Raw genomic sequence first — 72,089 nt, forward strand, 5'->3', positions numbered from 1 at the left:
CTTTTTCTTCTTTCTTCTGTGCTTAATACCTTTTTAAGTGTCTCCTGTAGAGATGGTCTGGAAGCTTCATAATCTCATATGGATTGCATATCTGGGAAGGATTTTAATTCTCCATCAATAATGAAGCTGAGCTTGGCTGGATAGGAAATTCTGGTTGAAGTTGTTTATCTTTGAGGACTTTAAGTATAGGGCTCCAGTCCCTTCTTGCTTGTAGTGTTCCTGCTGATAGGTCTGCTGCTATTCTGACTGGTTTTTCCCAGTAGGTAGTCTGACCTTTCTCTCTTGCTGCCTTTAGGATTTTATCTTTTGTGCCTACTTTGTGTAGGTGAATTACTAAGTGTCTAGGGGTTGGTCTTCTCATTTGATGTCTTGTGGGGGTTTTAGGTATCTCTTGTGCTTGGTTGGTCACATCTCTGGTGCGATGGGGAAAGTTTCTTGGATTACTTCCTGGAATACTTGCTCCAAGTTGTTCTCCATTTCCCTTTCTTCTTCCGGAATACCAATCAGGCATAGGTTCGGCCTCTTGATATAATTGCACATCTCTTGTAGGCTTTGTTCTTTCTTTCTGAGTCTTCTATGTTTTTTTATAGATTGGGTTAATTCCATGTTCTGGTCTTCAAGTTCTGACATTCCTTCTTCAAGTAGCTTAATTCTGCTTTCTTCCATGCTTGTCATCTTGTTGTTTATTTACTGGATAAAATTTTTTATTGCCAAAATCTCTGTTAGAAGTTCTTTCAGTGTTGCATCTTGTCTTTCTTGAGTTCTATTCACTCTTTTCATCCATTCCCTAATCCCTGTCATTTTCTGGGGATAGTCTTTGTTGACTTCTATTGTTTGGGCACCCAGGTCTGAGTTTTCAGGAGTTTTGTTTTTGGTACACTTGAAATTGCTTGAGGTCTTCCTTTGGCTTTTCCTCATTTGTGAAAGATCTCTTGTTTTTCTCTTTAGTTCTCTTATTCAGTCAGTGGGAGAGGCTTTCCCTTTTGGCATCTGCTCAGATCTCTATTGTTCCCTGATCCGAGCTCTGGATTTGTTCTATTTTGAAATAGGATGGTGGATGGGAAGCTTTGCCGTCTCTTGTAGCTTTCAAAATTCGTATAATGTGGGGGATGGGGCGCTAAGAATCAGGTACTACTTGCAAATTAAAATGTTCACTTATTGTAGTATGTGTTTCCTAAGACCCACTCCCCATTACCACTCTATACGATGATGCAAAGCAGAAACCAATGCAAAAGCAATTTAACACATACACACACACTACAAAACAAACTGGAATAACAACAAAGCAAAACAAAGCAATCAGCAAGAAAAAGACTCCCAAGAAAACTAAACACATACACACATGCCTAGCACAAAGTGAATAGAGAAGAAAAACAGAAAGACTGAAGGAACAAAAAGGATTCAGGTGGAACCCTCACATATCTATTGACATACCCCTTAAACTATAAAAAAATGAATATAAAAAAGACCCAGAAGAACAAAGGAACAAAAATCAACAACCACAACAAAATCGAAAGATGCACCCTCAATCATTCACATACATACATAAAAAGAAAACAAGAAATAAAGAAGAAAGAAACAGAAAAAGAAAAGAAAAAAAATGTGTGGGGGGGATGCAGATCAAGCCCTCACATGCACATTCACACACAAAGGAAAAATATTGTAAAAGTAGATGAACTAACAAGCAAACAGTCAAAAAAAATTTAAATTAAACAATAATTGAAAATTTAAAAAAACAAAAACAAGCAAAAAACCTGCCCTCTTTTAGCAGGCTCTGGAATTGTTTCTCTAATTAGGTCTCTCCTGCAGAGCCACCTCTTTCACTCTCTCCTTAGGGAAAGAAGAAAGGAAGGAGGAGGGACAGTGGAGGTGGGTGGGGCTGCCATCCTCCCCTCCTACTCTTATATGGTCAGGGAGATCTCTGGTGGGGACTGTCTCTTTCCCAGGTGTTTACTGTCACTGGGGTGCTCCAGTCAGGCCTATCCTGGGATGATGCTTTCCTAATGCAACTGATGTCCAGGTTCCTCCTGGGTTTGTGCCTCTCAGTCATGATCCAGCTGTGTGGGTCTGACATTTAGAGGATTGCTAGGAAGGAGGGGCTTTTGGTTAACCCCGCATTCACCACTGATCTCTTTGGAGTGCTTCCTCCTTTTCTGGCCACACACTGTGTCCCACAGCCCCACAGGGTAGGGGGTGGAGCGCCTGGAACTCAGCACTTATTGGGTCCCTCTGAAGTTGGTGCTCTTATGATATTCCCTTTGGGCTGTGATCAAGTCCTGAGTAGTTGATCCGCCAGTATTGGATCTGTTGGTCTGCGGTGACCAAGTGAGAGCACTTGCCTACCCCGTCTTCAATATGGTGGTTGGGTGCCTCTCTTGTCCTCTTTCACAGGAACTTGCCTCTGGACTCTATACGCAGCCCCTTCCAGCATCCTGCAAGGTGCTGAAGTGATGAGGCAAAGCCCAACGCAGTCTCTCGCCTGCTTCAATGATGAGGGACCACCTGGGGCAATAGTGTCTCCCTACCGCTTTTCCAAAGGAAAACTTCTGTCCATTTAAAAAAAGAACAATGGTGCTCCGCTTCCCTTACCCGGGAAGAGCAAGGGACGAAATAGAGAAGCTGCACACCTGCTGTTGCACCAGGGTCCTGGTCACCCACTCACGCGCCCCACTTAGTCTCTCCCAGCATTTTCATGCCAGGGAGGGTTTGTTAATTAAAAAAAGAAAAGAAAAAAAGAAAAGAAAGAGAAAATAGCATTCGGCTTCTGTGTCCCGGGAATTGCTAGGGTCTAAGCCCAGACACTGTGGCGCCAGCTGCTGCACCAGGAAAGACTTGGCCGCTAGCTAGCTCCCTAGCCCTCACTCAGTCAGTCACTCACATGCTCACTCGTTCACCAGTATATTCACAAAATTTTCCATACACTCACTCAGTCACACAGGGACTCATATAGTCCGACTGGTTCAGCCATCATCTTTCCCGCCAGTCCCATCATTTTTTTAAACAGTACCCTTTCTAAGTATGAGAAAGTTCCCTTTAATTTTGAGTGTTGGAAACTTTTATTACAAATTGATGTTGAATTTTGTGAAATGCATCTTTTGTATTGGTTGAGAATACACTTGTGTGTGTTTTGATATAATAAATTGCAATAATTGATTTTTGAGCAACTTTGGATTCTTGAGTAATTCCTCAAGGATTATATATTAACCTTTATATATAATTTAAATAATTCCATTTGATAATATTTTGTTAAAGATGTCAGCATCTACATTAATGAGAGCTATTGGTCTACAGTTTGCATTTAAAAAATTTTTTGTTTATGTTTTCTTTTCTTTTTTTTTTTTTGAGTTGGAGTCTCACTCTGTTGCCCAGACTGGAGTGCAGTGGCTGCTCCCGGCCACCGCAGCCTCGACCTGCTGGGCTCTGGCAATCCTTCCGCCTCAGCCTTCCAAGTAGCTGGAACCACAGGTGCGCGCTATCACTCCCAGCTAATTTTTTTGGACTTATTGTAGAGATGAGGTCTCACCAAGTTGCGCGCTACCATGCCCGGTTAATTTTTTTTGATTTATCATAGAGATGAGGTCTCACCAAGTTGCCCAGGTGGGTCTCGAACCCGCGGGCTCAGGCAATCCACTCACCTCAGCTTCCCAAAGGCAAGGGATTACAGGCTGAGCCATCGATCCCGGCTCTGTTTATATTTTCAAAAAAATTTTGTTCTCATAAAATGAGATGTGAAATAATCCCTTATTTCTTTTTTATGAAGAATTCGTATGAAATTGGTAATATATATACCATAAATAATTTATAGAATTTCCTAGTGAAGACATCAGAATCTGGAGTTTTAATTTTTGGAAGGAGTTTTACTATGAATATAACTTCTTTAATAAATATAGACATATAAAGGCCACATACTTCTTTTTTAGCAACTTTTGGTAGTTTCCGTCTTTTAAGGAATCAGTTCGTATCATTAACATTGTTAAATTTGTTAATATAAACTTGTTTATAATATCCCCTTATTATATTTTTAATGTCTGTAGTATCTGTAGTGATGTTCCACCTTTAATTTCAATAATTAATAATTTTTTCTTCTTTTTTTCTTGATCATTCAGGCTAGAATGTTGATCTTTCTAAAAAATTAGCTTGTGATTTCATTAATTTTCTTTATTGATTTTTCTGCTTTTCATTTTTTGACTTCGGCTTTTATTTTTTATTATTTCATACCTCTTGTCTACTGTGGATATAATTTACCTGACTTTTTTTCTAGTTCCTTAATGTGGAAGCTTACATCATTGACTTGAATTCTTTCTTTTTTTATTCTCAAAATTTAATGCTGTATATTTCCCTCTAAGTATTGAATTAAAAGCATTTTAAAAATCTGGAATTGTTTTTCATTTTTAACCCATTTAAAACATTTCCTTATTTCCATAATGGCTTCCTTTTTTATATTTTGAGTTATTTGTGATTATCATTTAATTTTAAAACAAATAACTCAAAATATCAAAAGGGAAGCCATTATGGAAATAAGGAAATGTTTTAAATGGGTTAAAAATGAAAATTTGTGATTATCATTTAATTTTAAAACAAGGTTGCCTGAGTCCGCGGGTTCAAGACCCATCTGGGCAGGCGAGACCTCATCTCTACAACAAAATCAAAAAATTAGCCGGGTGTGGTAGCACACGCCTGTAATTCCAACTACTCGGAAGGCTGAGGCAGAAGGATCACCGGAGCCCAGCAGGTTGAGGCTGTGGTGGCCGGGAGTGGCCACTGCACTCCAGTCTGGGCGACAGAGTGAGACTCCATCTCAAAACAAAAAAACGAAAAACAAAACAACAACAAAAAAAACAATGATATATTTTTATAATTTTTATATTTTTATAATTTATTTCTAGTATGTTTCCACTTTGGTCACTTTGTATAATTTGAATTATTTTAATTTTATTGAGGCTTGTTTAGTAGCCTATCATGGTAAATGACCCATATGGACTTGAAAAAAATATTTATTATGCAAGGTGTTGGGTGGAGTGCTCAATAAATATCAATTAGGTCAGTTAGTTGACAGTCTTGTCTGGATCTTCTTCAAGCTTACTTATTTGGTTAATTTTTAAGAGAGTAGTATTAAATATCTCCAACTATAACTGTATATTTTCTATTTCTCTTTTAATTTCTATTTTCTTTATGCTTAATGTATTTTGAAGCTCAGTTGTTAGGCACATACTTACTTACAATTTTTATTTTTTCTTAATCATTTGACCACTTTACCATTGTTTAAAACTTTACCATTGTTATGTCTCTCTTTATCCCTGTTAATGTTCCTTGTTTTTAAATCGAATTCTTATGATATTAATGTATCCACTCTAGCACTCTTTTGGTTAGTGTTTGAATGGTATGTATTTTTCTATCATTTTACTTTATTAAATAGCTTTATGTGTGTCTAATTGACACACAATAAACTGCATGTATTTAAATTATATAATGTAGTTTTTGACACATATATAAACCAATGAAATCATCAGCACACTCAAAATAGCAAACATTTCCATCACTAACAGAAGTTTCCTCGTTTCCTTTTGTAGTCTCTCACTGTTTCTATTTCCTGCAACCCTTGTCTTTCTCCCCAGGCACCCATAGACTTTGTATTTACCATGATGCCATATTAAAGTAGTCATACAGTATGTACTTTTACTTGGCTTCTTTCACTCACAATAATTATTATGAGATTCATCAATATTGTAGCACATGCCAATAATTCATTTAATTGTTGAGATATATTGAAAGATGATAGATATAGCAATATCACTGCTTATATTATATTCATTTACTTCTTTTTTTTTTTGAGTTGGAGTCTCACCCCATCACCCAGGCTGGAGTGCAGTGGCATGCTCATGGTCACCCCAGCGTCGATCATTTGGGCTTCAGAGATCCTTTCACCACAGCCTTCCAAGTAGCTGGAACTACAGGCATGTGCTACCATGTCCAGTTAATTTTTTTATTTACTTATTGTAGATACCATGTCTCACCATGTTGCCTAGGCTGGTCTCAAACCCACAGGCTCAGGAAATCTTCTGGCCTCAAGCCTCCCAAAATGCTGGGATTACAGGCTTGAGCCACCGTGTTTGGTCTTTTTTACTTAATGGACATTTGAGCTGTTCCTATTTACAGTATTTGCATAACTCAATGCATGTTTCTGCACAAATTTTTCTATGGACATATAATTTCATTTCTCTTGGGTAGTATCTTGGAGAAAAAGGACTAAATCATATAGTAGGTGTGTGCTTTACTTTTTCAGAAACTGCCAAGATGTTTTGCAATATCTCTGTACCACTTTACACTTCCACAAGCAGTGTATAAAAGCTCCAGTTTCTCTATATCCTCACCAGTACTTGACATGGCCAATCTTTTTAATTTTAGCCATTCTGATAGGTGTGTGGCGGTGATACATCATGGCTTTAATTTGGATTTCCTTAATAACTAATGGTGTAAGGCATCTTTTGATGGCTAATTTACCATCTGTATATCTTTTTAAATAACACTTATGTTGAAAATTGTCATTCCATGTTATGTTATGCTGTTTTATATCTTAAATTCTTGAGTTTTAAATTTTATTTTATGTTAAGTTGTTTATTTTCTTATTGAGTTCTGAGATTAAAAAAAATATGCTCTGGACATATCCTTTATCTGGTGTATATTTGAAAATATTTTCTCTTTTTAGCTTGTCTTTCATTCTCTTACCATCGTTGGTGGGAGTGCAAACTAGTACAACCTCTATGGAAAATAGTGAGGTGGTAACTAAAGGAACTAGAAATTGACCTTCCACAAGATCTACAACCCTCCTCCTAGGGATATACCCAGAGAAACACAAATCATTCTATAAGAGACACCTGCACCTGCATGTTCATAGCTGCACTATTCACAATAGCAAAAACATGGAACCCTACTGCCCATCAAAAGTAGACTGGATAAAAAATTGTAGTACATGTACACGATGGAATATTACACAGCCATAAAGAAGAACAAAATCGTGGACTTTTTAGCAAATTGGATGGAATTGGAGATGATAATTCTTAGCAATATGTCACAGACACAAAGAACCGAATACCACATGTCCTAACTCATAAGTGGAATATGAAAATTAATCACAATACCATAAGGGAGGGATTGGCAGTCATGGGAAACTGCCAGGGGAGAGAGGAAGGGGGACAAGTAACAACACCGAGGATACCAGATCCTAAACCAGGAGAAGTGAGGACAAGTTGGAGGCCCAAACTTCACCTGCACATACCTTACTTATATAAATAATTCTGACTTGTATCCCACATTTTTATAATAAAGCAAAAAAAAATTCTTTTGAGGATAGCCTTAATTTTTATAATGTACAGTTTATTTGTTCTTTTATGAATCATGCTTTTGATATCACATCTAAGAAAACTTTGTCTAAACTAAGGTCAAAAAGATGTTCTCTTATGAAGTTTTCTTCTAGATGTTCTATAGTGTTACATTTTACATTTAATCTGATGACACATTTTGACAAAATTTTTGTATATGGTGTGAGGTGTGTATCAAAGATGAAAGTAAAAGGGAGATATCTATGCTTCCTCAGAATGTTCGATAGGAAAACAAGCAGTCAGGAAAATTGAGACTTTCTAGTCCACCTCCATTCCAATGTTGCTCCAGTGTTTTGTTCCTCTAATACACATGGTTTAACCATTACTTAGAGTTATATTAATAGTAAACTAAATGTATAGCTGCACCATTCTGTCACCAGATCTTAATAGAGGTACCTTTTCTCTCCAGGCAGCTTATTTAAACTTTCTTATTTGTCTTTTAAACCCTGTGTTTCTGGCACTACTGCCCTGAATTGACTATAAATTTTGTCTAGCCACCAGACCGCCATGCTCTCATAAGCATGATTTTTTACGCATGTGGCTGAAAACTATCCATTTACAAATATAGCCTTACTGACTGATGTAGTCCTAGCCTTCTCCTGTAAGTTTGCTTTGTTCTACTTTCCATCCTGAGTTATGTCCGGCTGTGCTTCTCAATGTAGTATATCAGAGGTTTCAAGATTATAAAATCACATTTAGGTATGCCAATAATAAAATGGTCAAAATATGGAGATGCTCAAAATTTGAAAATAAAACTCCTTTTCCCATCGTGAGTTTCTAATAAATAAATAAATTCTAAATAAATTAATACAATTATCTTGCTCTTGTGTCAAATTAAATTAAAAACAAAAAATCTTAAATTCTTGGGCTATGGTTTCTTTTTTCTATTTAATTTTGACCAGAGGTGTTCCTGATGCCTGTGTAGTGCTTAACTTACTTCATCGGCTATATTCATCAGAATTGGTATAGTGCTTTTAAAGTTTCAGAAATCACAGGAGCTGAATGCCAAGTTTTTCATGGGCTTCTTTTATTTTCCAACAGAGAAAGAGCAAGACTCAATAGATGTGATTTCTAGACTACTACTCCTTCATTCAATTTATTTAACAAGTACTGGGAACATTGTATATGCCAGGCACTCTTCAAAGCACTTGAGATGGAGCATAAACAAAAGAAGCAAAAATCTCTATGGTCCTGAAACTGGTATTTTAGGAAGCTCTCTGTGGGTATGGGTAGAAAAAGAGAAGCAATGTCCAGATTTTAAGACAATTATTCTATGTCAAATTATGTTCCCAGAATATATTTCATGGTGTTCTCAAAGACCATAGCAGCAATTGGATACTATTTGATGAAAGGAGGGTACATAGACAAAATATTGGTTCCATTATTGCCAATTTGTTTTGATGATAAAGCCTAATCATAAACTCAGTAGGAGATTATATTCCAGTGTTCCAAAAAAAATTGATTTGGACAGGTTCTGCCAGCATATTCATTGCTTAAGTAGAGTGATAAATCCTAGGCGTTCACTATTCCACAATTTCAGGGACTCTGATAAATATTTATTTAACTTCTATATCACACTTTAAAATCAACATTGTAAATATGCATAATATATAGCAATTATTTGCAATGATCTTGGCTAAACATTTGTTTCCTTCTTAAAAAATTAATTTACTAAGTGAAAGGAAAGTTGGTAACCACCCATCCAACAAAAAAATGCAATATAATTTTTATTAAGGGAGCATCTATAGAAGGGAAAGAAATCCAGAAGGATATGCCTTCAACTACCATAGTCATTGCTGTGAAAAAATATATGTAAATACCATCACAAATGAAGTGAGAAGTAAACATTCAGTCAGATCCAGGTTAAGTCATTATCATTTATTTTCACATTAAGCTTTTAAAATAAATTGACTTTCTAACATTTATTCTTACAAAATTTTATTTCAAGTTAGGATAAACAAGTTCATAGACTTCAGATTTCAATTTTTGTGTATATTTAAGCATATTCAGATAATTGTCATATTTAGTCAAATGGAGGCTTTTCCTGTAACCCATTTTCAAATTCCCAGATTTGGCTCCACCTATTCCTTATATTTAGAATGACTTCCAGTTTAGAATGACTTACCAGTTGGTATTTATATTACTGGAACCAATGGAAACTATACTGTGAATAAATCAGAAGATAAAGTTTGCTTGATTTGAGACAAATGACTACGTATTTGGACATAAAAGATTCAGAAAAAAGTGTATGCTTTTTCTAAAGTTTATATCAATTGAGGTGGGTTCTTAAGCAATCAACCTGGACTAATAGGTCTAGAGTAGCCAGATCATGAATACAATGACTCTAGTTGCCTTCTACATGGGAGCAGATGGCTATATTAAGACCAACCTGTTACTGTCAGTTAGGAAGACACTGTCTGTTTAAAACAAAACATTCAATAGTTGAAGAGTAGAAATTCTCAAAAATGGAATTTCGGGAAAGTTCAGAGTGACTAATCTTGCTCAGCGTTGCCAAAATGATTTATTGCATGCTGAGATTTTATTCCCACACATATAGGCTGCATACAAAAAATGCATCAACTTTATTTTTTAACTGCAGATTGTCTTCTTGCAAAAGCAACTGAAGTTAGTGACAATATATTTGAAAGTTTCTGTCATTGCCTTGATGTCTCAAAGCTATTTTTTAAAAAAATAAATAAGCATAATAGGGAAAATTAAGGAATCAGCTTTTAAATAATATAACAGTTTATATTAATGAAACAACAAAAAAGAAAAAATGCAATTGGTATTTCTAAAAAAATAGGATTTTAAAATTATTGCGTAATATCTGACACAAGTGCCTTTTCATGCAAAAAATGTGAATTATATATTAAAATATCAAATATAATCAAAAGAATTATTATAAAAGATAATGGCATTTTCCTTAAAAATATTTGAGGACATACTCAATTTTATTTAAGTTATTAAATTTTTGTGCATAGTATTGTTGAGAGTATTTTTTACTATCCTCTTCACATCCATGGTATTAGTAGTGATGTCCCCTCTTATATTTCTAATATTAATATTCACAAGTTATGTCTTCTTTCTTCTTTTCTTGGTTACTCTAATGTCTCAACAAATTTATTGATCTTAAAAAACAAAACAGTTTTAGGTTTCCTTGATTTAATATATTTTTCCATGTTTTCAGCTTTGTTGACTTGAGCTTTATATTTACTTTCATTTTTCTACTCATTTTTGATTAAATTTGCTTTCCTTTCTTTAGTTTCTTAAGGTGAAAAGTCAGGTTATTGATTTTAGCAGGAGGAGTAAGGGGAAATGTGCATACTTCAGCTTAACCAGAACTGGAAAACGTATAAATTTTTGATAGTTTTCATTTATCAATGTTTAAAATGTTTAATACATTACTAATACAATGGTGCATATTTATATTTTATAAAACATATACATAATTATTGCTGGGTTTTGTATCCTTATTGTCCACAATAGAGAGCCTGATATGAGAGTTTCCATGTGAATAGCTTATTTGGAAAGTGGTTTCAGTGAGTCAGAATGAGAAAAATTAGTGGTGAAACAAGGAAAGAGGAAATTTTAATCAAAGATATGTTATTAAATTGGACACTACTACAGGCAAGTGGTGTTTGATCCTATTGGATCAACATTGGTATCCATTTTTGTTCAGATGAATAACTGCCACCTCCAAGAAAGAAGGTTGCAGTGCATTCAGCATGGAACCAAGTAGGTAGATGATGTCCTTGAAGGAGGGTGCAGAATTGAGGACACAACATCAGATGTTGACCTTGAAAAGTTATACCTGCAGCAGTGGCAGTAGATTGATCATCTTGGGCAATAGAGAACTGTGCTGTTGAGCTCTTGCTTAGTTAGGCTCAATTTCTGAAACCATGACAATTCATGAATCCATGTGCCAGAACTAAGATAACTGAAGAGAGAAGCTGTTTGACATTCATGACATGAATCATTAGATCCACTTGGTGGTTGAGTGCCTTCTCTACAGTCAATTCTCTTGGATGGCCATTAATATGAGGTATAGGGATGCATATGATATGTTTCTATTCCTATAGTTCCATCCACATACTTCTTATCCAGACTTTCTTATTTTTCTATTTACAATCCTTCTCCTTTCAAGACTCTGACATGCCAGGCAAGTTAATTTACACAGTCCAGGACACAATCTCAGATCACTACTCCCTCCATGCAAAGTGAAATAGATGTACTGCTCACAGCTCTGCCAACTGGGAGTCTCCCCTTCAACACTATTCTTTAGGGCTACTCCAACTGAGACTGAAGTGTAGTGGCAGTTCATTTACACTTATCATTAATATTTAATGCTGACATCTGTGCACTGAGCTTGATATATTTCTCTTCCATTAGTTGATTGTAGATCGCTTCCTACCCCATGATTATAGGACTGTTTTGAGAGAGGGGCATCATTGCAGCAATGGTTGATGCTATGGGGGTTTTGTGTAATTTGCTGATTTGTATTGGACTTCTCAGGCTGGATCTCAACTATAGCATTTTCTTCCTTTTTTTTTTGAGTTGGAGTCTCACTGTCCCCCAGACTGGAGTGCAGTGGCCGCTCCCGGCCACTGCAGCCTCGACCTGCTGGGCTCCGACGATCCTTCCACCTCAGCCTTCCAAGTAGCTGGAACTACGGGCGCGCACTACCACGACCGGCTAATTTTTTGATTTATTGTAGAGATGAGGTCTCATCAAGTTGTCCAGGCAGGTCTTGAACTGTAGCATTTTCATCATGTGGTGGATTGCTGTTTAAGTCTCTCTGATCATATTACTGGATGAATGTATAGCTTATGGTGGGAGGCTTCTGTTATATAGTCACGTACTGTCTTTTGATTAGGCACTCTGTATCTACTAAACTTTAATAGCTTACAAGGAGTTGTTTTCTTAAATGGCAAGGAGCCAGCAGATATGGTTTTTTTTCAGAATCTCAAAATTTTGTGTTGTAATTCCCATATGAGGGCTTGGAAGTGACTATATACTACATCCTTATCCAACATAAATACTTGAAGCATTGTCAGATACACTGAGTCATATGGCCTGAGTAGCTGGGAAACTTGCACTGAAGATCTGCAAACTTGGTCCCAACCATGATTTTCCACCGCAGCTGCTAACATTATACTTTGGCTTGCAATGTCACATCACTTCATACAAAATGATAAGTCAGCTGTCCATACAGCTGGAGATGGCATACTATTTATAAGGTATTGCCATAGATTTATGTCAGATAGGACTGACTCTACACTGACCCTGTTTTCCATGATGGTAATGATATTTATCCTATCCCTGAGGTTTTGTGCTGCTACCTGGGCCCTAATATTCTGAAATCTTATCATCTCCATTGAAATATAGTTTACGGCTGGGCTCGGTGGCTCAGCCTGTAATCCCGTGCTTTGAGAGGCAGAGGTGAGTGAATTGCCTGAGCCCACGGGTTCGAGACCCGCCTGGGCAACTTGGCGAGACCTCATCTCTACAATAAATAAAAAATGTGGTCGTGCGCACCTGTAGTTCCAGCTACTTGGAAGGCTGAGGCGGAAGGATCGCCAGAGACCAGCAGGTCGAGGCTGCAGTGGCCGGGAACGTGCCACTGCACTCCAGTCTGGGCAACAGAGTGAGACTCCAACTCAAAAAAAAAAAAAAAAGAAAGAAAGAAATATAGTTTACATCCAATCATGGTTTGCAGAGGAGAGTCAACATTGAGCTTTTCAAAAATGTCAGTGATTCTTCTCACCAACACATGCCTTAATATCATAATGTCTTCTCTGTCCTTCCAGGAAAAATAGTTCAGAGATAAGTCATCTTGTCTCACACAATAAATCATTTTGAATACTTCTCATTCCTTTTGACCTTCTCACCAATTCCTCAGTCTTTTGGCAAGGAGGTTATGGTGGGCTGTTGTACAAGCTTAAAGAAGTCATCTCAGCAGCATATTAAGCCAGCTCCTGGTCACTCAACTCTTGAGCCACAGGTATGTGACTCCATGCCAATAAGTTCTACCCTATAATCACTTATATGAAGGGAGACCAAAGAAACTGTAATTCTCCTTTTGGAGAACAGGCACCTTGTAATATAGATTTCCTTAGGTAGGTAAGTGTTTTAGGAACCCATCAACATCAGTGTACCAGCTAGCATTGGTGTGAGAGGCTGCATTCAGTTTCAGTTTGAACTTTTTTTGGAAGATTCTTTCAACATGTTTGCCCACTTCATGAGTGATTTACAAGTGCACCTGCTCTACTGCAGAGTGTTCAGCAGTTTTTGACCAAAAACAACATTCCCCCGATCTCACCCCAAGAGACTTGTTCCCCTGGATGAAAAAAACCATTAAAGAAAAATGTTTTGTCCATGTGGAAGAGGTGAAATAAGAAAACATCAGAAGCACCAAAAGTCATCAAAATTGAGTTCAAAAACAGTTTTGATAAGTGAAAAAAGCATCTCTATGGGTATATTGCATCAAACGGAGAGTACATTGAAGGTGACTGAAGTTTAAACATGTAACAATACACAATTTTTATAACTAAATTTTTGGGGGTCCCCCTCGTATTCTACACCATTTCCTTGCTTGTTTTCCATCCTAAAAATCCACTCCTATATATATTATCCTAGCTCATGCTAGTATTTGGTAGTTCCTGTAGTTCCTTCTGAATATAAGGTATTTCCCACCTGTTTAGAGACTATATCTTGTTCTTTATGTGGTGAAAATATCTTATCCTTGTCATGAGTTGGAAACAATAAAAAATGTCAGTGCTGGATGTTAATACAAGCAATTTCTTTTGAGATAATTGTTTTAGAAGAGGTTATTGCCTTGTCTCCAGAAACAGGGAGGCTGCTCTCCAACAGGATGAATTTAAGAAGCTGCTTCTGCCAGTCTGGGGGTTCAGGAAATTGTAGGTATTCAAGATTCTCACACTCATAGCTATTTCAGGTCTCAGGGTTATACTCTTTTTTTATCAGGAGATTAGACAGATAGATAGATACATAGATACATGCACGCGCGCGCACACACACAGAGAGATACATAGAGGGACCTGCAAATATTGTACATGAAGTTTCCTTGCAGTTCTACAGTCCTGGGACTGTATTCAGCACTCTGCTTTACAACTAGAGGAGACGAGGGCCTTTTTAATCTAATGGGACAGACAGAATGACAGATCAGGCTTTTACATCAGATACAAAAACCTATGTTGGAGATTCAGCTTAGGGCAATCTTAGAGTTGCCTTAACAGCTACCTAAGCTGGAAGGGACCTGAGTTCATACTGAGTTGGAAGCCAAATTTGTCCACTTCACACCCCAAAAGCCATTCAATAACCCATTCAAAGAGGGGAATAGTTGCATGTTTGAGTCATACCTTTCTCACTTCAATAAATACCATGAGAGAAATTACATCATCTCAAGAGGATCAGATGTCACTGAAGTAACATCTCCTTTCTATAGCATCTAAACTATATCCTTGTAGCAGAACTTTAAACCACAGATCACTTGCTCTCCGGACTCACAATACTGAATGAATGAATGCAGTAATAAAGAAGATATAAGAACCAGGAGGTAGAGAGAGTTCCACTGAAAACTGAAGGTGAGTAATAGAATCAGAGGGACACAGTATTATAGAGTAAATAAAGTGTGTTTTGGTCAAGGTATAAATTTCACATAGAGTGTGGTGAAGGTCTACTGTCAATGCCATGAGGAAGGTATGGGGATGGATAGAGGCTGTACATCCAAGAAGGCTTGGTCTTCATTAGGCAGGGTCCAGAGACCATTTTGTGGGATATGCACCTTATAAAATTTGGTAGGTTTTCTTTTAAAATAATACAAGATCAACATGAAAGTAAATACTTAAAAAAAACTATACGACAATTTCTAACAAGTGTTAAAACAATGGCAATTACAAGCAAAAATTACAAATTATATATATATTTATATGTATCTGTTTTTAAATTCACATTTATATGTATATATTTTTTAGTTCATAGAAACATCTTATGTAGCTGCATAATCTGAAGTAGAATGATGTGAACATCCAAGGTGAAGAGTATAATGGTTTTATTGCAAATCGAAACACCAAACTTTTGCAATTTTTACATAAACATGTAGCCATGTAACACATAACAAGAACCCAAGAGTAATCACTGTCTCATTCTAAGAGGCAAAAATGCAGACAGTTTTATGTTGTCTTTAGCATTTTTTTCATACAAGTTTTGAAAATAAACTAATTTTTCTAACATTTTTTCACAAAAATATTATTTCAAGTTAGAATAAATAATAGATTGGCTTCAGACTTTTTATTTAATTATATTCAGATAATTGTCATATTTAGCCAAATGGAGGCTTTTTATGATCCATTTTCAATCTCCCAGATTCTGGTCCATCTACTCCTAGCCATTTGGAATGACTTAGCAGTTGGCAGTTGGCATTTATAATATTGGAACTAGTCGGAACTATACTACAAATAAGCCAGATGATAAAGTTTGCTTGGTTTGAGATTAGTGACTATATATTTAGAGATAAAAATACCCAGAACAATGAGTTTGCTTTTTCTACAGTTTATACCAAACTAGATGGGTTCTTAAGCAGTCATCCTGGACTAGGTCTAGAGTGGCCAGACTGTGAATACAATGACTCTAAGCTGCCTTCCATGTGTGATTACACAGCTATATTAAGAAAACCCACTACTGGTAATGAAGTCAGCCAGAAGCCTGTCTGTTTTAAGAAACTATTGAAGGAAAGACACTCCCCAAAATGAAATTTTATGGAAATATAGAATGAACAATCCTGTTCAAGGCTACCAAAATTATTTTGTACATGCTGAGATGTTATTCATGCATTTGTAGACTATGTGCAAATGCTTCATTTACTTTATTTTTTGAATTTCATTCTGTTACATTGCAAAAGAAGCTATAGTTATAATATATCGCAAAGCATATCTATCTTTGGTTCTATGTTTCAGAAATTTTTTCCCCCAAAAAATAAGCATGGCAGGAAACAATAATTCAACTATCTTAAGAGACAATCTAATATTTAAAAAATTTAAGCAAAAAATATATTGATGTTTCCTGCAGACTTTTTTCTAGTTATCTTGCTTAATATCTAACACCAGTGCAATTTCAATATTAAAATAATTGTGCACACTCTATTTAACTTTTCAGAATGACACAAAAATGTCATTAAACAAAATAGCACTTTCCCCTGTAAGCCATTTGGGAATTATCCATTCTAAAAACATACTGGAAAGTAGAATTGCTTTCTTTTAAAATAATACAAGATCAACATGAAAGTAAATATTTCAGTAGAATTGCAGAAATATGTCAACTTTTAAAACTGTCTTTAAGAAACACAAGGAAAGGAAATAAAGATGTAACAATAGCCACAGATCCTAGAGATCGCCAAAAAAAGTGAACACATTACTCAATCTCTCCCATTTTCAGAAAATGTTTACATGCTATAAAGACTTGTTCAGAGATTTTTTAAAACTAAAATCTAGTAAAGCTTTCTTTTATAGTTTCAACTCAGAATATTTAACGAGCCTCATTTGTTACCGGTTTCCGTCTCTTTTCAAATATGATTTTTGCATCAAATAATTCTCTTTCTCTGTAGCCTAGAGATGGTCCTTTTAGATATTTTGCTTCAGCTGCCTTGTAATCTAACCCATCAACGGCAGAAATTGAACAAATAATTGCCTCTGGCAGAAGAACTTCTAGGATAAATTTAATTTTGTCATCTTTTATCAGAGTCAGCATTCTTTCATCTATTTGTTTGTAGATTTCTTGTAAATATTTTACCACTTCATCCAACTGATCTTCATCCTCTAAGTATGTTTCAATGCAAGGTGTGAACCTATTTGCATTCAAAAATGATTTCAGCCATCTGGATCCTTTTGTGCCTTTTAAAATGCCCAAAAGATGATTCTCAGCTCCCTTTGCATTTACAATGAAGTCCACTATGTTCTTGTTGGCTCGGTCCCGAGCAGACTTCATTCGGTCAGGGAGAGTTTTCTGGAAGGCCACTTTTTTGGCCTGGGAAGTCACAACCATTGGTTCCACAGTATCTTCATCATGTAGCTTTGGAAATAAGTTCCTAAAAGTATCCTGTTTGATTGCTTTTCTAATTGGATAACTAATGTCAGCAGCATAATATTCAAAGATAGAGCCTGCAAAAGAACCACAACCTATTCTAACTCTGTAGTCACAAATCAGTGAGATGCACCAGTCAATACTTTCACTATAATCCTCCCTGGCTTTATCTACTAGTTTTTGTTTCTCTTTACAATCGAAATTCTTTAATTTTCTAAAAGATACTCTAACACCTTTCTTTTCAGGATTCATGTTTGCTTCAATGAAAAGCACACTTGCTTTCCTCTCTTTGCGCCTGATGCTTTTTACCACTGCTGGCCAAAATGGATATTTTTTATATTGAAACCAGACTATCATTCCTGTTTCAAATGAACGTGGTTCATAATGAAAAAGTAATTGTGGAAGTTCTTCATCTTCTTCACTGTCATCCAATATAGAAGTATTAACACGATTTAGACACAATGCCTTGTCAGAAACAAGTCCTTCTTCCTCAAATTCATCAAAATCCAGTCTCTGAACATTTCTTCCACTATTCCTAAGAAGTGAATAATCAAAGACACAGTTAGAGGCATTAAATGAAACCTGGTGCTCCCATGAACAGCTCTTGGGGGATGTTGTGGCACCCATCTCTGATTCCATGGAAGGTTGATTCTGGCTGGTATCTAAGCATGGATTTGAGGGACCCTCTCCAGGATCTTCAACATTCTCTGAGAGGATAGAGCAGTCAGAGGAAACAGTTAGGGTCTTCGGGCAATCTTCTTCTTTTTCCTCTTTCAAAGTTTTGGGCTTAATATCTGATGGTAAAGATGAAGTAAACTTTTCATCTTTAACACATGTATCCTCCTTTTTGACTTTGAAATTCACGGACAAAACTGCTGCAATATCAATCTTTTTCTTGTTCTCTTTTTTATCATCATCTTCTGAAAGTGAAGGAAAATTTTGGCAGAGGTTGAAATTTTGTGATGGTTTTGTTTCCATTTCACTTGGAATAGTGCCAATGGTTGTATGTACCTGTGATTTATCATCACACAGGGAATCATCACTCTCTGAAGATATTAACAGTGATGTTGAGTTTTCATTTTCCTCAAGACACTCTGGTAAGTCCCCTTTGTACTTCTGATACTTTTTATGAGGTGGTGAATCAGGTGGTTTTTGTGGTACACTTTGAAATAGTGTAGTGGTCTTCTCTTTATCTGAAATGCTTGCTTCACTCAAATCTGTTCTTTCATTCAGAATATCCAGTGCCACTTTGAGTGATCTTTCATAGACAGTTTCCTCTGTGAGTGAAGCACTGACCTCTGATCGTAGTGAGGAGGCAATGGCTTCAATTTGTGATTTACTGAGGGTCTTTGTTTCTGTGGTGTCCACTTTAATTTTTTCATCTAGTGAAAGTATTTGAACTTCTAGGGAGAATGTCTTTTTTCTCTTATTATTTGATGACGTTTCAGATCTGGACAAAACTTTTGCTGGCCACAACTGGTCTTTCCAATTGCATAGGACATACTTGTCATCCATTATGATTTAGATTTGTGTAACAAAGTTTATTATCAGAGGTTGAAGTGTCTGGCTGTCTTTGTCACTGTTAAAGCAGGTCCTACCGAAACAAAACTCTTAACAAAGCCTCTTTTGTCTTAGGACCACCAAGGGTTTACAGCTTGTGTGGCCTGATCTCCTCCACCTCAATTTCCCAAGGATGCTTGAATATGTTATTTGAATAGGATGATACTGGAAAATACTGAAGTAGGGAAAAGGAGAAGAAGAAAAGTATTAGCAAATAAAATTATTTTGCAAAAATAGAATGTGAGCAATTGTAAATAGAGAAGAGATAAAATAAAAAAAAAACAATGCTCAGTGGGCATCAGAGGAAAAAATGCAGTATAATATAAGAGGGAATACAAACTGGTGATGTCATTTTATATTACCTCAAATTCAAGATCTTGCTCTTATTATTGCACATGCTTTTTAAGGAGTGAATGTGTGTACTTGTCAACACAGGTGGGGGAGAAAGCTTGTGGTAGCATGTCAGAAATTCTATTTCTGTTACCAGATACTCTGGTACTTTTGTACCCATAATGCTATATCTATGGCAGTGGGTCTCCAAACTTATCAGGCATCAGAATCATCTGGAGAACTGTTTTAAATTTCTAGGCCCCATACTGAAAGTTTCATTCAGAAGGTTTGGATTGAGCTCAAAATTTTGTATTTCTAAAAAGTTCTCAAGTGATTCTAATGTTACATATCCAAGAAGAAATCCTTGAAAAGTGGTATACTAGCTGAATATATACCTTTATCATTTTTAAGCTATAAGTGTCTCACTGTTCACCCAGAGCAGGCAAAGACAATAGGGACAGTATCTCCTGGACCCAGATAAATACACAATGACCTTATTAAAAGCATAAGCTTAGAAGACAGAAATTCACAATGGCTTCTATAACCACTTATTGGATAGGGTAGTTATCAAGGATTGGAGAGTCAGGCCATTGGCAGGTAGACACCTGTAATAGTCTCTTGCATGATTTCTTCATAATGGTTTAATCCATGAGATTCTTTCCCAAAACTAAAAGTACTGACCTTTAAATATAAAATTTTATCACTGCAGGCCAGGGAGCAAAATGAATTGTACTCCAAATTGAAAACCTAACATGATTTTATCATTAAAGTGGCTTTTAATTTAAAATGTCATGGTTGCAGAGCAAGAAGCAAAATACATTATTCCCTACATTCTCAACATGCTTTTACCATGAAATGTTTTGTGAATTGGTTGGAGTCTTACCTGCTGTCACATGGACTGTGGTGGGCCTGCCCAGCCCTGTGATCCAACTGTCTTGGATCACACCAAAAGCTTTACCCTGCTCAGCACTGCTGTGATTATACTGTCTTTCTGGGGCTCAACTGGCCATCACATGCAGACTGCCCAGGTCACGTGCTTCTTTTATTATTAACCTAGACTTTCAAAAAGGAAGGCAGAGAATCAAATCAACTAAATAGAAAAGCTGTAAAGAAATTTCACTACCAAAACTGTAATAGGCATGTCATTCTGAAACATAGAAATGAGGCAAAATCTCATCTGTGATATAGATTTGCTATGTTTATTTTTCTTCTTATTCTTATAATCTGAAATGCCCTCTAAAACACATATATGCTATTTGGTTCATATTGAAGGCATCTCTCTAGGAAAATATGAGGTAGAGACAAGACAGAAGGAAGGAAAAATTGCCTTATGTCTACTATAAGCCAGACTGTAGATTTGTTTGAATCTTCATCATGTGAATTTTTTCTTCTTTACACATACTTTTTTATTCAGTAGAATCACAATTACAAGGTACATGTTGTCTTATAGTCTATTAATACAAAATAGTTTTATTGCTTTTTTTTTTTTTTGCCTACTTCATAAAAATGATCACCTGGAGGAAAATGTAGACAATCTAGTAAATCTGGCAAGTGATGACAACCAGAACCAAAGCCTGCTCTTGAGTTAAAGGTAGGACCTCAATCACTACCAGATCCTTTTTTATGGGATAATGATTGGAACTACATTTAGCCAACCAGGTGCCTTCTCAAGCTTCTAGAATTATCTACGCTGAGTTTAAGGGTTTTTTAATGTGTGGGATTATAGCTACATGATACTGTCTTCAACTGCATGTTTTTGATTATGAAAATATTCAGAACATACTAAAAATTAAGAATATGTAGAAGGATATATGCAAAACAGTACAACTTTACAAATAACAAAATTGAATCTTTTCTATATATTTATAGAATTATTTTACATATATAGATAAATGTATATCATGCAAAACCAGCTTCAGACCCCACTCAAGAGTGTGGCTTGAATATCCCTGGAAATATTTTTCACATGATTTTTTAAAAAATTACTTTAAATTTGGTTTTTACAATTTTGTAACACTTGATTTCAATATTTTCCCTAAAGATGTAAAAAAAAAAAGTAAACAAATATATACAGTAATTCCTCTACATATGAATGAGTTCCATTCTGAGAGTGTGCTTGGAAGTTCAATTTGTTTATAAGTCCAGCAAAGTTAGACTGGGTACCCAACTAACACAATTGGCTATATAGTACTAGCTATATCACTACTGCTTTTATGCTTATTTTTGGATATCCTTGGTTTGAAATAAAGATACTGTACTACTGTACTTTATACAGTTCTGTAAAGTACACAAAAGTACAACCACTTGTAGAGGATGCATGGATATGACAATGTACACCTGACACATGAACTAACTTATATGACTGGACATACGAACACATGTTTACATCTTTGAAAATTTGCTACTTGAAGGTTCATGTGTAGGTGACTTAATGTATTAATAATTTTAAGACAAACAGTAAAGCCAGCCCCTGTCACTCCAACTATGCATATAATCCCATTAACACTTTCCAGATTTGATTGTATAAGGGGGGAACCAAAAAAAAAAAAACAAAAAAAAAACAGCGGAGTTTTTGCAGGGTGGGCCCTTTTAGTACAGCCTTCCCTTGCTAGGTAAGTGTTCAGGAATCCTTTGGCATCAGTGTACCAGCTGTGTTCTGCTTCAGTGAAATTTTTTTTTTTTGGAGATTCTTTCAACATGTTTGCCCATTTCATGATGGGTGATTTATGAGCACACTTGCTCACAATGTGCTGAGTGTTCAGCAGTTTTTGACCAAAACCGGCATGACCTCCAAGCTCCCAACCTCCCTGCTCACCTGATCTTATTCCTAGTGACTATTTTTTCCCAGATGAAAAAAGTTCTCAAAGCGAAACGTTTTGCTCATGTGGAAGAGGTGAAACAAACAAACAAAGGCAGAATCAGTAAAAGGCATCAAAATTGATGAGTGAAAAAAGTGTCTATAGGTGTATTGCATCAAATGGAGAGTTCTTTGAAGGTGGCTGAAGTTTAAACATATAAAAATAAATAATCAATTTTTAATTGAATTTTGTAGGTCCTCCCTCACACATATTGTAGTAACATACATTGATATACTAACATACATTTTTATTCTTAAGTGAGATCATATGATATGTGCTATTCTGTAATTTTTTTTACCTTATACTATTTCTCAAACATTTTCAAATCAATACATGTAGAAGTTTATTTTTCTATTCACCTGAAACACAAAGTACTCCAAGGATGTACCATGCCATGACCTTAAAAACTGCTTCTAGAAATAAAATCCTCTTGTTGTCTTACTCTTAAATTTAGATGATACATAAAAATATTTCTTGCCAAACATGGCCATATCTGTGGTCTGAAAAAATGAACTGTGAAGAGGACACATGCAAGAAATTGTAGTTGATACAGCAAGCATGCTACCTACTTGATTTGGTCCAGAAAAATTTCCACTATTAACAAAAGACAAGGGAGGTATGGAAGAGAGTCTGTGAGTGCCTATGTGTGTTTATGCATCTGAAACAAAATGAGTATGCTGTTTCAGCTTCATTTTTCCTTCATGATTATAAAAATAATCATTGGGAAATCTAAAGATGTTGAAATAGGTTAAAAATAATATTAAAATAGCACCTTGACCACACAGAAACACTCACTGTTATCACAGGAGTTTATTTTCTTCCATATTTTAAAAAATCACACAAATATACATGCATGCACAATGTGAAAATATTTTCACAACTACATACTTAATCACTTGCCCATGCTCATGTACATGTGACACATATAGTCTTATTACATACCAGTCAACTTAGGGGCATCCTCCCCATGTTGTCAAATACTTGTAACAGTTATTTTTCTGTGTAAATTAATACATGTTTAAAAATACAAACAATAACAGACTGTATAGCTATGTAAATATAGAATGCTAATTCAATAAATTAGCATGAATGACCATGCTGCACTGAAGCCTTAATTTGGAGGCTGTAATCTGATCACCCCTTTCTCCCACTGTAGACTTATAAAGCTTAGAAGATAAAAAATTCCAGATTATTCTTGCAAAACACCAGGAATTCCTCAAAGCCACACACCATTCCCACCACTACAAGAATGCTGTTCCTGGTTTTCTCATCTTCAATCTAGGGCCTTGAGAACTCACTAGAAAATAACTATATTTAAAATAGCCATTACCTTGAAGCTTCTTGTCAGCTTCAGTTTGGTAAAAGGCAGTTTCTCCCCCAAATCTGGTCAGACACAGCTCTTTTCCATATCACTCAGCCCCTGGCTGTGAAGAGGAACAGAAGGCCCCTCCCAGAATTAGAGGAAGGGTAACTGCAAAGGGAAACTGCTGAAGTGTTAAAAGTGGAGGAACACTCTTAAAAAAAACTTTAAAGTGAAATGGTGACTAGTGTGTTTAACTTCTATTCAAATTCTCAGGGTGCATTATCTCTTGAAGAAAGGACACATCTTTAAGCCAGTATGTCCACTGGGGCTCTAACATTAGAGTATGTAATGCTTTGTGCTATAAACAACCCCTACATTTCAGGAGTTCAATCCCCCAAAAGTTTATTTTGCTGATGTCAAAGTTCAGGGTAGGTCATCATGTGGCCAGAAAGGGGCAAGGTTCTTTGTTCCAAGCAGTCATTGAAGGACCCAATTTCTTCCATCCTATGACTATCCTCTTCTTAAGCCCTGAAATCCTTCACTGTATTTTTTTTGCATGTGGCTTGCTGTCTAAAGAAGAGGGAGAATTGAGAGTCCTATGGAAGGTTTTAGGAGTCAGATCTGGCAAACATCATTTCTGCCCAGAGTTTACTAGCCAAGACTTGGGTGTGAAGTCTCAACTACCATAGAAGCTGGGGAATGTAGTCTTTCTGTGACCCCAGGAAGAAAATGAAACAGTTTGGTGTCTATCAATAGGTTTTCCCTTTCAATATTTTATAGACATTTGTTACTTGTTTAATGCATTTTTTAGAATAACAGACAAGCAAGCACCATTTTCTAAAATCATCAAAGCCTTTCTCGAGATGAAGCTGCTATAAGCAACTACCATTTGGCACCACGCTCTGCCCTACCACCTCAGCACCGGGCCAGACACTGGCAGTTAGGGCTGCAGAGGGAGTTCAATGAGAAAGCCAGAGGCTGAGTTCCATTGGAGGAGACGAAACAGGTACTCCATCATCATCTTGAAACCAAGCAGGAAGGTGGTCCAGCAAGAACACCATGGAGCAAAAGACCAACTCCCTGTGGCTGATGAGCAAACTATATATCAATCTGGGATAGATCGTGAACCCAGAGGGAATATCTTAAAAGTACAAACCTTGGAGGGGCTGGATGAGTGTGTAGTCTCATGCATCTTGCCCCTGACACTGACCCAGCCATGGAACAAAGGGTGCAAACAGAAAATAACAAGGAAGACCAATCCAGAAAAGAGCAGTGAGGATACATATACATATCTATCACATCATCATATAGAATAGTGGTGGGGAGTAGGTGTCAGGGGGCCCACACCCCAGTCAAGAAACATTGTGACCTGCAAGTAGTAGTTGAATCTTAGCCCCACCCACCTACCACCTCATTTGACTTTCTGAAACTACAAGAGACAGCACAGCTTCCCACCACTAGGCCTGTTCCAAAATGGAACAAATTTGGAGGTCCTGCTCGGCAAAGATTGAGCAAACAACAGAAGTGAAAGCTCCTCCCACTACCACTGAATAACAAAATTAAAAAGAAGGAGGTCTGTCACAAACAAGGAAAAATTAACAGAGAAACAGAGGTAACCACCATAGTACCAAAGAGACAACACCCAAAACAACCAGACCTCAGAGTTGAAATAATTGAAATCCCCAATAACTGGCCTCAGAACATAGCAGGAATCAGGAAGTAGATGGAAAGAGTGAACAAAACTCAAGAAAGATGGGATGTGATACTGAAAGAACTTGTAACAGAGATTTGGGGCATAAAAACCTTTGTCTAGGAAATAGATAACAAGCTGACAAGCATAGAAGGCAGATTTAACCAAGCAGAAGAAAGAATCTCAAAGCTTGAGGACCAAAATGCAGAATTAACCCAATTTGTTAAAAAAAACATAGGAAAAAACTCAGAGAACATTCTCCAAAAAATGTGATCATATCAAGAGGCCGAACTTACATGTGATTGGTATACCTGAAACAGAAAGGAAAATGGAGAATGCCTTGGAGCAACTATTCCATGAGGTTATCCAAGAAAACTCCCCATCCCACCAGATATATGATGATCCAAACACAAGAGATTCAGAGACTCCCCACAAGACTTCAAATGAGAAGACCAAGCCCTAGATACATAGTAATTGGCCTACACAAAGTAGGTATAAAAGAAAAAAATTCTAAAAGCAGTGAGAGAGAAATGTCAGACTACTTACCAGCGAAGGCCAAAATAGCAGCAGACTTATCAGCAGAAACACTACAAGCTAGAAGGGACTGGAGGCCAATTTTCAAAGTTATCAAAGATAATTTCAACCAAGAATTTCCTAACCAGCCAAGCTCAGCTTCATCAATAATGAAGAATTAAAATCCTTCCCAGACATCCAATTCCAGAAAGATTATGCTGCTTCTAGACCAGCTCTACAGGAGATGCTTAAGAAGTTGTAGCATAGAAGAAAAAAAGTACCATACACCTTGCAAGAGTACAAGAAAACAGAGCCAAGAGAGCATACAATGCACCTGCAAAATTGAAAACACATACATATATCAATGCAAATGTTAAAAGAAAACAAAACAGCCTTATAAGAGTCCCATGACAGGAATAAGCTCTCACATTTCAATAATCAGTCTAAATGTGAATGGACTAAATGCAACCCTGAAAAGACATAAAATGGCAAAATATATATAAAAAAAGCAAGACCCAACAATATGCTGCCTCCAGAAAACACATCTCATGGTAAAGGATACCTACAGACTTAAAGTTACAGGATGAAAAATGAACTTTAAGTTGAACAGAAACCAAAAGAAGGCAAGTCACAATTTTAATATCAGACAAAACAACTTTCAAGCTTTCGAAAATTTAAAAAGACATGAAGGGATCCTACATAATGATAAAAGGTTCACTCCATTAACAAGAAATATCCATCCTAAACACATATGCACCAAACACAGGAGCACCAGGACTTATAAAACAACTACTGAGTAAACTAAAAGGATATTGACTCTAACACCATCATAACTGAGAACTTAAATATCCCACTAACAACCCTAAATAGATAATTGAGGCAAAAAGTCAATAAGGAGATCAGGAACTTCAACTTAACACTTGACCAACTGTATTTAATAGATACCTACAGAACACTCCATCCAAAAACCATGGAATATGCATTCTCCTCATCCTCACATGGAACATACTGCAAGATCAACCATATCCTCAGCCATAAATCAAGCATAAACAAATTCCATAAAACTGAAATAATACCATTCAACTTCTCAACCACGATGCAGTAAAAATAAATATCACCACCAATAAGACCACCCCCCAAAACACACAACTAAATGGACATTAAATAACACACAACTAAATGACTCCTGGGTAAACATGGAAATCAAGACAGGAATTAAAAGATTCCTGGAAACAAATGAAAACAAAGATACATTGTACCAGAATCTCTGGGATGCCATGAAAACAGTAATAAGAGGGAAATTTATTGCTCTACACACAATTATTAAAGAACCCCCCCCCAAACAGAAAGATCACAAATAAACAGACTAACCTCACACCTAAAAGAGTTGCAAAGGCAAGACCACCAGAACCCTAACTTGAGCAGCAGAATCCAGATCACCAAAATAAAATCCCAACTACAGGACATAGAAGACAAAAGTATCATAGAAAAAAAAACAAACCCAAAAAACAACAAGCTGGTTCTTTGAGATGAACCACAAGACAGATGGACCTCTAACCAGACTGATTAAGAAAAAAAGACAAAAAACCCAAAAAACACACTTAGGAATGCAAAAGATGAAATCACAACTGATCCTGAAGAAATTCAAAAGATTATCACAGACTACTACGCAAACCTGCATGGAAACAAATTTGAAAACCTCAATGAAATGGAGGACTTTCTGACATAACACAACCTCCCAAGGTTGAAACAAGAAGAAACTGAAATACTAAATAGACCAATAACAACCCAGGAAATCAGCTCAATCATATGAAAGCTATTTCCAAAAAAAAAAAAAAAAAAGGGCTGAACCAGATGGCTTCCCAGCAGAATTCTATAACAAAACATACAAGAAGAATTTGATACCAGTCCTATCAAAAGTATCTCAGGCAATCAAGATGGAATCCTCCCCAAATCATTTTATGAAGTTATCAAACCTGGCAAAGACCCAACAAGGAAAAATAACTACAGGCCAATCTAGATGAACATAGATGCAAAAATGGTCAACAAGATTCTAGCAAATTCGACCCAACAAACTCATCTCAAGCAAGAATCATCTACCATGAACCAGAAGACTTCATTCTTGAGATGCAAGGTTGGTTCAACATCTGCAAGACTATAAATGTAATTCAATACATCAACAGAAGTAAAAACAAGAGCCACATAATTATATCATTAGACACAGAAAAACCTTTTGACAAAATCCAACATCCCTTCTTGATAAAAACCCTTGAGCACTTAGGTACAGAGGGAACATTACTCAAAATACTCTATAAATGTGTGCTGAATGAATGGGTGAATTACTTAATGAATTTGAAATAGTTATGGACTTGGATCACAGGAAATTAAAAGATAATTCTGTACCTGGTTCTGCATCTATCTTTCCTCCCTCTCTTCCCCCCAATCTTTCATTTTTCTCCTATTTCTTCCTCTAGTATATAACATAATGTAATTATGAGAGTGAGTGACATCCCATTCCTTTTTCAAATTTCATTGAATAGAAGCAAGGTAACAGGTTCTATCCACACTCAAAGGGGAGGGGATTATACAAAGATTGGGTCACCTAGGGTGTTTCCACCACTGTACTCTATGACTCCATTTATGTGACATTTTCAAAAAGACAAAAGTATAGCTATAGTGAAAGCATGGTGTTACAGGTGTGGAAGGATGTGGTTATAAAGGAACAGCATAAGGAATTTGCAAGGGCAATGAAACTCTTGCAACTGTAGTCATGGTTTTATGAATCTATCTATATATATATTAAAATCCAGAGAACTATATACAAAAAAGGTCAAGTGAGCCAGGTGCGGTGGCTCAGCCTGTAATCCCGCGCTTTGGGAGGCTGAGGTGAGTGGATTGCCTGAGCCCGCGGGTTTGAGAACCGCCTGGGCAACTTGGTGAGACCTCATCTCTACAATAAATTAAAAAATCAGCTGGGCATAGTAGCGCGTGCCTGTAATTCTGGCTACTCAGAAGGCTGAGGCGGAAGGATCAGCGGAGCCCAGCAGGTTGAGGCTGCAGTGGTCAGGAGCAGTCACTGCACTCCAGTCTGGGCAACAGAGTGAGACTTCAACTCAAAATAAAAAAAATTTTTAAAAAGGTCAAGTGTAGTGTATGGTACTTCAGTGTATGATTTTAATGTATAGTAATTCAAATAATAAAAGTTTAAATGGGAAATGTGTTATAACCATTATATAAAAAGCAACTCTTTACAAGAATGCTTTAGAAACTATCTGCTTCTCCTATAGCATATTTAAAAACAAAAAATAACACCCATACATACATTTATTAAAAAGTACCAGTTTCGCTCCCACTTAGGATATAAAAAAATCATAAGAGAATATTGCCTATAACTTAACAATAATAAATATCTAAAAAATCATAACTTTCCTTGAGCCTATTGGGGAATTGAGTTAAAGTGAATTCCAAAGGGTGACCAGTCCTTTCAAAGAGAGACAAAGTATATGTATGGGTTCACCTTTGTCAGAGCATGAAAACAGAAGTGGCTGTCATACAAGCTGAGATTTTAGTGATTTTTTAAAGGTAAAGCACAGGATAGTTGCATCTGTATGGAGTATCTGGAGCCCCAGACACTTATATACTCACTGCCAAGTTCTTTTTTTACAGTCTAACCAGAAGCTCACAAAAATGCCTGGGCACAAAAAAGGAGACCTAAAAGAGTCCAAGTCACCATTGCAGGTATGCAGGAAGCAATCAGCTGTTGCTGAGGAACAGACACACAGCCCCACACAATTCTGTCCAAACCTTTCTATCATGGTGAACAAAAGACTTAAACAACTAGGGGTAGAACAGCAAATTCTCTCTTTCTGGACCCAGGTAAAAATCCATTGCTTCTGAAGAAGGGACAGAAGCTCAGAAAACTCATCTGCCTGGGGAGGGAGAGATAGGAAACCCTCCCTCTCCAGGACAAAAACAGATCTATTGCTGTTGGGGGGAAAGCAGAAAACCCGCCCAGCCTTGAGTAAACCCTCTCAGGTTTAGGCTCCTACCTGAATCAAAAGCAGTGGTCAGCTATTGCAGAGAAATGGGAAGAAAATAATCTCTCACCAAATACCAGCCTAGATGAAAATCAGAGGTTAGCTGGCATGGAGAGAGGCAAGAACACGAGAAAGTTCCACACTTAAGATCCAGGTTCATAAGGCCTCCCTAAGTTTGAGGCTAGATAGGACAACAGACAATATTTCCTGCCTCACTAGGAGCCTAGCACCTAATAATAAGAGCAGCCTACTGCTGTGAAGTGAGCAAGATCATTAAGAGAGACCCTCTTTTGGTGGCACAGATATTGAAAAAACTATTGAAAACTGAGGGTGGAGCATCAATGAGGAAAATCCTCTGGTACTCCAGCCTCCAATTGAAGCACAAATAATGTAAGTTATGTGAGTCAGAAGATAATGAAATGAGAAAGTGAGGGAACAATCTCCAACATATTTTATACTACCAGCATTAACCTGATATCAAGCCCAGAAAAAAATAACAAAAAAAATTATAGACCAATATCGCTCATAAACATAGACAGCGGAACTCTTAACAAAATGTTATCAATCAGTCAATAATATAGAAAATGGATAATGACCAAATACAGTTTATCCTGGCAATGTAAGGATGGTTCAATATTTGCAAGTCAATTAATGTAATTCAGCAAATCAACAGACTAAAAATGATAACAAATAAATAAAAATCAATTGGTGCAAAAAAAAGAAAACACTAACAGGCAACCCCCTTGGGTCCCCTCCCACTGTGGGAGCTTTTCTGTCCTCTTAATAAATCCTGTTTTCTGAAGAAAAAAAGCATTAACAACATTCCACAAACATTCATGATAAAAACACTCAGCAAAGTAAGAATTAAATGGATCCTCCTTAACCTGACAGAGGTCCTCTACTACAAAACAAAGCAAAACACTGCAATTAATATCATACTTAAAATAATGAAACATGGAATTTTTTCCTTTAAAATCAGAAACAGACAAATATGTCTGCTTTCACCACTTGTATTAAATGTTATACTGAAGATTCTAGGCAATACAATAAGGCCTGAAAAATAAATTAATGACATATGGATTGGAAAGGAAGAAAACTATATTTGCAGATAACATGATTATCTATGTAGAAAATTCCAGCAAATCGACAAACAAAATTGATAAATGGGACTTAGAAACTTCTTTCAAAACAGAACAATGAGACCTAATCAGTAAGTTTAATAATATTGCTAGATTCAAGGTAAATAAAAACAATTTTATTTCTACATAATAAAAATTGTAAGTTGATGTTTTTAAAAAGTACCGTTTATAATACCATTAAAATCCAGAAAATTCTTTTTTTTTTTTGAGTTGGAGTCTCACTCTGTCGCCCAGACTGGAGTGCAGTGGCCGCTCCCGGCCACCGCAGCCTCGACCTGCTGGGCTCCGGCGATCCTTCCGCCTCAGCCTTCCGAGTAGCCGGAATTACAGGGACGCACTACCATGCCCGACTAATTTTTTGATTTATTGTAGAGGTCTCACCTGCCCAGGCGGGTCTTGAATCCGCGGGCTCAGGCAATTCACTCACCTCAGCCTCCCAAAGGTGCAGGATTACAGGCTGAGCCACTGAACCTGGAAAAATCCAGGAAATTCTAAGGAAGATAACTATGAGCAAGATTTGTATGCTGAAGACTTCAGTACACTAATGAGAGAATTAAAAAGGATCTAAGTAAATGGTGAAGTATATCATGTTCTCCACTAGTTTTAGAATGTGCCATCTCCCTTGAACATATCTACTACAGTCTCAATCAAAATTCTAGTACAATTTTTGTAGAAATTGAGAAGATAATTCTAAAATATATACAGAAAAGCAGAGAAACTAGAATAGTCAGATCAATTTTGAGAAGAGATGTAAGTTGGAAGATTCACACTATCTGTTTTCAATTCTACAGTAAATAAGACAGTGTTACTGGCATAGAATTGAGCTATACCAACGGAACACAAATAGACCAGCAAATATGAACAATATATTTTTGGCAAAAGTAATTAAATGAAGAAATGACAGTCCTTTCAACAAATGGTGTAGGAACAACTAGACAGGACATGCAAAAATATGCATCTTGATCTCTTAGGTAAGGCCATATATAAAAATTAACTCAAAATTGATTATTAACCTAAATATAAAACCAAAAATTATAATATGTAGAAAAAACAAAGTAGAAGATGTTTGAGACTTTGGTCTAGATCTAGGATACAATAAGCATGGACCATAAAAAAATTGATAAATGGGACTTAGAAACTTCTTTCAAAAAATCAATAATAAGAAAACACAGAGTGGAAGAAAATATTTTCCAAACACATAACTGATAAAGAATTTGTATCTATACTATATAAACAACTCTCAAAATTCAATAATGAGCTAACAACCCAACAAATAAAGGAACAATTTAAAGAGACACTTCATCAGAGAAGATGTATGAATGGCAAATGAACATATGAAAAGACAATTAGTAATTAACTATGTGCAAGTAAAATTATAATGGGACACCATTAATAGCTTTGTAAGAATAGCTAATATTAAAAATTTTAAAAAATCCTGGCAGTATCAACTTCTGGCAATAATGCAGAGCAAATGAAACTCTCATACATTCATTACTGGTGGAAATACAAAATGTGACAGCTGCTTTAGAAAACAGTTTTGCAGTTTCTAAAGTAGTTAAACATATACTTTATCATAAAACCAAGAAACTCCATTCCTAGTGTTTACCCAAGAGAACTGAAAACTTATGTATACACAAAGACCTGCTGTGGAATGTTTAAAAACTTTAATCATAATCGCCAAAAACTATAAATTTCCTGGTGAATGAATAATCAAATTAAAGAACATCCATACAACAGAATACCTCTCAGTTATATTAAGAAATAAACTACTGATACATGCAAGTACATGGGTGAATATTTTAAAAATATATATGATAAGTGAAAGAAACCAGACACAAAAGAAACTGTACTCTTTAAGATTCCATTTACATGACATTTGGGAAAACGAAAAACTAGAGGGACAAAAATCAGATCAGTGGTTGCTGGGAACTGGGACAGAGAGAAGGTAGTGGGGGCAGAAGGGAACATTTTGGAGTTACAAAAATATTCTATAGCGTGATTGTGTTGGTAGTTATATGACAGTATATGTTTGTCAAAGCTCATTAAACCATACAATTAAAAGAGTAAATTTAATACTATGTAAAGTGTAACTCTTTAAGCCCAAGTCTTTAAAAGGCATCTAATCAGAATATGACCTATATAAAACATTTGTATTTTACTGTGAGAGTCATGGGGATACGTGGGATTTGGATTTGTACTTTGGATCAATGATTATCAGAGAAGGTTATTTTTTTCCACAAGGTAAGTATAAAACTATCCTCTGGAGTGCGGAAATAATATATTAAAACTTCAAATTATTTTTATCTCCTCTATTAATTTTTATAGCTTGTACTTCTGAATTTGCTTTAAAGCATGGGAGAGAATCTAAGACACTTGATTTTGGACATAGTTTTAAAACTCTTTCTATAAATATATATCTTCGCTAAATACTTCTTTCATTGAGAGTCAGTTAACACAGGACATGTCTCAAGAAACCAGATAACATCAGCATTCTACAGGGCATGAAATTTATACCTATTGGCAGAGGCTTTAACCACATTGAAGTTCTCATATGCCACCCAACCACATGAATGGAAAGGGAGGAAAGAGGGAGAAAAAAAGTGAGGAAGAAAGGATTAGAAGCCAAAATGCTACAATCTGGAGATTGTGATCCAGTTAAAAATATATCCCCAGTGAAAAGCAGAAGCTGCATAACATTGAGTGAGGGGTGGGTGGGTTATAGCATAAACACATGTTGATATTTTTAGTTCACGTTGTCTATATAAAGAGTGGAAATATTCCAGTTAGAACACTCCCAAATATTATGAGAGGGCAATGGGCATTGTTAAAGCAAGAAATCCTAGACATTTAATAGATATTAAAAATATTAAATGATCCCTAAGGCATAGGCATAGAAAAATAACTGAATCTGGCTGTAAACAAAGAGCTCAATCTTATTATTATTATTATTTTTGAGTTGGAGTCTCACTCTGTCGCCCAGACTGGAGTGCAGTGGCCGCTCCCGGCCACTGCAGCCTCAACCTGCTGGGCTCCGGTGATCCTTCCACCTCAGCCTTCTAAGTAGCCGGAATTACAGGCATGCACTACCACGCCCGGTTGATTTTTTGATTTATTGTAGAGATGAGATCTCGCTGTCCAGGCGGGTCTCGAACAAGGTAAGTATAAAACTATCCTCTGGAGTGCGGAAATAATATATTAAAACTTCAAATTATTTTTTATCTCCTCTATTAATTTTTATAGCTTGTACTTCTGAATTTGCTTTAAAGCATGGGAGAGCATCTAAGACACTTGATTTTGGACACAGTTTTAAAACTCTTTCTATAAATATATATCTTCGCTAAATACTTCTTTCATTGAGAGTCAGTTAACACAGGACATGTCTCAAGAAACCAGATGACATCAGTATTCTACAGGGCATGAAATTTATACCTGTTGGCAGAGGCTTTAACCACATTGAAGTTCTCATATGCCACCCAACCACATGAATGGGCTCAGGCAATCCACTCACCTCAGCCTCCTAAAGGCGCGGGATTACAGGCTGAGCCACCGAGCCCGGCTTCAATCTTATTATTAAGGTCCACTGGCCAAATGTCAGCCCACCTGAAGAGGAAAAACGTAAGAAAAGAACTTGCTAAGATTGACCAGGCTCGGTGGCTCTGCCTGTTATCTCAGCACTTTGGGAGGTCAAGACGAGTGGATTGCCTGAGCCCACGGGTTTGAGACCAGCCCAGGCAACTTGGCGAGACTTCATCTCTATAATAAATTAAAAATTAGCCAGGTGTGGTAGTGTGCGCCTGTAGTTCTGGCTGCTTGGAAGGCTGAGGCAGAAGGATTGCCGGAGCTCAGCAAGTCGATGCTGGGGTGGCCATGAACGTGCCACTGTACTCCAGCCTGGGCAACACAGTGAGACTCACTCCAGCCTGGGCAACACAGTGAGACTCAAACACACACACACACACACACACACACACACACACACACACACACACACAACCCCCCAAAAAAACACAAAAAACAAACAAACAAGCAAAACTTACTAAGGATCAGCATCCCAAGTACAGAAAAAGGTAAGCCAGATAATGAATCAATGCCAAGGTCAAAGGGACTCTATAATCTCTGGTCAAATATATATGCATAAAATAGAAGGAAAAAATTATCAACCGCTGACCTAGAGCTCACAAGGGGATAACACTATCATGTTTGGATTTTGTATTTCCCAGGCAATGCTAAAATCTACACATGCCAATGGATAAAACTACTAGGAGTCAAGACACAGAATGATGGAATGGGAAACTTTTTTTAAAAAATTGTTATTTCAAAGATGTGAGGTACAATTCAGTGTTAGGTATACAGATGGTCATTATAAGGTGAAGTTTGGGCCTCCCTTTGGCCCCTACTTTGCCTGGTTTGGGATCAGTTACTTTATTGATGAAGAGTACTCCCGCTTCCTCCCCTGACAGTTTCCCATCACTGCCAATCCATTTCTTATAGTATTACAATAATTGTTCAGGGTCTGCTTATGAGTGAGAACATGTGGTACTCAGTTCTTTGTTCCTATGATAGATCACTGAGCATTACAGACTCTAAACCCATCCAAGTTTCTGCAAAGTTCATAATTTTGCCCTTTTATGACCACATAATATTCCACCGTGTATATGTACCAGATTTTTAAATCCAGTCTACTTTTGATGGGCAGAATAGTTGGTTCCATGTTTTTGCTATTGTGAATAGTGCTGCAATAAACATGTGCATGCAGGTATCTTTTTTGTAGAATGATTTGAGTTCATGAGGACCTCATAACTCCATCATTACAGTGCACAAAGAAAGCTCTACTATGCTCTGAGTATTCAAGAAGAGAGACTAACCTGTAGTGTCCTTCCTCGCATTAACAAGCAAAGAGGAAGACCTATCTGGGGTGCCCTGGGGAAATCAAAAAAAAAAGTCCCTCTTACCCTGTCACTCTCTTAGACACCTGTAGAAAAAGATTTGGGCAAGACCAAAATTTTTCCTATTACCACTCTAAATAAAGGTACTTACCAGTTTTTTTTTAAATGGGAGGATATGAAAGATTGTTAAAAAATCCAGTTTCTAAACCTCAGAGTTTCTCAGGCAAGTATTATGGCAGGGTTGTTAGATATTCCAAGTTCTCAAGTAGACAGATACCCAGACATGAGTTTAGGACCAAGTTGTAACTTTACTAGCAAACTGGAGGAACAACTGGTATTACCAGATATTAAAATATATTACACAATTTAAATAATACTTTGAAGTTCAGTGACAGTTTAAGTGTATAACAAGAGGTAGATATAAACACAGGAAAGCAACGGAAAAGAAAAAATTTCAAAGCATAGAATATCTGAATATACACATGATTTATTGGTATATCTGGATATAGACTAGAAATCAATCAGTGAACACTCAATCATCTAAAATATCCTTAGTTCATTTGTTTGTGTTTGACTGTTTAAACCAGAAAGGCAGTGATTTTAGAGGACCCTATTACCTTAGGGCCACTAAAATCAATTTCTTCTTCTGTGGCTTATTTATCTCTCTCTGAAAACTCACAGGGAAGTTTGAATAAATAATTTCAAATGAACGTTACTACCTGATACTCATTTAAAGAAAAGACAAAAACAAAAAAAGAGAATAAACAAAAGAATTTCTTCTGTCATAGGCAAAGAAAGGTGGATAATGAAAATGGAGAAGACATACCAAAAAGATGAATAAATACTGGGCACCACACAGGGAAACACAGTACGGTTGGGAAAAGTATTTTAAAATTCAGGAAAAGAGAAGTAGTTTTACAATGCCCCAATCTGTGCCTTTAATGGAGTTATCACATATAAGGAATGAATGTGATGTGTGTGCTTATGGACGTGTGGTGGGAGATGGGCAAGGAAAGTTGGGGACACTATTCCTGTTACTGAATATTTTTGGACTTTGGTGCCTCTTAACATTTATTCTAGGGGAATTCTTTCGACTCTTCTAAGGTGCTATTGCTGCCCTATCTACCCAAGGCAATCAGACACAGATACCGGTGTCTGTACTTCTTGGATCAATCCAGACAGCAGCATAATGACCACATTAAGATGATGTGTTTAGGAATCACAGATATGGAATGGCTGTCATGGCTACCCATTGCACAGGACTGTTTTCAAGGATTTCTTGAGTCAGGCAGTTGGGTTGGACCGTAATATCTTCCATAAGTAGACATCATTATGACTGTTTGAATAATTTCTTTATAGGGGCTTAGCATATTTAATTCTTTCCCAGTATTAGAATTTGTGGTTTTTAATTTAAAATGTTATGGCTACTGAACCAGAAGCAAAATAAATTATATTCTGGATTCTCAACTTAGCATGTTTTTACCATGAAATGTTTTGTGAAATGAGATGAATCTTACCTGTCGTCATGCAGATTGTGGTGGGTATGACCCTGTGATACAGCTGTCTTGATTCTCACTCCAACAGCTTGTCCAGCAGGACCTTTATGTTGCTCGGCACTGCTGTGGCTGCACCGTCTTCCTGGGGCTCAACTGGCATCACATGTAGATTGCCCAAGTCACATGCTTCTCTGATATTAACCTATACTGTCCAAAATGAAGGCATGATATCAAACCAAGTAAATGGAAAAAATACAAAGAAATTTCCCTACCAGAACTCTAGCGGGTAGGTCATCCTGAAACATAGGAATGAGGAGAAATTTCATCCATGATGTAATGCCATGTTTATTTTCCTTCGTGTTCTTATGGAATACTCTTTGTGTCATTGGGTTTATGCTTAAATCTCATTCTTCAGGAAAATTTCTAAGAGGAGACAAGCTGACTTGTGTCTACTATGGGTCCGACTGTACGTAGCAGAACATTTTATAATTTGTTTGAGTCAACACATCCGTTTTGGGGTGGGGCTTTTTATTTGGATGGAATTTCAATCACACTCTATATGCTGTCTCATAGTATGCTAATGTAAAACATGTTTCATTGCTTCACTTCATAAAAATAGTTGTCTGGAGAAAATTTAGGATATCTGACAAGTGCCATCTTGTGACCAGAGTCAGAACTGTCACTCAATGTCCTTGTGGGAGAAGGGCCGGAACATGCCAGCCAACAGCTTTCTCAGGCTTCTAGAATACACCATGCTCAAATTTAGAGTTGTTATGCATTACACAAAAAATGGAATCTGAATGTCTTCACCTCCAACAGTCAGATTAAAAAAAATTGTGAGTTTACTGAAAAAAGTGAAGTTACAAAAAATATAAAACATAATTCATTACTTTAGACATTATTTCTCATATATTTTCCATGTTTTTCTTTACATAAATACACAAATCAATATAATTTCAAATCAACTTTTTATCCTGCTCAAGCTCATGGTTTAAACATTTCTCCATACTAATAAGTATTTTCAATGTGATTTTTAGTGAATCACTTCAAATGCAATTTCCCCCCAACTTTGGAACATTTTATCTCAATCTTTTTTCTTATGTTGTGAAGATATGACTAAATATGTATTAAGGATTCTTTTTAAATAGAGACGATAAAACTTTAGTTTGTCCTGTCTCTCGACACAAATAATTAGCAGCCTGTTTTATATACATATATTTTTTCTGATTTGATACACATATTGTATTAACATAATCTTTTACCTTTAAATGACATAATACGGTGCTGCCATTCTGCAATTTGCTTTTTCTTTACTATTTTCATCTTTTCAAATCACTAAAAGTTCATACTTTTGTTAGCTATATAACATTCTGTTGTATGGCTGCACCAGACTACATAACACTTTTTAAACTGCTTATAGAAATAAACCAAATCCTCTCTGTTTCTTATTCTTAAACTTAGATGACATTGAAAAATGGTTCTGGCTGAGCACAGCATACCCGTGGCCTGAAAGGAGGGGTTTCAGGGAAGACATATGTAGGGCTGTAGTTGACACAGCAACCCAAGACTACCTGCTTTTTCAGATCCAGGAAAAGTTCCACTATTGGCAAAAGACAAGAGAGGTCTGGAAATACGTCGTCGGTGTGTGTCTATGTGTGTTTATGTATTTGAAACAAAATGGGTATGCTGTTTTAGCTTCATTTTGCTCTTTTAACTATACAAATTCTCATGGAATAAAGCAATTCCAAAAATGCTGAAGTCAGTGAAAGATTTTAAAAACCTTAGTAACTGAACTCTCAGAGATGCTAACTGTTAACACACAGTGTCTGTGTCGTTCACTTTATATGTTTACATTTTTCTATCCATTATTTTTTGGGGTAGATAAGTGAACCAAAATATGATAAAATATGTATCAAAGATAGAATGCCATTTAAAAAATTAACAGGAACAGCATGTCACACTAAAGTCTTAATTTAGAAGCTGCAATCTGATCGCCCGTTCCCACCCTAAAGACTTTAAAAATATCGGGGCAACAAAAATTCCAGGGAATTAATTCCGTCCCAATAACAGCAATTCAAACAAAATCATATTCCATTCCCACCTCTCCCAGGCAACAATCTCTGTTTATTTTTTTTTTTCCCACTTTATCACCAAGGCCAGAAGAAATTACCAGAAAATAACTAGCTTTAAGACAGCCATTACCTTGAAGCTTCTCGTCAGCTGCAGCCTCCTGAAATGCAGCCCCTCCCCCAAGACTGGCTGGGCACAGCTCCTTTCCAAGCGGCTCTGAGGAGGCTCCGCCCTCTCCCCGTGATGGGCAAAGCTGGGGGCCTTTCCCTCAATTAGAGGGAAGAGAATCGCCAAGTTAAACTGAAACTTCCTTAAAGCGAGAAGATAGTCACTTTTAAAACACCTGAAAGAACAAGGGTGAATGATTTGCTGGGGGAGGGGAAGGTAGAAATGAGTGCGTTTATCATATAATAAAGACCCAGTGAAAAGTATCTTTTACATGTTCTTCATCTCTATTCCCTTTATTCTACAAATGATTTTAAGATCCAGCTGCTCAAGCTCTATTTAAAAGGAGTCCTAGGTCCTTGTTTGTGATTGCAAATAATGAATTAATACATTATTTTACAGATAATTAAATCCTTGCAATTATAATACTTCTGGCCCTGTGACATGTTACGTCTCTCCTTTTATTCAGGTCTTCTCATTCACCCTTCAGAAAGTGTCATAGCATTTTCAATTAAAGTCATTTCTAAACATAAAACATCAACCAAAATTATTAAAGAGATATATATTTGAATACACTGAAACTGAAAACAAACAATACTATCCATGGTAAAAACACATGAACTAAATTTGAAAACAGAAGAACAAACCTGACGAAACTGTTTTCACTACAAAAATACTTCTAATCTAAAGTATCTCTTACACATTAACGAGAAATAAATGAGAAAGATAAAAAAGGACAGAAGACATAAATAGACACTTCAAAATGTTCAGAGGAAATAATTTTTCCCCACTCCTGATATTTATTTCGTTGAGAGCAAGCTTATACAGTACAACTACAAGAATTTCTGTCCTCTTCTATACAGTTGCAAACCTCTAGGCTGTTTGGAAAGATTTGCTTAAATGTGAAGTTCTGTGGTCCATTTAATACTCACAGTAATCAATGCACTGCAACTTACCTTCCCCCTTGTAGTAAAGGTGACATTTTGGCTTTCATCTGCAACTCAATTTGTTTTGTATCAACTTATTAAATTTGTTCAGTGGAGAAAGGGATGTGCTATTTACTGGGGTCCCTCAAAAACTGAAACATTTAAAATAAAGGTAAAACCGACCGTAACATAAAAAATACATTTTTCTACCTAATTTGACTGACAAAAAAAAGCAAAGAAATAATACAACAAATGGTCATAAAGGGATCAATAAAATGGACACTCTCATTCACGTTCAAGGTCACAAAGCTGGGAAGAGGGCAAGACAAGATCAGAGACAAAGTCTACCTGACTCCAAAACAGGAGGTACACTGTCTCTCCACAGTACTCACAGGCTTGGAATCCTGTCTCTGGTAGAACCAGGGATGATGTCACTTACTTTCAGATTGTGTAGAAATTGGTGAACATAACCCCAGAGTGTGCGCTGCTTAGTCTCATGTCCCTGTTGGTGAACACATTGGTGAACTACAATCATTTTCTGTAACTACCATACTTATCCTTGACCTCTTTCCATCTCTTATATACATCTACGTTCCCACAATTAAAAAAATATTTTGTGCACTATACTTTTACACAAACCATATTTATATGATAGCATCCACTTGACCTTAGAGCAGTTATGAAAAATCTTCTGTGTGTGTGTGTGCTGTAGAATCTTGCCAATAACTTCCCTTTCAGATATGGCTATTCCAGGACAAAGGTTAAAAATCATTTGTTATACAGAATCGTGCTATTTTCACTCCACTCTTACTAATAATAGGCAATTCCCTTTTCCTATGTTTTGTTGTTTGCAACTGCCAATTCAACATGAGAAAGTCATATTTTAATTCTCTTTTACTGAGATTCTTTATTCATAAAATTCTCAAGGTATTAAGATTTACATTTTTATTTTCTTTAACATTGAGGTGTTATTTCTCAGAAAGCATTAAAACCTACTAATTAGGTCTCTTGAGATAATGTTATGCTAAATTTAAAAATAAAAATTATGAAATTAAGTAAAGTTGGTGAGGCTCTCACAACCCTGTCCATTATCAAAGTGAACAGGCAAACACATCTACCATATTCGAAATAGATCTGTACTATGACACAGCTCTTGCTGTAATGATCAAATAGAGAGAAAGAAAACTGTCTGAGTAGGAGACTCTAAAGAAATAAGAAGCCTATCATTCTTCCATAGACCCATAACTGAAGGGTCAGGTTAGGTCAGAATTATTCTGGTAATCACTGAAAGGGGCATCAAAGGTTCTTTGGAGAGAGATGAATTTCTGTTGCCAAGAGCCAATGTTTAGCCTTTAAGAGTTTGCCATTGGAGGCATTTGGCAGAGTTATATTTCTGAAGTTTTCTAACAGACAGCCAGGAAGTTAGGCAGTTGTGGGTTGGAAACCTTTATTGGCTCAGTGGAGAGAAAGCCTTCAAATCTTTGACAACTTTATTTCCTTGATGTTGTCATCTCTACATCCTAGGAGCATAGTTAATACAAATGTGCATCCTTAATATTAACCTAGGTTGTTCAAATATAACATATTAATCTATATTTGATGATACAATAATAAAAAATTTTAGCTGCCTTTAGTAGTCTAAAAAAGCAGGTTTTTGTTTTTTTTTAATGAAGTCTCATTCTATTGACCGAGGGCTTATAAATGATTTTTCACCTGCTGTAACCTCTTTTTACCCGCTTGAAATTTCATAAAGTAGTTTCAATTGAGTGTTTTCAATAGGAGATAACTGAGTTTTATTAAAACATGGCAAAAAGAAAAGGGATCAGATAAGAAGGTTACTTTTTAAAGTAGAAATAATGTGAACAGGCCGGGCTCGGTTGCTCAGCCTATAATCCCAGCACTTTGGTAGGCCGAGATGAGTGGATTGCCTGAGCGTTGCTCGAGACCAACCTGGGCAACTTGGCAAGACCTCGTTTCTACAATAAAAAAAAAAAAAATAGTTGGGTATGGTAGCATGCACCTGTAGTTACAGCTACTTGGAAGGCTGAGGCAGAAGGATCGCCGGGGCCCAGCAGGTTGAGGCTGCGGTGGCCAGGAGCATGCCAGTCTGGGCGACAGACAAAGTGAGACTCCAACTTAAAAAAAAAAAAAAAAGAAAAGAAAAGAAATAATGTGAACAATGAGAACGGAGATAAGATACAAGTCAGATGAATAAATCGTATCAGAGGGGGTTAGAGACATGACAAATTTGGGAGCAGGGGAACAAAAACAGACACATATTGTAACCCAAACCCAATACTCCATCTCTATTTTTTCTGTTGTTTAATACAAAGGGAATGTGTGTGGGAGGGGCTTTGATGGTATCAGGAACACTATATGTGCTCCTGGATAATTCAGGCTTTTTGGACCCCTCCGGGTTATCATAAATAGATGTTGGGTATTAATGTTTTCTAAGCTGCCACTGTTGCCTTGTCTGTCCAAGGCAACCAAAGGAAAGTTTATGGACACAGTATGGCTCAGCACAGTATGGCTCAGTGAAAGCACAACCTTTGGAGTCAGAGATTTGTGATGGTTGCTGAGAAAGAATTACATTTGTTAAACCACTCTGAAATATTATTCAAGAGAGTACAGTCATGCATTGCATAACGACATTTTGGTGAACGATGAACTGCATATACAACAGTGGTGTCTTAGGATTACGATGCTGATGAAAAATTCCTATTACCTAGTGACCACTGTAGCTGTTGTAACACTGAAGCACAACACATTACTCTTGTGTTTGTGGTGACAGTGGTGTAAACAAACCTACTGCTGTACTATTCATATAAAAGTGTATCTAACAGGTACAATTATGTACAGAACATAATACTTGATAATAATAATAAATGACTAAATTACTGGTTCATGTATTCATTATACATAGTAATCTTTTTTTTTTTTTTTTTTTTTTGAGTTGGAGTCTCACTCGGTCACCCAGACTGGAGTGCAGTGGCCGCTCCTGGCCACCGCAGCCTCGCCTGCTGGGCTCCAGTGATCCTTCCGTCTCAGCCTTCCGAGTAGCCAGAATTACAGGCGTGTGCTACCACACCCGGCTGATTTTTTGATTTATTGTAGAGATGAGGTCTCGCTGCCCAGGTGGGTCTCGAACCCGCGGGCTCAGGCACTCCACTCACCTCAGCCTCCCAAAGGCACGGGATTACAGGCTGAGCCACCAAGCCTGGCTACACAGTAATCTTTATCATGATTTTAGAGTGTACTTCTATTACTTATTATAAAAAGTTAACTATAAAACAGCCTCGGGCAGGTCCTTCAGGAGGTATTCCAGAAGAAGACATTGTTATCATAGAAGACAGTTCCTTGCATGTTACTGCCCCTGAAGACCTTACGGTAGGACAAGATGTGGAGGTAGAGGAAAGTGATATTGATGGTCCTGACTCTGTGAAGGCCTAGGCTTATCTGTGTGGCTGTTAGTTTTTAACACAAAAGTTTCAAAAGTCAAAAAATAAAATTTCAAAAAGCAGAAAAAAACTTACAAAACAAGGATATCAAGAAATAATATTTTTGTACAGCTATACAATGTGTTTTTGTTTTCAGCAAAGTGTTACTACAAAAGAGTCAAAAGTCAAGGTTTAAAAATTTAGAATTTGTAAAGTAAAATGTTACAGTAAGCTGAGGTTAATTTATGATTGAAGAAAGTAATTTTTTATAAATTTAGTGTAGCCTAAATGTACAGTATTTATAAAGTCTACAGTGGTGTACAGTAATGTCCTAGGTCTTCACATTCACTTATCATTCACTCACTGGCTCACCCTGAGCAACTTCCAGTCCTGCCAGCTCCATTCATGATAAGTTCCCTATGCAGGTGTACTATTTTTGTCTCTTATACTGTATTTTTACTGTCCTTTTCTGTTTAGATTCACAAATACTTATCATAGTGTTACAAGTGCCCCCAATATTCTGTACAGTAACATGCTATACAATTTTGTAGCCTAGGAGCAATAGCCTGTATCATATAGCCTAGCTGTGTAGCAAGCTACACCATCTAGGTTTATGTAAGTACACTTTGTGACGTTCGCAGACAAAATCGCCTAGCAATGCATTTCTTGGAAGATGTTCCTCTCACGAAGCAACACATGACTGTGTACAGATGTCTAAGGAGGGTCATAAGATCTTAAGTAGGTCTTAAGAAGCCTTTGTAACTATGCTATCCTGTATGTGGTAATGACAACCTAGCATAGTTGTCAAGAAATGGAGAGTCAGGTCATTGGCTAAAACTTGAAGTAGACATCTGAATAGTCTCTTGTATGAGTTCTTCATAGTGATGTAATACAAAGAGGGACCCAAGAAAAATGGGAATTATTTTTTGGAGGGTGGGCCCCTTGTAGTACAGGCTTCCCCGCTAGGAATGTATCAGCATCAGTGTACCAGCTAGCATTGTTGTGAAAGGCCATGTTAGAGTTCAGGCCTTCAGAGATTTTTCTTTGGGCTTTCAATGTGTTTGCCCATTTAATGATGTGTGTTTTTTTTTTTACCAGTATACTTGCCCACACCATGCTGAATATTTAGCAGTTTTTTAAAAATCAAAACCAGTATGACTCCCATGTGCCTCACCTTCCCTATTTACCTGATCTCACCCTGAACAACTGTTTTTTTTGTTGTTGTTGTTTCCCAAGATGGTAAAAGACCTCAAAGGAAACGTTTCGCCAGTGTGGATGAGGTTAAATAAAAAACGGTAGAAGCAATAAAAGGCATCAAAACTGTTTTGAGCAGTGGAAAAAGGGTCTCGATAGGTATACTGCATCAAACGGAGAGTACTTTGAAGATGACAAATGTTTGAACATGTAAGAATAAATACATAATTTTTTATAAATAATTTCCGGTTTCTTTTGGGTCCCCCTTGTATATGAGATTCTTTTTCCAAACCAGAAGTTATAACTTTTAATTACAAACATTATGGCTGTAGAACAAGGAGAAAAATGAATTGTACCACAAATTGTAAACTTAGCCTGATTTTAGCATTAAATGTAGCTTTTAATTTAAAATGTTATGATTGCAGAGCAGGAGCAAAACACATTATTCCTTATGTTCTCAACATGTTTTTACCATGAAATGTTTTGTGAAATAAGACGAGTCTTACCCACCGTCAAGTGGATTGTGGTGGGTCTGGCCTTGTGATCCAACTGTCTTGATTCTCACTTCAACAGCTTGTCCAGCAGGGCCTTCACCTTGCTCAGCACTACCGTGGCGGCACCGTCTTTCTGGAGCTCAACTGGCATCACATGTAGATTGCCCAGGTCACGTGAGTCTTTGATGTTAACCTATGCTGTCCAAAATGAAAGCAGGGAATCAAACCAACTAAATGGAAAAAGTGTAAAGAAATTTACCTACCCAAACACTAACAGGTATGTCTCTAACAGGCATGAGTTGAAATCACAGGTGTGATGTAGTTTATTTTCCACATTTGTTTTCCTTCCTATTTTTATACTTTGCAATGCCCTTTGGGAAATATTTACAGTATTTGGTTTATGCTAAAATTATCTCTCTCAAGAAATGTATGATGTAGAGACAGAAGTGTGATCAGTAACAATTACCTTGTGTCTTCTATGGGTCATAAAAATACTTCTCTGTTAATCCTCACATCAGTCCTTATGTGGAGTTTTTTTTTTCTGTTATACACATGACATTTTTCAAAAGAATTTCAATCACACTACATGCTGTCTCACAGTCTGATCATACAAAATACGTTCCATTGCTCGGTTTGTCCACTTCATTAAATGGTTGCCTGGAAAAAGTTGAGGAAAACCTGGCAAGTGCCATCTTGTGACTAGAATGAAAATTGCAGACATTCAGTTCTTTAGTAGGGACGGGTGAGAACTATATCATCCAGACAGCAGCCTTCTAGAATTTTTCAGTCTCCGTTTAAGTGTTGTCTGCATGCATTATCCAAAAATTGGATCATAATGTTCTCATTTTTAATATTTATTATAATATCTCTCATGCACATTGTACATCTTTATTCATCTTTTGAATTTCCAAAGAAGAAAGCAAATCCCTAAAATACAATGCCTTGCTCTATATATTTCTATATTTTTAAATAGACACTTGTAAATGTACATGTTTTTTGAAACTAGACCTTTTATCTATCTAGGAATATATTTTAACATCTTCCCACATCAATAAATATTTACCTCATCATCTTTTTGTGAATTACTTTACAAGATTTTTCCATATTTCTAAAATTGTTCTTCTCATAATGAGAATCACTCAAGTTTCCTCCTTTTCAAAATAAAATGTTAAAAATGGGTAAATTTAATATATAGAATGTTAACATGTTCTGTCTCTTCAACTATACTTACACCTCCAATTAGTAAAGTAGCATGTATATTTCCAGATTTCTCTTGCATACGTTATACTAATGCATACACATGCTTTTTTGTAAAAAATGGGATTATATTATACAAGCCATTTTGCAATATGCTTTTTCTTAGAATCTACTTTGGACATCTTTTCTAATCACTGCATTTATAGTTAGCTCATTCATTTAACAGCTGCATAGTATTTAACATTATGGATGTACTATCATACATGACTATTCCATAATATGTTTTAAACATTTTCTGAATTCTTTTTCAACGGTATGCAGATAAGTATCTTCTGCTTGAGGCAAACTCTGTACTATAGCCTAAATATTTGAATTGCAAGAAAAGCACAAGCCATCAGATAATAAGCCTTCTCAGATCCACAGAAAAATTCAACTTCAGCTAAAGACAATGGAGTGTGTGAATCTCTTTTTTCAAGTGTCTGTAACAAAGTGGATTATTCCTTTTTCAGTTCCATTATTGTTTCCAAAGTAATCTAAAAGTACATAAAATCTGTAGAAGAAAATACACATTTTTACTCCAACCCTTGAGTTATTCACTGCTTACATTTGAGTCTAATCTCTTTAATTTATCCTTCTCATGTATACTTGAATATACTATTTGAAATTACATTTTCACCTATGTATTTGAACACCTTTCCATGTTTGCACTATTTTTGGAAAGGTAGGCTACCCCCCTCCATGATTTTAAGCTCTCATCTCAGTTTGTATGCTGACATAGGTACTACATGCTAAGTGAAATGGGGAAGAAATAAGTAGAAAATTCCTGTTTTTTTCCCCTTGGCAACCTTTATTAGTAGTCATCTTTCATTACTGGATATTTTGTTTGTTGTGTTTTATTATATTAAGATGTGTCTATCATTTTTATGATATGTTGGTTTTTTATATTGCAGTACAAATATTATACATCATTTAAAAAGCAATTATATTAAGACACTGAGTACCCCTTGCTTGACAAATAACTGAACTGCTAATTCTCAGACGTACTTAAATTTGCACAATTATACATTACTTTAGATTACTAGATTAACTCCACCAAAACAGTAAGATTAATTAGAAACACAATCAACACGTGCAATTTAGCATTAAAAAAATCTCCAACTAACAATTTAATTATTCACTTATGATTATTATAAGCTTTTTTCCCAAAATGAGGAAGATTAATTTCCTAAGTTTTGTTTTCTCATTTATCTCAACCACCTCTGCCTTTGATTGAAATATAGAATGCCCTATTCAAAAGTTACCTTTTGCAACCTCATGAAGAATTTTTTTCAGCAGGTGTAATCTGATCACCACCTCCCCCACTGTGGGCTTTTAAAATATCTGGAGGAACACAAAATCCAGTTATTATTTCCCTCACAGAAACAACGACTCTCACGAAATGACACTCCTTTCCTATTACTCCTAAGCAGCAGTCCCTTCTTTTCTCACCTTTACTCCAAAACCTAGAGAAGTCTCTCAAAATAACTAGCATTTAAGACAGCCATTACCTCCAAGCTTCTCTGCGAAAGCCTCCGAAGCCCGTATGCAATGCAGCTCCTCCGAAGCCTCTGAAGCCTGTAAGTGATGCAGCTCCTCCCCCAAGACTGGCCAGACTCTGCTTGCTTCCAAGCTCCTGGAGGATGCTCCGCCCCCTCCCCGTGATAGGGAAAGCAGGAGGTTCTTCCTTCGTTTAGAGGGAGGAGAATCACCAAGTTAAACCGAAATACAGTTAGAGGGAAGAAATGTTCCTCTTGAAGAACTTTAAAGCATAATGGTAACATATGTCTGTTCGATTGACATTCAAACCCCTAGGTGAGTGATTTCGTGGGAAAAAAAGTGGTTGCACATCTCTTTTTCATATGATAAAGATACGGCTAAATATGCTTTACATATTTTTTTCTGGCCCTCCCTTGTGCTTTATGTCTGGTAAATTTCAGGCCTACAGGCTAAGCTCCACTAAAAAAGCTTCTAAGTATCTTGGCTGGGATTGTAGTTAATTAATACTTTATTTTAGGTAGAATTGATTCTTTACTGTTTTTCATCTGAACTGGGACATAACGTGTCTCTTCTTTTATTCAAGTTTCTTATACTTCCCCCCCCAATGTTATTTCTAAAGGAATATCCTTAAACAAAATCTGATTATAGTGAAATTGGATTTGTGTGTGTGTGTGTGTGTGTGTGTGTGTGTGTGTGTGTGTGTGTATTAAAATCACCATAGGCTGAATTCACAAACCAGTCAAAACTTAGAAGTGATTTTCAAGTACTTTTTGGGTGCTTTTGTTTAGTCATATGATTAGATAAACAAAAATATTACCAAGCTAGTTCTTATATTTCATTTAAAAAAATGTACAACAAAATAGAAAATCGGGAAAGAATACAAGCAGATAATTCACAAGGTTTTTTTTTTACTCTTGATATTTACTTTCTTGTGAAGAAAGCTCAGGCAATCTAACTTGGCTCTCTGCTTCTTCTAAGACTAGAGAAACATGATTTCAGGTTGATGGATAGTTTTGCTTCAGTTTGGGGTTCTTTTAGTCCCATTTCACTTGTACACTAAGCAATGTCCTGCAATTTAACTTCCCCTCTTAATAAAGCTGACAATTGTGGTTTCATTTGCTATTGCATTTGTTTTCTATTGCAGTTTGTTCATTATATTCAAGGGATGACAATTGTAAACTTTTATAAACTCACTACATTACCTCAAAATGTGTGATAATGCAATAATGAATAGAAATACATTATTGGGGAAGTAATATTTTGATTAGCTCTTATGGAAGTGGAGGGAAATGGTGGTCAGTGCCTACTGAAGTGCTTTTAACATACAAAGCACTTTGATGTCTCCTAGGTGAAAGTCTATTTCCTTTAGTTTTAAAGTGTCTCATATGATTTCTTTTTTTTTCTTTTCTTTTTTTCTTTATTTTAAAGATGTAGGGTACAATTCAGGATTAGGTATACAAATGTTCATCATGCAGCTACCCTTGTTGATGGCGTGTGCCTCTCTCTCCCCTGACAGTTTCCCTCAACTACCAATCCCACATCCCCTCCCCTGGCAGTTTCCCACTACTGCCAATCCTTTCCTTATAGTATTATGATAATTGTTCAAGGTCCGCTTGTGAATCAGATTTCTTTATTTTATTCTAACTTTATTGAGCTATAATTGACAAATAAAAATTTTATATATTCAAGATGTACAATGTGATTATTTGATATATTTATGCATTATGAAATGATTACTACTATTAAGCCAATTAACAAATCCATCAGTGACCTTTTTTGTGTGTGCTAAGAACACTTAAGATCTACTACTAAAGGAAAGAGGGATTAAAGGAGGGAAGAGGGAGGGGGAATAAAGGATACAAAACCACCCATTGGGTACCATGCCCATGTCAGAAACCCAAATCTTGCCTTCATGCAATATACTTATGTCACACATTCTCACAATACCCCATGATTCTAATTTGTTTAAAAAAAGGATTAAATAAAAATTCATTCTTGCAAAATAAAAAATCTCTCAGCACATTTCAAGTATATACTACATTATTATTAACTATAGCCATTATGCTATACATTAGATTTCCAGATTTTATTCATTTTATAAATGAAAGTTTGCACCTTTGATCAACATCTTTCTATTTTCTTCAACCCCAATCCCTAGTAAACACTCTTTTTCTCCATTTCTATGAGTTCGACTTTTTTCGATTTCACATATAATTGAGGTAATGATGTATTTGTCTTTCTGTCTGGCTTATTTCACCTACATAATGTCCTTCAGTTTTATTCATGTTGTTGCAAATTGAAAGATTTCCTTCTTTTCAAGCCTGCATAATATTCCATTTTGTGTTTGTGTGTGTGTGTGGGGGGGGCGTACATCACTTGTTCTGTATTCGTTCATTCCCGGATAGACACTTAGACTGTTTCCATATCTAAGCTATTCTGAATAATGCTGCAGTGAACATGAGAAGGCAGATATTTCTGCAAGGTAGCGATTTTATTTCCTTTAGATATACATCTAGGAGTTGGATTAATGGATTATATGTTAATTCTATTTTTAATTTTTTGAGGAACTTCCATACTGTTGGCTATAATGGGTTATCAATTATATTCTCACCAATAATGTTCCCTTTTCTCTATATCCTTCTCAACTCTTGTTATCTTTTGGCTTTGTGATAATGGCCATCTTAAGAGGTGTGAGATAACTCATTGTGGTTTTTATTTTCATTTTCTTGATGATTAGTGATGTTGACCAACTTTTCATGTACCTATTGGCCACTTGTATGTGTTCTTTGGAAAAATGTCTGTCTAGGTCCTTTGCTCGTTTTTAAAATTTGGTTGTTTTGTTTCTGCTATTGAATTGTATGTGGCCCTTATATATTTTGGGTATTAATCCCTTATTGGATACACGACTTGCAAATATTTTATCTTATTCTGTGAATTGCCTTTTTATTTTGTTGATTGTTTCATTTGCTATGCAGAAAGTACTTAGTTTGATGTAGTCCCACTTGTTTATTCATGCGATTTCTAACAGTACGTTATCTCAAGGGCTTGGATAGAATTTCAAAAATCAAAGCTGAGACTCCAACTCAAAAAAAAAAAAAAAACTTCTCAATATTGCAACTCTCTAAAACCAATTTCTGTTCATAGGTATTTCTGCAAAATTGTGGAACCAGTTCTACTTATGTTTGCCAAGGACAGAATACTAAGAATCATTGTTCATTGAAGCATAGCAACATTAAAAACAGAGAACTAATAAACTTTGCTATTTAAAATCACAAGACCTTGATGAACATTTCTATTCAGAAAAAAAGGTTCTACTCTGAGGTTGTCCCCCCCCCCCCGTTTAAAATCTTTTTAAGTGAGAGCAGGATTTATTGAGAGGACAGAAAAACTCCCACAGTGGGAGGGAACCTGAAGGGGTTGCCTGAGATTGCCTTTTTAATGTTACTGATATTATTTTTATTTTCCCTGAAATTAAAGCAAATGCTTTAAAAAACAGTGTTTGTGTAGAACACAAACAGGCCAAGATATAAAATATTGCACATTTTAAATATTGGTGAAGATGAGGAGTAACTGGAAGGTTCATACATTGGTGACAAGGATGTAGTTTGGAATTAACATTTTGGGAACTGTTTTGGCATTATTGCCTAGACCTGAACACTATAGAAGTTAACAAAAAACTATTTAAGGCTTTAAGTAGCAGAATGGCATGTCTAAATTAGTAGTAGATAAATAGTCTCCACAGAGAGCTATGGTACCCAGGGCAAATATATAAGATGATTCAGTGGAGCAAAGGTAGTAAATGTTCAAAATTTAATGTTTTTATTTTGATCTATTTTATAAGCCTCAATTTATAAATATGGTCTTAAATGTACATAATGCATTATTTGTACTGCAATGTATTATATAATTTATAAAAATATAGAATTATTGGGGGTTTCAATTTTTTTACGGTGGCGATTTTAAAAATGTGGAAATCTCTGCTTTATGAAACTCAAAGCCCACATAGCCCTCCCACTTGTCTCCTCTTGGATATGCATGGCTTGTGATTATCTCATACAAGGATTAATTAATAAGAACTTCCTAAATTTCCTATATATTGGTTTCACTGCTCAGGAAAGCTAACATTACTCCCATTAAATTTAAGATAATAGGGATAAACTTAATTATAATAAGCCATGTTTTTACCAAAGGATTGGTTCATGCAAACTCCAGACAATGTTACAAAATATATGGGCATACGGTTATTTGAAATATATAGGTGTTTGAAATATATAGGTGTTTTCACTGTAATATTATAATGCCAAAATGTTAATTCTAAGCCAGGCTCGGTGGCTCAGCCTGTAATCCCGCGCCTTTGGGAGGCTGAGGTGAGTGGATTGCCTGAGCCCGTGGGTTTGAGACCCGCCTGGGCAGTGAGAGACCTCATCTCTACAATAAATAAAAAAAATCAGCCGGGCTTGGTAGCGCATGCCTGTAATTCCGGCTACTCGGAAGGCTGAGGCGGAAGGTTCGCCAAAGCCCAGCAGGAGGCTGCGGTGGCCAGGAGCGGCCACTGCACTCCAGTCTGGGGGACAGAGTGAGACTACAACTCAAAAAAAAAAAAAGAAAGAAAGAAAGAAAGAAAGAAAGAAATATATAGGTGTTTTCACTGTAATATTATAATGCCAAAATGTTAATTCTAAGCCAGGCTCGATGGCTCAGCCTGTAATCCCGCGCCTTTGGGAGACTGAGGTGAGTGGATTGCCTGAGCCCGTGGATTCGAGACCCGCCTGGGCAGCGAGACCTCATCTCTACAGTAAATCAAAAAATCAGCTGAGCATGGTAGTGCATGCCTGTAATTCTGGCTACTCGAAAGCTGAGGCGGAAGGATCGCCGGAGCCCAGCAGGTCGAGGCTGCGGTGGCCGGGAGCGGCCACTGCACTCCAGTCTGGGCGACAGAGTGAGACTCTGACTCAAAAAAAAAAAAAAGTTAATTCTAACAATAACTATGTTTTTCTTTAATGTCAACCTAAATTTAATTTCTAAGTTCTCTAATTGACTTTGAGATTTTAAAAATAATGAGCAAAATTTTTTTGGATACCTGAAAAATTCCTATGAAAATCAGAAATCAAGCACAAAGTGTCAAACTTACCAAGTTGCAGTGCAAAAATTTTTAGATTTTTTTTTTTTTTGAGTTGAGTTGCACTCTGTCGCCCAGACTGGAGTGCAGTGGCCGCTTCCGGCCACCGCAGCCTCGACCTGCTGGTCTCCGGTGATCCTTCCGCCTCAGCCTTCCAAGTAGCTGCAACTATAGGCGCGCGCTACCACGCCCGGCTAATTTTTGATTTATTGTAGAGATGAGGTCTCGCCTGCCGAGGCGGGTCTCGAACCCGCGGGCTCAGGCAATCCACTCACCTCAGCCTCCCAAAGGCGCGGGATTACAGGCTGAGCCACCGAACCCGGCTTTAGATTCTTGCTTACATTTAAAAGTATTTATTTTTATAAAGTTCATATTAAAATAATGAAATAAACATTATATACATGTCGTTTACTTATATGTTAAGAGGTTAATTATAATTGAAAGCTCAAATTTATACCTTTCTAGAACATGCATTTAAGTGTGTGTATCTGGGAATGTGTTTAATTATACACACATAATGGTACATTAATTTAAATAAGAGTAGTTTAGGAACAATAGAAAAAAGATTAAATAAGTAAAATGAAGAATGATCTTAGAATATGTAACCAGTCCTCATAAAGAGATATTACAAACGAATTATTTATTTTTCATATATCCTATGATATAAGAAGATATAATGTCTCACCTGTATGTATATTTTCAATTCACATAAATTAATCTGTTCCCTTTTATGCTACCTCTTATTATGATCACAGATTCTTAGGAAGAGCTAAAATTATTATTTATTGGCGTGCTTTCTGCTGTGTTTATTTTAAATATTTTATTGTCACTATAGCTAATGTGGCATCCCTGGATTAAACTGTTCCTTGTTCTTAGATGCCTATATACTAATTGTAATTGAGCAACCAGATTTCCCTGTAGTCTCTTTTGTTGTTATTTTCTTCCCCAAATCTGACCCTAAATTTAGAATAATAAGACTGTTCAGGTGTTTCTTACATCCAAATCATCTTTGGCATTTTCCAGATGTCTAGAAAGTAATACAAAAGACATACTCTCTCACTTTATAAAGGAAGGGATAAAAAATAATACTTAAGTATATTTGATGTGCTCTGTATTTTATAACTAGACCTACAGTATTAGAAGAGCTACTATCTTTTTCCAGACACACATTATGAAAAAATTGTCACATCGAAAAGAGTAAAATCATCTTCTTCTAGATTAATTTTGTATAGCTAAAGTGCTATTGAACTAAATGTTTCAGTGACTATATCTTTTTAGAATAGACAGAAGCATGCTTTTATTCATTTGCAAGGGCTGACACAATAAGATTTTACAAATTGATGTACAATATAGGACTTTATTTCTAGGTTCTTTATTTCTTGCTTTTTAGTGATAATTGTGGTCTGTACTTTATAGGAAACTTTATAAAGCCCTAGAGACTTGTCAGTCACAGTTCTTACATTACTTATGCCAATTATTACCTGTTATTTTTTTAAAGTCATGTTTAGGTTCATATATGTGTTACAACCAATAGGGGAATCCATGCTCCTCCGTTTTGATATATTCAATCACTTTAATAAATTAGCCCAAACCTGTCAATCTAGCATCTCTGCTCCTTAAGGGCATCTGTCACAAGCTACAAGTCAAGGATTGTGTGTTACGGAAGAAATGTCTTAGAGACACGATGAAATGTGTTGGTATAAAGGATCCGAGATCCAAAATTCCCCAGACTGTTTCAGCCCAGAAGCAGAGGACTTCAAAAGGTAGACTGCAGTCCCAATATAAATGAAGCAACAATTAGTTACATGAGGCTAAGGGAGAACTGAATGAAAAAAATCTAATCATGATTGTTTGCAAGGGCAGGTTTTAGGTATCGTGCTTGGTATTCTCTATTCTGACACTCCTCTACCATGGCATTTTTATCTTTCTCCTTCTCCTTTCCCTTCCCTTTCTTTTTCTCTTCCTCCTCCTCCTTTTTTTATATTAACTCTCAAAATCACAGGGTAACAAAAATGTCTCACTATTTAAATGATACAAATAACTTACTTTTTACATGGCACAATATAAGTGATTTCCAAAAAAATTCCATGAAAAGAGTGTAATGATATAACGCCCATCATCAAATTTAACTATGCAGCAGATTTAATTGTTCAGAATGTCACAGTACATAGCATAGCCCCCCCCAAATCCAGAAACACATACAATTTCCTATGTATTTACATTGAGAAATTTTAATGTAAGGTGATTGTAAATATGAATATTCAGGGCAATAAAAAACTGAAATGATGACTCTAGATATATAAGAAACTATTCACCAGGTCTACTGTTTAGCCTTTATATATTGCCAGGAAGGCGTTTGGCAGGATGGTTAAGTGTTTGATATTTCCAATATGACAAGTAGTCTGACAGATATTAATTTATTTTTCAGTTCTGCTGTGTATTAGCTTTGTAATCTTAAGTAAGTTCAATAACTCCTGGATACTGAGAAAAGCAAACTAGTCAGTGAGTCACTGCTAAGACCAAAGGGACCTGAGAAATCTGACCAAATATGTGGGAACAGGGTGGAGAGAACAAAATGTTTCCAGTGAAGAGATGGGCTACTATAGAGAATCTGCTGATACATGGCCCAAAGGGTTATAAGTTTGAGTTTGCCACATTTGGAAATACTGTGCTTCTTAGTCAATCCTTAAAAACTACACACACTGCCAATGGCTAATAATACCATGAGTTAGATTCCTTACGTTAATATAATACTTAGATTTTTAAAATGTAAGTAAAATTTCTGAAGACCTGACAAACTGCATCATTACAATGTACATGTAATTAAACAAACAAAAATTCTAGTTCTTGACACACTCTGAGATCACAGGTTAGAGAGACAGAACTGTAGTGTGGCACAGCTCTTGTTGTGTGGCACAGCTCTTGTTGGAATAGACAAGTAAAGAACAGGACCTTTTGTGATCAATCTTGGGAATTGCAAAGCAAGAAGGAGCCATCTTATTCCCTAGGAAACCTATACAAGAAGGGCCAGGCTGTACCAGAATTATTCTTGCATCTTACGCTGAATGGAGATTATTGCCATTTTCTAGTGAGGATATTAGGAGACTGTTCTCAAGGCGGGCTGTTTAGCCTTTATAAGTTGTCAAGGATGCATATGCCCTGATGGTTGCATTTTTTAATATTCTCAATATGGCAGGCAATTAGATGGAGATGAATTGATTTCCCAGCTGTACCACTAGCCCTGTCATCTTAGATGAGTTTCTTAATTTTAGTGTACCTCAGTTTCCTCATGTATAAAATGTGAGTAATCTTAATACCTCTCTTTACAATTGATAGGAATAATCAAAACAATACTATAGTTCACCTGAAATAAAAACTTTTGAAAAAGAAGTATAAGTAGGGAAGACCAACACTACCTTAGATGAAGCCATATGCAAAACTACAATGATTAAAAATGTTTCATATTAACCTACATAGGCATGTAGCAAGCAACTAATGAAGACATAGCCAGAATGAGAGAAAGGGAAAAAGAACAAATGAACCACAGAGTATCTGAAGATCCCCGTGGTCCATTGATATGCAGTCACATGTTGATTAATGACAGGGATACATTCTGAGAAATGTGTCGTTAGGCAATCTTATTGTTGTGCAAACATCATAGAGCGAACTTACATACACCTATATGGTCTAGCTTACTATATACTTAGGCTAGATGGTATAGTCTATTTCTCTTAAGCTACAAACCTGTATATCATGTTACTGTATCGAATACTGTAGGCAATTGTAACACAATGGGAAATATTTTTAAATATAGAAAAAGTACAGTAAGATATATTATAAAAGATAAAAAATAGTACACCTATATAGGGCACTTTCCATGAATGGAGCTTGCAGGACTAGAAATTGCTATGTGAGTCAGTGGGTGAGTGGTGAGTGAATGTGAACATGAAGGCCTAGGGCATAATTGTAAACTTTACAAGCACTGTACATTTAGGCTACACTACATTTATAAATATATATTTTTTTATTGAATAATAAATTAGCATTAGTTTATTGTAACTTTTTTACTTTATAAACTTTAAAGTTATAAAACTTTTGACTCTTTTGTAATAACAGCTGAAAATGTCACATTTTATAGTCATACAAAAATATTTCCTTTATATCCTGATTTTATAAGCTTTTTTCTATTTTTATAATTTTTATTTTTTTACTTTCTGAATGTTTTTACTAAAAACTAAGTCTGGGCAACAGAGTGAGACTCCAACTCAAAAAAAAGACACAAACACACACATTATCCTAGGCCTACACAGGGTCATGACCATCAATATCACTGTCTTCCACCTCCACATCTTGCCCCACTGGCAGGTCTCCAGTGGCAATAACACACATGGAGCTGTCATCTCTTGTGATAACAAGGCTTTCTTCTCGAATATCTTCTGAAGGACCTGCCTGAGACTGTTTTACAATTATTTATTTTATAAGTAAATGGAGTACACACTAAAATAATAATTAAAAGTATGGTATTGTAAATACACAAACCAGGAACATTGTCATTTTTTATCATTATCAAGTATTATGTACTGTATATAGTTGTGTGTATTAAACTTTATGCAAAGTAGGCTTTATGCATAAAATATGCTTTTAAAAAAGAACCAGAAGCGTATTATCATAACACCCCAAGACTAATGTATTCTTATTATTATTGTTAATTTATTTTGAGGTGTGAGTATATGTGAAAACAACATTGATGTTACAGAAACTCACATGCTCAAAGGCACCTGCCCCTTTTGACATCAGAATCAAAGCCCCTGAGTGCTCTGCAAGTATGGAATCAAAGGATATAAGTGCTGTGCTTGAACGCTCACTACCTCTGTTAGTGGTAAGGCTGCTTGAATACTCAGTACCTCTGTTAGAGCCCAAACCAGAAGCGCACTGCCGGAGTATCTGTGGCTTACCAACACAGCTAGGACCATTCCGCCTGAGCACACACCCAGGAGACCACACTTCTAATGAGGAGCACACGCTTCTGTTGAGGAGTCTCCCTCCTTACTCCTGCTGCTGCAGTTATAGGAAGTATTTCCAAAATGAAAAAGAACTTGTCTTTTTCTTTCAGAGAGCACCATATACAATACGATTATAAGGTTTCTATTGTCCATATTTTTCTTGAAAATAATTGTTTATAGAAAATACAAAAACACAAAGCTACAAGAAAATATATAAGGAAGACAACATAGCACACCAGACATGCTTTCTGTAAATATTTGTAGTTTTTGTCCTTCATTAACTTTCATACATATGTATCTATTACTTGATACTAGGGTTTTTGATTCAACAATGTATTCAAGCATTGCTATATCTAAATTTTTTTTCATTACTTAAAAGGTGATTTTGAACAAGACATTCTTTCTTTATGTTTCTAAAATAGCTATTTTTTGGTAGCAAAACTAATGTATATTTTGAAAGAAAATTTGAACTGGGAGAATGATGTAATACAGAAGTTGATATAATCCTGTATCTTCAATACCCTCACTTCCTGCCTGCCTACTTAGATATACCCTGCTAATTATTGGCATATATTTTCTAGATTATTTAGCATATTGTTCAAATACATATATTCTGGTTCAAAAATGGGGCCATAGGATACATGACATTCTGCATTTTGCTTTTGTGTGTGTGTGTGTGTTGGAGTCTCACTCCGTTGCTCAGGCTGGAGTGCAGTGGCATGCTCACGGCCACTCCAGCGTCGACCTGCTGGGCTCAGGCGATCCTTCCCCTTCAGCCTTCCAAGTAGCCAGAAATACAGGTACATGCTACCGCACCCAGCTTATGTTTTGATTTATTGTAGAGATGAGGTCTCGCCAAGTTGCCCAGGCTGTTTTTGAATCCATGGGCTCAGGCAATCCCCTCACCTCAGCATCCCAAAATGTTGGAATTACTTACAGGCTTGAGCCACCGCACCTGATCTGCTTTTTTTTTTTTTTAATAACACATAATATAACATGTTTCCATATCTTACATATTTCACAACTTTATTCTTTTAGAAATTACATGTTGTAAAATGTTATAGATGGACCATCTGCTATGTTTTGGAAGTGTGTTCCTTCAAAATTCATATGTTGAACTTAAACCCCAAGGTGATGGTATTAAGAATTGGAGGAGCCTTTAAGGAAGTGATTAAGTCACAAGTACTCTGCCCATTAATGGTATTAAGCTCATTAATGGGATTAATGCCCTTATAAAAGAGGCTTCCGTGGACTGCCTGGCCCTTCCATCTCTTCTGTCATGTGAGAACACAGGATTCGTTCCTTTTGTTCTTTCTACCATGTGAGGATACACCAAGAAGGTAAAGTCTTCCCGAGACTCTGAGTCTGTTGATGCCTTGATCTTGAACTCCCTAGCTTCCAGAACTGTGAGAAATAAATTTATATTCTTAATAAATTACCCAGTCTAAGGAGTTTCTGTTATAGAAGCAGAAAATGACCAAGACACCTTCTTGCTTAATGTTTCATAAACTACTTTTTCTATAAACAGCTTGAGGTATAATTGACATACAATAAACTGCACATATTAAAGTGCATAATTTAACATGTTTTGACATGTGTATATATATATATATATATAAACTGTTGAAATTATCATTAAATTCAGATAATGAAGTTTTCCAGTATCGCTTTGCAATTCCTCCTGACTCAGTCCCTACCCCAAGTCAGCTATGGATCTAATAATTCCCGTCACTATAGAGTTGTTCTACAATCTTATGTACATGCATGTGTAGAGTAAGCCATCTTTTTAATCAGCTTATTTTACTCAATAATTTTTGAGATTCATTTTTGTTGTATGTATCAATAGTCTATTCCTTTTTATTGCTAACTAGTATTCATTTGGATGGGTATACAACAATTTGTTATCTGTTTAGCTATTAATGGACATTTTGGTTGCTTCCAGTTTGGAGCTATTACAAATAAAGCTACTACAAAATTAATGTAAAAGTCTTTATATAGACACACGTTTTTTCTTTTGCATAAATACTTAGAAGTAGAATGACTGGATAATATGGTAGGCTTATGTTTAACATTTTAAGAAACTGCTAAACTATTTTCCAAAGTGACTGCACCATTTTACATTCCTACCAAAAGTATGTGAGAGTTCAATTATTCACATTTTCACTAGCACTTGATATACAGTTTTTGTTAACCACTCAATTAAATATGCAGTAATTTTGATTGGCACTTACTAAAATGCAAATGAGTTGAGAAACTTTCATGTGCTTATATGGCATTCATATATCTTCCTTGGTGACATATTGAAACAAATATTTTTCTATTATTGTTATTATTATTATTATATTTTTATTATTATTATTAGAGATGAGGTCTTACTATGTTGCCTAGGCTGGTCTCAAACTTCTGGGCTCAAGCAATCTTCTCACCTTGGCCCCCTAACATGCCAGAATTACAGGTGAGAAACACTGCACCCAGCCATATTTTGCCCATTTTTATTGGTTCATTTGTTTTCTTATTATTTACTTTTGAGAGTTCTGTATGAATTTTGGATAAAAGTTCTGTATTGGATATATTCTTTTCAAATATTTTCTCGACCTGCTGGGCTCCGGCAATCCTTCCACCTCAGCCTTCCAAGTAGCCAGAGCTACAGGCATGCGCTACCACACCCGGCTAATTTTTTGATTTATCGAACCCGTGGGCTCAGGCAATTCATTCACCTCAGTCTCTCAAGGCACGGGATTACAGGCTGAGCCACTGAGCCCGGCTTGTCTTGTCTTTTCATTCTATTACAGCAGGTATCTTTTAAAGAGTGTGGATTTTAAGATTTAGATGAAGTCTATCATTTTTTTCTTTAAAGGATTGTGCTTTGGTGTCATATCTGAGACGTCTTTACTTAACTGAAAGGCATAATAAAAGTTTTTTTCTAATTGTTTTTAAGGTTTTTTGATTTTAGGTTTCATATTTAGTTCTATGATTTATTTTATGTTAACTTTTTGTGCACAGTATGAGTTTTTATGTGAATATTCAATTATTCTAGTGTCATTTGCTGTAAAGAACATCCCTTTCTCCTTTGAATTGCCTCTGCATCTTTGTACAATATCAATTGTCTATGTATGTGTAATATATTTCTGGACTCTCCTATTTCATTTCTCTATTTGTTTATTCTTACAATAATACCCACTATCTTGATTCAGGTACCTTTATAAGAAGTCAGGAAGCATATCTTCCAACTTTGTCTTTTATCAAAATTGTTTTGGTTGTTCAACTTTCTTTTCATTTCCATGTGAATTTTAGTCTCTGCTGGTCAATTTCTACAAAAAGACTGCTGGTATATTAATTGGAATTGTACTGACTCTATATATCAATTTGAATAGAATTGACACCTTAACAATATTGAGTGTCTTGATTAATCAACTCCTATTATCTCTCTAAAATCTATATTGTCTGGTATCAATATAGCCACTTTAGCTTTCTTTTGATTAGCTTTACAATGGTATATTGTTTCCATTCTTTCACTTTTACTTTTTGGTTTGTCAATCATCACAGTGGGTTTCTTGTAGACAGCCAGTAGTTTAATATTGCTTTTTTACCCACCCTTCCATTTTCTGGCTATAAAGTGTTTAGACCATTTATATTAGTTGTAGTTATTGATGTGATTGGATTTAAACCTACCAATTTGCTAATTGTTTTCTATTTTCCCATCTCATATTTATTCCTCTTTTTCTCTTGCTCTGCCTTCTTTTGAAGTAATTGGGTATATCTTATGATTCCATTTAAATACATAATTAACTTATCACAATGTATCTTCAAGTTATATTATATAATGTTATTCCTTGGTTAAGAATAATTTCAGCGGTTTCTTTTGCCCATGCCAGCTCTGGCATATCTCCCTTTCTTTCCTCCCTTCTTTCTCTAATAAACATTGTCTTAAAAAAATAAAGAATCTTTTCATAGTATACTTTTATTTCTCCATCCTTAAACTTTGTGCAATTGTTGTCATACATTTTACTTGTACCAATGTTTTTTTAAAAAACCAATATCTTGATATTATTTAAACAGTCAATTTTGAAGACACTTAATAGGAAAGAAATCTGTTTGATTTATTCATGTGGTTACCATTTCTGGTACACTTATATTACTTGGTGTAGTCAGATTCCATCTGAAATCAAGTTCTTCCTCCTTGAAGGATTTCCTGGAACATATCTTGTAGCAGAGTTTTGCTGTTGCTAACCACTTTCAGCTTTGCATGTCTGAAAACCAACGTATTTCACATTTGATTTTGAATGATATTTTCACTGAGTTAGATTTCTACCTTAATTTGTTTCATTTATTAATTTAAAAGTATAGTTCCATTCTCACCTATCTTGCATTGTTTCCAATGAGAAATATAAGGTTATCATTTTTTGGTACTCTGCACATAATATGTCTTTTTTTCTTGCCTATAAAACTTACTTCATCACTAGTTTTAAGTAATTTGGTTATGACATAACTTGCCAAGTTATCTCACATCTCATTATCCTTTTTTTCCCTTTCTTTCTGTGTTCATTTTGACTAGATAGTTCTATTGCTCCATTGTCAATATCAGTAATCATTTCTTCTGTACTCTCTAATGTGTCATTAATTCCATCCAATGTATTTTCAATCTCAGGAACTCGAATTTTCATCTATTTCTGATTTGGATCTTTTTTATATCATTCATAACTCTACTTAATACATTCAATTGTTGCTCTAATTTGGGGTATATCTTAGTCCATTTTCTGTTGCTTATAACACAAACCTAAAACTTGATAACTTATAAGGAAAAACAATTTATTTCTGAAAGTTCTGGAGTCTGAGAAGTCCAAGGTTGACAGATGGCATCTGACAAAAGTCTTCTTGTTGATAGGGACTCCTCACAAAGTCCCGAGGTGATACAGAGTATCATATACTGAGCATGCAAATATATTAGCTGAGGTCTCTCTTCCTCTTCTTATATAACAACCAGTTCCCCTTCCATGATAATGCATTAATCATTAGCCCATTAGTCCATTAATCAGAACCCTCGTGATCCAATAATTAACCCATTAGTTCATTAATCAGAACCCTCATGATCCAATCACCTTTTACAAGTTTCACTTCTCAGTGCTACCACATTGAAAATAAAATTTCAACATGAGATTTGAAGGGGACATTCAAACCATAAAAACATATATTAAAAAAATTTTGCACTAGTCTAACAATTCTATCATCAGAAAAATTTCAGGGTCAGTTTTTGATTCTTTCCTCATTTCAGTTCATAATTTCTTGCTTCATTACATGCATGATAATTTTTCAATGGAGGCCAAACACTGATAAATGTATCTTCTTAGGTGGCCAGTATTTTTGTATTGCTATAAATATCCTTGTGTCTTGTTATGCAATGTGGTTATTGTTCTAAAAAATAGTTTGACTTTTTTAGACTCTGTTTTTAAGCACTTCTAGTTGGAAACAAAGCAGTCTTTAACCTAGGCTAATTTGGCCCACCACTATAGAAGCAAAACTTTCTGAGTATTCTGATGCCTGCAAATTATGAGGTTTCTTTCATGCTAACTGGTGGTAACAGAAAATATTCCTTGCCCTGTTTGAGCTGTGGGTATTGTTCTCTTCAATTATTTCATGTGATTCTTTCCTCTGCCAGGAGAACATCCTCTGGATGTACACGCTGATCACTACTTGGCTAAAGACTAAAATTAAGACCACTGTAGGTATCTGGAGTTGTCCCTTTGTAGCTAGCTTGTCCTTTAGACGCTATTGTTTCAACTTGAGTTTTAGCTTTGAGTCCTGATTCTGTCTCTTTAACTTGGGGAGGTTGTTGCATTCTATTTGGGTACCTGCCCTCTGTAACGACCTGGAAACTTTATAGACAGCTGGAGTAATCTTAAAACTTAAATAATTTATTTCTATATTTCAAGGATTGATGTCTGTTGTTATCTAATAGTCAATGTCTTAAAAACATTTATGCAAATATTTTATTTGGTTTTATATGTATTTCAGGAGAAAGGGTAAATCAAGCTATTGTTACTCAATTCTGATCCAAAGTATAAGCTGTCACACAATTTTTCTAAGTAAACATTTTATTTCAAGATAATTGTAGGTTTACATGCAGTTGTAAGATAGCTTATGTACCCATTACCCAGTTTTCCAATGTTACTATCTTGCAAAAATATTGTACAATAGTACAATCATGATATTGACATTGCTACCATCAAAATAGAGAACAGTTTTATCAGCACAAGGATCCTTCATGGTGTCCCTTTTATAGCCACACCTAATTCACTTTCTTACTCCATCTTTGACCACTGGCAATCATTGAATTGTTCTCTATTTTTTATAATGTTGCCATCTCATGAATGTTACATAGGTGGAATTTTATACACCTTGTAATATTTTGGGATTGGCTTTTTTTTCATTCAGCATAATCCCCTGGAGATTCATCCCAGTTTTTGTATGTATCAATAGTTCTTTTTATTGCTGAGTAGAATTCTGTGGTGGGGAGTATACAATATTTGTTTAATCAGTTACCCAGTGAAGGATATTTGGGTTATTTCCAATTTTTGGTATAACAAATAAAAATTCTATGAACATTTGTGTACAGATTTTTTTGTTAATGTAAATTTTTTTTTTTTTTTGAGTTGGAGTCTCTCTCTGTCGCCCAGACTGGAGTGCAGTGGCCGCTCCCGGTCACCACAGCTTCGACCTGCTGGGCTCCCGCGATCCTTCCGCCTCATCCTTCCAAGTAGCTGGAACTACAACCGCGCGCTACCACACCCAGATAATTTTTTTTTTTGTTTTGGATTTGTTGTAGAGATGAGGTCTCATCAAGTTGCCCAGGAAGGTCTCGAACCCGCGGGCTCAGGCAATCCACTAACCTCAGCATCCCAAGGCGAGGGATTACAGGCTGAGCCACCGAGCCCGGCTGTCAATGTAAATTTTAATTTCTCTGGGAAGAATGTCCAAGAGTAAAGTTGATGATGGGTTATATAATAGTTGAATATTTAGTATTATAAAAACTGCAAAACTTTTCCAAGTGTCTGTACCATTTTACAATCCTGGCAGCAATGTACTCAGTTTCTCTGCATACTCATCAGATTTGGTATTACCCCTTTTAAAAAAAATTTAGCCATTCTGATACGTATGTAGTGAAATCACATTGTGGTTTTAATTTGCATTTCTCTAGTGGCCAGTCTTTTTCATGAACTTATTTGCCATTTCTAATCCTGTTTAGTAAAATGTTTGCTTATATTCTAATTGGATTGCTTGTCTGTTACTGTTAAATTTTGAGACTACTTTATGTATTCTAGATATTAGTTCCTTATCAGATGTGGCATTGAAATATTTTATCCCAATGCATAATTTATCCTTTCATTCTCTTAGCAGTATTTTTATCAGAATTAAAGTTTTAATTTTGATAAATTCCAGTTTTTCAGTGTTGGTATTGGTTTCAAGTCTAATAACTACTTAGCCATAAAGATTGAAAATTTTTTTCTATTTTTTTCTAAATGTCTTATAGATTTACATTTTACATTTAATCCATGATTTATCTTGAGTTAACGTTTGTAAAAGATGTGAAGTTTAAGGTGATTTTTGCTTCTTTGCCTGTGGATGTCCAATAGCTCCAGAATTATTAGTTAAATTGTTTTGCTTGTTAAAACTTCGTTGAGAATATTTGTGCGGGTCTATTTCTGGGTTTTCCACTCTGTTTCCTTGATCTATGTGTCTATTTCATTGCCAATATCACATTGTTTTGATTACTGTACTATATATTAGGTATTAATTTAAGTAGAGAGTTTCAGCCATTTAGTCCCCTTGCCTTTTCATACAATTAAAAAAAATAAGCTTTTCTATGTATGCAAAAATATGCTGGGATCTAAATAAGAAATCAATTAAGCCTATAGATAGATTGGGAGATAACTGGCATCATTACTATGTTAGACTTTCAGTTCATGAACATTGTTCATCTTTTTAAGTATTCATGTCTTTGATTACTTTCATCAGCATTTTGTAATTTTCAGCATACAGAATCTGCACATTTTGTTAAATGTATGCCTATGTATTTCCTTTTCTTTGGAGTAATCATACATAATGATTTTAACAACTTTTGGTTTCTGCATGTGTATTGTTAGCATGTAGAAATATGATTAATTTTTGCCTGTTGATCTTTTATCTTGGAACATTGTTGAAATCATGGATTAGTTCTAGGAGTTTTTGCAGATTCATTGGGAATTTCTGCTTAGATAATTATGCAATCTGCCAACAGATCCAGGTTTCTTTCTTCCCTTACAATGCGTATGTTTTTTGTTTCTTTCCTTGCTTCATGGCAGTGGCTAGAAATCCCAGTATTATGTTGAATAAGAATGGTGAGAACAGATACTCTTGCTTTGTTTTTGCTCTTGGGGGGAAAATATTGTCTTTCACCATTAAATATGATGTTAATTATATGTTTTTTAGTAGATGTTCCTTATCAAACAGAGGTAATTTCCTTATATTCCAATTTGCTAAAAGTTTTTAATCAAGATTAGGTGATGGATTTTGTCAAAAGCATTTTCTGTATCAATAGATATGATTATATGATTATTCTTCTTTAGTTTGTTAATATGGTAGATTACATTGATTTATTTTAAATGTGGACCAACATTTGCATAATTTAAATAAATCCCACTTGATCATGTTGCATAAACCCTTTTACATATTGTTAAATTCATTTTGCCAGTATTGTGTCGGGAATTTTGCACCTAAGCTCATGAGACATATTGGATTGTGGGTTTTTTGTTTCTATTGGTTTTTATTTTTATTTTTTAACTTTATTTTATTATAAAGGTGTAGGGTACAAGTCAGGATTAGGTACATATATAATGTATGTACAGGTGAAGTTTGGGCCTCCAACTGGTCCTCACATCCCCTGGTTTAGGATCAGGTATGCTTTGTGTTGTTATGTGTCCCACTCCCCACCTCCCTTGGCAGTGTCCTGCAACAGCTGATCCCTCCCTTGTAAATAGTTCTACAAAAAAGACACTTGCATATGCATGTTTATTGCTGCACTATTCACAATAGCGAAAACATGGAACCAATCCCATTGCCCATCAAATGTAGACTGGGTGAAGAAAATGTGGTATATATACATGATGGAATATTATGCAGCCACAAAGAAGGACAAAAATCATGGGCTTCTCAGTAAAATGAATAGAATTGGAGACAATCATTCTTGGTGACCTATCGCAGAAACAAAGAACCAAATACCACATGTTCCCACTCATAAGCAGGACCTGTACATTAACCACAATAACACGAGAAGGATCAACAGTTGTTTTAGCAGAGTAATACTAATCTTATAAAATGAATTGGAAAGTACTTTCCTCCTTTTCATGTTTTTGGAAAAATATGTATAATATTGGTTTTAATTCTTCTTTAAATGTTTGAAAAAATTCTCTAACAAAACCATGTGGGCCTGGAGATTTATTTGTATTGTGTATTTCAAATTTAAATACAATATATTTAATGATCATGGAACTATTGTGAGTGTATACTTCATCTTAATTGAATTTTGCTATTTTTGGAGTTTTGAGGAATTGGTTCATTTCTTCTAAGTAGTCAAATTTATGAGCATAACATTTTTCATGGCATTCCCCTATTAGCTCTTTAAATGGCTGCAGAATCTGCAATGATATTCCACATTTTGTTTCTGATTTGTGCCTTCTCTCTTTTATATCTTTGTCAGTTTTTGAGGTCTATCGATTTTATTGATTTTTAAATCTGCTTTATATTTTATTGATTTTCTCTACTGTTTACTTATTTTCAATTTTATTGATCCATGCTCTTATTTTTACGAGTTCTTTTCAAAACTCTGTTTTTTGGGGGTTTATTTTGCTCTTTTTATAGCTTATTAAAGTAGGAAAATAGATTACTCATTTGAGAATAATTAATAATCTAATAAATTTCATTTCTTTCTTTTTTTTTTTTGAGTTGGAGTCTCACTCTGTCGCCCAGGCTGGAGTGCAGTGGCATGCTCACTGCCACCCCAGCGTCGCTGGGACTCTGGTGATCCTTCTGCCTCAGCCTTCCAAGTAGCTGGAACTACAAAAATGGGCCACCACGCCCAGCTAATTTTTGTTCATTTATTGTAGGGATGAGGTCTCACTATGTTGCCTAGGCTGGTCTCAACCCTGCAGGCTAAGGCAATCTCCTTACCTCAGCCTCTCAAAGTGCTGGAATTACATGCTTGAGCCACCGCGCCTGGCCTGAATTTCATTTCTAATGAAAAAATTTTATTGCTATACATTCTATCTCAGTTTTGCCTATGCTGTGGATCACATATTTTATACATCGTATTTTAATTTTTATTTGGTTCTTTTTTTAGACTCTTATTTGATCCAATGGATTATTTAGATCTATGTTTGCTTAATATCCAAAGGCTTTCTCATTGTATTTTTTATTATTGATGTCTAGTTTGATTCCATTATGGTCAGAGAACATACTATATATGATTACAATTATTTTAAGCTTGTTGAGATTCATTTTGTGGCCCAGGATACGGTCTGTCCTGGTGAATGTTTCATAGACACTTGAAAATACATACATTCTGCTATATTTGGGTAGAGTGTTATAAAATGTCAATTAGATCTTACTGGTAATGTTTAGCTCTGTTCTTCTATATCCTTGCTGATTTTCTGTTTAGTTTTTCTATCAGTTGCTCAGAATGGGGTGTTAAAGTCCCCAATATAATAGCGTATTTGTCTATTTGTCTTTTCAGCTATGTCACTTTTTGATTCATGTATTATGAAGGGCTCTTATTTTATGTATACTCATTTAGAATGTTATATATTCCAAGTATTATTTTGGAAGTGATAATGCCATTCTTTGTCACTGGTAATTTTCATTGCTCCAAAATCTAGTATATCTAATATTTATACAGTCATTTGTCCAGATATGGAATTTGCAGTTGACAATTATTTTCTTTCAGTGTGTGAAAAATGTTATGCCACTTCTTTCTGGCCTCCATGGTTTCAGATGACAAATTCTGTCATTCTAATTGTATTTTCTTCAGCCATTTTTCTTTTTTTTGAGTTTTCAGAAATATAATTATGGTGTGTCTTAGTGTGGATTTCCTAGAGTTTATCTAATTTGGAATTCTTTCAGCTTCTTAAATCCATAAATTTATGTATTTCGCCAAATTTGGTGAGTTTTAGGTTTTAGATATCCCTCTCTATGCCTCCCTCTCTGCCTCCCTGCCTGTCTCCCTACTTGCCTCCCCTCCCCCTTTTTCTTTCTTTCTTTTGTGAGTTAGAGTCTCATTATCTCAACCAGGCTGGATAGAATGCAGTGGCATGATCACGCTTACCATTACCTCGACCTGCTGGGCTCAGGCAATCTTTCCATCTCAGCCTTCTGAGTACCCGAGACTACAGGCACGTGCCACCAAGCCCAGATAATTTTTTAAAAAATTTTTTTGCAGAGACGAGGTCTTGCTAAGCTGCTCAGGTTGGTCTCGGTCTTTTTGGTTCAAGCAATCCAACCACCTCAGCCTCCCAAAATGTTGGGATTGTGAGGATAAGACACAGCCTATTATTTACTTGAATAACTTTTCAGTCTCACTTTTCTTTTCTTCTTGAACTCTGGTGATGTGAATGTTGAATTTTTTGTTATTGTCCCACAAGTCACTAGATTGTTCGTTTTTTTCAGTTTATTTTTCTCTGTGTTAAGACTGTATAAATTTTATTAAACTGTTCTGCTAGTTCACTAGCTTTATCCTCTATCATCTTGCTTCCACTATTAATCCTATTCAGTGAGATTTTTATTTCAATTATTGCATTTTTCACTTCAAAAATTTCTTTGTTCTTTTATATAACTTTTATTTCTCAACTGACTGTGTTTTTATTTGTTCCAAAACAATTCTTGTTGATTGTTGAAGCATTTTTGTGTTAACTACTTTAAAATCCTTGTCAGATAATTCCAACATTTGATTAATCTTGGGGCTGGTATCTGTTTATTATCTATTATCATTCCTGTTGTGTGTTTTTTCTGGTTCTTGATATAATTTGAATGAATTTCAGGTATACTTTGACATTATGGTATAAAATTTTGTGTCCTATTTAAATTTAATTTTTTTTAGAAGTCTGTATTCCTGTTGAGATGTAGCACAAGGCTCAGATGTTCTTGTATGTTTGGTTGGTTTCTACCTTGACTTCACTATTGACTCCTAGGCAAAAGTGGTCACTGTCTCACACTAGCTCATTGTAGATGAAAGACACGAAGGCTCAGCTCCACAATGGCCCCCACTGAAACTGTGGGCAAGAACAGGATTGCCAGTTAACTGCCCTTGCTTTGCATTTCCCTGTTCACTCTTGCTACTGTTAGATAAATGCAGAGGTTCAGCTCTCTACAGGTCTTCACAGACACCAGAGGTAGGGAGAAAGAGGAACACTTACTACCCTTGATTGGCACCTCCTTATTTAGATTTTCTATTGTTAGGATACCCTTTTCCAGTGCCTGACCAAGGAGAATAGGCTTTTCTTGGAGCTTTTATTATATTTTATTTTTTGTCTGTGCCTGTTGGCTTTTAAAGTTGAAAGTTTCTGCAGTGCACCGTTCAAGATACATGGTAGGTAACAAGAAAGTTAAGAGGGAACTCACTGCTGTGTCCTTCAAATGTCAAGGTCCCTAGCCAATCTGCCTTCTTATTTCCACATTACAGAGTTATTTTTGCTTGTTCGCTATCTTGTGTCCACGATTTTATGGTTGTATGTATAGAGGAAGATAATCATCTCCTTAACATTTATATGCAAACATTTATATGCAAACATGATGTTAAACCAATGATTGCCAATCACTTTTGTTAATATTAAAAATAAATCTAATACTTTGACATAGCTAAATTATGTAGAAAAAGGCACACTGTTGGGGGTATTATATACTGCTACAATGATTTTGGAGTAAAAATATCTAGAAGCTTAAAAGTATCTTTCATATCTATCACTATTATAACGATTTTCTCTCAGTAATAATTTCCTTGCCATGGGTGTATAAAGCATTAAACTTCTTTAAAGAGAAGAAAAATTAAGATATTTGTATATAATGAGTTGTCCATATCATAAAATGAATGTATTAATTATTAAAGCAACTGTTTTATCTTTTCAACTTTTAAAAAAATTGTGCTTCACTTTTTCAGTTGAAGCATAATTTTCTTAATCTAAAATATACAAATATTAAATGTGCAGCTCACTGCTATTTGAAAAATATATATATATATTGATCACACTACCACATAGTTCAAGATGTACAATATAGAATAGTTTTCCCTTTATTTTCCTTTGACCCTCTTAAATCAGTAACCACTCCCCTAAGCCAACAACTTTTCTGACCTGTATCAACATATATTAGTTTTGTTTGATCTTGAACTTTATTTAAGTGGAATCATACAGCATGTATTTTTGTGTATTTTTTCATTAACCATTATCTGTGAAATTCATTCAAGAAGAGTTTATCGATAGTTCCTTCTTTTTTTCTTGCTGCATAGTATACCATTGTATGAATATAACGCAAACTTCGAGATGATTGAAACTTTTTTTGATATAGTTTTATGATGGCTGCATTGAAATCCTTGCTATATAATTTTAACATTTTAGTCTTCGTGTTTTGGCATCATTT

The 72,089-nt window shown here is 35.8% G+C and overlaps 1 protein-coding gene across 3 annotated transcripts; it reads right to left on the reverse strand.

Annotated features, from left to right (window-relative positions):
• Positions 1-15,433: 15,433 nt before the first annotated feature.
• On the reverse strand, positions 15,434-39,513 carry MUM1L1 (MUM1 like 1). 3 transcript variants are annotated; one of them, XM_021717851.1, is made up of 3 exons: positions 39,492-39,513; positions 37,311-37,496; positions 15,434-19,212 (listed from the first exon to the last, which is right to left on the reverse strand). In XM_021717851.1, the coding sequence occupies exon 3, from the start codon at positions 18,990-18,992 to the stop codon at positions 16,923-16,925; it is 2,070 nt and encodes a 689-aa protein (XP_021573526.1). In that variant the 5' UTR covers positions 18,993-19,212; positions 37,311-37,496; positions 39,492-39,513; the 3' UTR covers positions 15,434-16,922. The 3 variants fall into 3 exon arrangements, with proteins under 3 accessions (XP_021573526.1, XP_021573524.1, XP_021573525.1); XM_021717849.1 differs by lacking the exons at positions 37,311-37,496; positions 39,492-39,513 and adding exons at positions 20,251-20,425; positions 22,183-22,213; XM_021717850.1 differs by lacking the exons at positions 37,311-37,496; positions 39,492-39,513 and adding exons at positions 20,251-20,420; positions 22,183-22,211.
• Positions 39,514-72,089: the final 32,576 nt, after the last annotated feature.

The sequence above is a fragment of the Carlito syrichta genome, unplaced genomic scaffold (genome assembly GCF_000164805.1).
Source record: "Carlito syrichta isolate Samal-C Ts95f unplaced genomic scaffold, Tarsius_syrichta-2.0.1 Scaffold311266, whole genome shotgun sequence".
In the NCBI taxonomy this organism is placed as follows: Eukaryota; Metazoa; Chordata; class Mammalia; order Primates; family Tarsiidae; genus Carlito; species Carlito syrichta.

Bases quoted from the DNA above. Each gene is read 5' to 3' on its own strand.
- MUM1L1 (XM_021717851.1), bottom strand. From the start codon at position 18,992: ATGGATGACAAGTATGTCCTATGCAATTGGAAAGACCAGTTGTGGCCA.